General features: G+C 37.5%; 1 protein-coding gene and 1 non-coding gene across 4 annotated transcripts; both read right to left on the bottom strand.

Annotated features, from left to right (window-relative positions):
- Window positions 1–20,221: 20,221 nt before the first annotated feature.
- On the bottom strand, window positions 20,222–28,602 carry LOC112784235 (pentatricopeptide repeat-containing protein At5g48910-like). Of its 3 annotated transcripts, XM_072230035.1 has the most exons (4): window positions 24,384–26,590; window positions 23,664–23,710; window positions 23,523–23,578; window positions 20,222–21,519 (listed from the first exon to the last, which is right to left on the bottom strand). In XM_072230035.1, exon 1 carries the CDS (start codon window positions 26,407–26,409, stop codon window positions 24,481–24,483), a length of 1,929 nt encoding a protein of 642 aa, XP_072086136.1. In that variant the 5' UTR covers window positions 26,410–26,590; the 3' UTR covers window positions 20,222–21,519; window positions 23,523–23,578; window positions 23,664–23,710; window positions 24,384–24,480. The 3 variants fall into 3 exon arrangements, 2 of the variants coding, with proteins under 2 accessions (XP_072086136.1, XP_025683170.1); XR_003193793.2 differs by lacking the exons at window positions 20,222–21,519; window positions 24,384–26,590 and adding an exon at window positions 28,148–28,602 and having other exon boundaries at window positions 22,722–23,578; XM_025827385.2 differs by lacking the exon at window positions 20,222–21,519 and having other exon boundaries at window positions 22,722–23,578.
- Window positions 28,603–48,441: 19,839 nt separating this feature from the next.
- LOC112788224 (small nucleolar RNA R71) lies at window positions 48,442–48,549 on the bottom strand. The gene has a single exon (XR_003195598.1). It is a non-coding gene; the product is annotated as a small nucleolar RNA R71 (small nucleolar RNA).
- Between the last annotated feature and the right edge of the window lie 23,540 nt (window positions 48,550–72,089).

Raw genomic sequence — 72,089 nt, 5'->3', positions numbered from 1 at the left:
ACTAGATGAAAATTGAAAAATTAGCAAATTTCTAAATTATGAACAAAATGGCATCGTTTTAGGTTCTGAAAAGGAAAAAAAAGTCAAACAAAACTCGAAATAAAGAGAAAAAAAACCCTAAAACTTAAATCATCCATTCTTCCTTTTCCTAATCATGTTCTACCTTGCTTTCCTCATACCTAACCGTTGCATTCCCTTTTACCACTATTATTGCCTTCCCTCCACTAGTTCTAGCACCTTCCATCCTTGCGTTACTTATCATTGCTATCATAATCCAGTTAACTTTTCTCATAACCTAGTCACCTTACTTGTAAGTCTTAAGAATAACAAAGTAGTTTTTTTATGAACATATGAAAAAAGTTTACTTAAAAAAAATTGATTATGAAATTTTTCCAACATCCATACGAAAAGCAATGTTAAAATGATTTTGTACTTATTGAAGCAAAGTTCAACTTTAGACCAAGAATGAAATTAAAGTAGGAATCGAGAGTAGACCCTAAAGTCTCATGGTAAACTTTGAAGAATGTTGGCCAGACCAAAGAATAGCTCAACTCGATCATAACATTAGTCATGAAGGGCGAAGATGAGCTTTGACTCCAAGGAAAAAGAAGAAAGTTGTGGCTTTGAGCTTGTATCGAAGGGAATAGAAGGCTAATAGTTAATACGAGATAAGTTGAAAGGAAGCTTGAGACTAACAAGAACTATAATAAAAATGACCATCATATTTATCGTCAAATTTAGTGTCGCAGAGTAATGATAGATTTACTGGCAGTAAATATATCGAATTTGTCAGGTTCAATTATTACTGGCAGATTTACGTTTTCGACGGTAAATTTGTCGGTAATAATTAGAGGGAAACAACAAAAATAGGTGCGTAAGTTAGTATCGGATTTGCCGTCGGATAAACCTACCAGTAAACTTAATTAGTAGAAACGCTGCATTTTAGTGACCTACAATGGTTTACCGTCGGATTTTTTTACGGTAATTTTGTCCTAAATTTGAAGCATGAACATTCTCCCCCTTTCTTTTCAAATCCATCTCTCTCTCTCTCTCTCTCTAACCCTCTCCCTCCCTGCCGCTCCGTCAACCCTGCCACCGCCTCCTCAATTAGTCTCTCTCTCTCTCTCTCCTTTCTTCTTCCACTTTCTCTTTAACCTTCTCCCTCCCTGCCGCTCCATCGGCCCTGCCGCCGCATCCCCTCCAACAGTCCCTCTCCCTCTCGCCACCATCCAATTCTGCCAGCCGCCACCAATAGCACCGGCCACCACCAATATTCTCCCGTCCACCTTTGTATCTGCATTCTCTGGTAAATAAATTTCTATTTTTGTTTTCGTTAAGGTTAGGATTAATTTAGGTTTTCGTTGTTAATTAGTATAATAATTTAGTTAGAAATAATTTTTTTGTTTAGTGAATTTATGTGGTTAAGATAGGATTAGATTAGGTTATTAGACTTTTGTGAGTTCTAATGTTGTAATGATGTGATGTTGTTGTTGTGCTGTTAATTTTGAATTGGAATTGAATTTAGTAAATTAGTGATGCTCAAGCTTGAATACATATACTTCACATAGTTCAAGGTATTCTGTTCAAATAGGCATATTGCTAAATGTCTGTGTAATTAAATAATTAATTCTCTATCATTCTAGTAGTTCTTTATTTTATGCATAGTCAGTGAAATTAACTATGTTATATTATCCGTTATAATGTATCCGTTATAATGTATATTATATTTTATTGTGTTAAAGTAGTAATATTATTATTATTATTATTATTATTATTATTATTATTATTATTATTATTATTATTATTATTATTATTATTATTAATTAATTAAAAAAATCAAATATGAGATCATTTTAAATGACTTATGGATGATTTTTTATTTGCATACGAACAAAATTATACATGTAGTAATATATATTGCTATATGTTTGTGAAGTTGGAATGTACACTTACCTCTTTGATTTTATTTGATTTCAACGTATAATGTAATTTTTTTAACTAAGTTTAACGTAGTTTATTTTGATTAAGCATTTTGAATGATGTTGTAAATATGTTTAGCAGATTTTTAATTGGTATGTTCTTTGTAAACATGACGACAAATAAATCTTGATGGCAGATTTTTTTAAAATGACTTTGTACTTCTAAAGATGGAAGGTCTGTTATTGGACTGACCCTCAGTGAGTATGTACACCACAATATTTGCACCCATGTTGTTGGTCATTGGATCTTTGCTTCAAGCTGTGAAGCTTGATTTCTTGAGACCTAGATCTTGATATCAATTGAAGAATTTTTAATGGCCTAGAGAGGGGTGGGGGATTAAATATATGTTCTCTTTTAAATCTGTACTAGGGGTGTGCAAAAAAATTTGTTTGACTGAACTGAACTGAAACTGAATTGAAACTTAAATAAACCAGTTTTTTAAATAAAAAACTGAACTGGAACTATAGTTTTTTATAAAAACCAGTTTATTAAAAACCAATTTTTATGGTTCAATTTAGTTTTAAACCAAATCAAAATTGGTTTATTCACATCAGTAACTTCAATCTTCCAAACTCAAATTTGAAAAATGTGAAAAACGCAAAAACCTTAATAGCCGTTTCAACATCCTCTCTCGTCTCTCCCCTTCTGCCGCCGCAACCAACCCACCGCTGTCACCGTCAAAGTCACCGTCGTCGAACTACTCTCCATCGCTCACTGTCGTCGATTTCTAGCACAGCAATGGCCAACGACATTCCTCTCTCGTCTCTCCTCTGCTGTCGCCGCTACCAACCCACCATGCCACCACTGCTATCGTTATTGCCGCCGTCGTCAAACAACTCTCCGTAGGGCAGTTCCGCGGTTCCGACGTCACTCCCTGTCGTCAACTTCTACAACTTCAAGTTCTAACACAGTATCGTCTCTCCCTTGCTGTCGTCGCTACCATTCCTCTCTCGTCTCTCCCTTGCTGCCGTCGCTACCAACCCATCACCGCCACTACCAACCCATGCTGCTGTCATCTAACACAGTTGGTAATCTCTTTTCTCTTATGTTTTACTATGATTAGAAGCAGGGGAGACAATACTTTTTTACATAGTCAATTAGTAAGCCATTTGTACAGATACCCATTTCTATTTTAATTTAATTATTGCAGCTTTTTTGTTTTTTTTTTTTATTATTCTGGCATTTTGATTTTATTTTGGTATGTTTATGTTCATGGCATTTTAGTATTTTATGATATATATATTTATCTCTATTGATTCAAGAATTTTGTGTTTGGGTTGGAGGAAACGGAAGCAAAATAGATGGCTTTTAGTAAAAGATTATAGTAAGATTCTGAGCTTGTTCACCAAAACCCAACTCACAAAAGACCAATTTTGACAATCTTTCAATTTTGATTTTCTTGTAGCATAGTTTCAGTTGCTCTAAGTTTTAATGTTATTGTTTGTTTGGCTTAGTTTCAGTTGCTCTAAGTTTGTTAATAATCCTTTTATGACTGAAAATAGTTAAAGAACATGTATTTTTGCCATTCAACAAAATTTTCACACAAATTGTTTATATTAATATTAGAACTTGAAATAGGTATATTACAAGATTCGAGAACTGTCTTAAAAGTTCTATAAGAAGCATAACCTAACCTATTGTGCAAAGGGATGAGAGAGAGTGTTTACTACTAAAAACTTTAGGAACTGAAACAGAAACACCATTAGACATAGAAGAATTACATATAGTAGTGGACACACTAAGATCTTTGCTAGCGGAATCTGATTTACTACCAAAATTAGAAACACATTGTGTAACATCCGAATTATTTGTTTGAGCATAAGCAATAGCAACACGTTAAAAATCATAAACTCCATTCATAGGGACTTGAGTAGAATTTCTCCCTTGTCATGTGATTTAACAAAATAGCAATTGGCATGAAATTCAAAAGCACAACAATTATCCTCAGCAAACTTTTGTACACTAATCAAATTTTTTATGTGTCTAAAGAAATCAAGAAACTATGTTCAACATGTGAAATTCTTGTACCTAAACCATTACCTAATAAAATTTGATCTGAACCTATGAATTATGAGGTAGTAAAAAGATTGCTTTGTTCTGGAGTTATGTGATGAGATGCTTCTATCTCTGGATACCAGGAGCTTTCTGACATTAAAAAGATTGGTTTTTAGACTTATATAAATGTATATAAATGAATTAGTGATTGTTAGAGACGGTTTTAGACTTATATACTTGTTAATCTGAGTTCTGAAGTAAGGAAAATATCTAATAATTGAGATATTGATTCAACGGAACATTAATTAGGCATAGGTTCAATTTGGATTCCTAAATACTGTAAAATATTTAAGTGTGTTGAACCACATTGGTTACTGACTTACTTTGGATAATTAGTCGCTTTAATAGTGACCAATGTACACTTTAATTCATTCACTGCTAGTACTTTTACATTTGCTTATTGTTGATGTTGTTGTAGACTAGATGAGGTGAAAGCTCAGAGAGCTCTAGAATGCCCTTGAATTGTTGACTTGCAAACTGGTTCCTGCGGCTTTCAATTTTTGGAGGCGTTTCTCTGTTTTCTAAAGAGAGCACTGTTGAACAAAAAGTAAGTTCCAAACATGTCCGCCATATATGTATATGTATTCCTATATTAGTGACTTTACAAACTAGGTTTAAGTAACCCTGTTAGTATTAGCATGTAATGATGTATTTATTACTTCATAGTTTGTGTCATTTTATTTATTTATTTTCCTTTTTAAAGTGTTGTTTAGTTGTTTGCATTAGTTGAGGATGTACAAGTTTAGAATTAACAAAGTGTATTTTTAAATGAAGTGGCCTTTATGATTGCCATAGCAATTTTCCTCAATAAAAGTGGCTTGATTTCATAATGCATTGAATTTCGGAAAAAATTATGTGCCATTTTCTATTAAAGTAGACTAGATGTCACATATGCCATTTTCATACAAAAGAATATGAACAAGCATTGAGCAAAGTCGATTTATTGGTTTTGTTTAATTAGTTATTTAATTTACAATTAGGTTTGTTGCTCATATTAAGAATGTCTGAGAGAGAGGAGCATTCAAATCCTGTTGTTCCTCCTGCTTATCCCTCATTACCTCCTCAACCTAGTGGATCTTCTGGGCGTAAGAATCGATCAGAGATATGGGAACATTTCATTCCAATCGAAGGGATAGAGAAGTATGCGAGATGTAAAAACTGCAACGGTCAAATAAAATATAAGGGGGGAACAAGTGCTATGCGGCAACATTGGAAGCGATGCTTTGACTCGAACAACGAACAGAGCAAGAGACAAAGGATAGAAGGGGGAACAAGTGGTCCTATATCCTCACCGAGTGTTACAAAGTTTGACCAAACAGTATCTCGAAGCATCCTTACTGAGATGTTTGTGACTGAAGAGCTAGCTTTCCGATTTGTAGAAAGAAATGTGTTTCGAAGGCTCTTGCATAGCTTGCAACCTAAGTTTAAAATCCATTCGCGTACTACATTGGCCCGTGATATACTTTCTTTTTATGATACAGAGAAAATGAAGTTACAAAGTTATCTCTCTCATCATTGTCAAAAAGTGTGCCTTACAACTGACACTTAGACAACATCGAGTCAAAATTTGACTTATATGTCTCTAACGGCACACTTTATTGACAATGATTGGAAGTTGCAAAAGAAGATATTGAATTTTTTTCGGGTTGAGGGTCATTCAAGAGAGGTACTTGGTAGAGCTATTGAAGGTTGTTTGGATGCTTGGAAATTGCATCAAGTTTTTACTGTAACGATTGATAACGCAACTTCTAATGATGGTGTAATTTTATACTTGAAAAAGAGATTAAATGCATGGAATAGTCTTATTTTAAAGGGGGACTATCTTCATATGCGTTGTTGTGCTCATATCCTGAATTTGATAGTGAAAGATGGCTTGAAAGAGATTGATTATTCAATTACAAGAATTCGCAATGCAGTAAAATATGTCAAGTCATCTCCTATGAGATGTGAAAGCTTCAAAGCGTGCATTGAGCGGGAGAGCATCAATTATAAAGGGCTTGTTTCTTTGGATGTCGAAACTCGGTGGAATTCGACATATTTAATGTTGGAGGCAGCATTGAAGCTTCGAGCGGCATTTGATTTGCTTGAATTGCAAGATGATAAATATATTAATGAGCTGAGCAAATCTTATGGTGTGCCTACAGATGATGATTGGACTTATCCGGAGTCAATTTTACCATTCTTGAAAATATTTTATGAAGCTATATTGCGCATTTCTAGGAGTTTGTATGTCACTAGTAATAAATACATGAAAGAAATCTTTAGCATCGGAAGAAAAATCAAGTTGCATTGTGAAAATACTGATTTGAGCATAAGATTAATGGCGTCTAAGATGCAAAGGAAATATGATAAGTATTGGGGAACTCCAAATGTCATTAACATGTTGTTAACTGCAATTGTGCTTGATCCATGTCACAAGTTGGATTTTGTAAATTGGATTTTGGATGAGTCATTTGGTGTTGAAAAGGGAAGAGAACTCAAGTCAAAATTGTCTACTTGCTTGAATTCCCTTTATAATCATGATGCCAGGACATTTTGGCCAGTTTCACTGACCTTTTCTTTACTGTTTTTAGGGTAGTTTCATGCATTCCTTAGGAAATAAGCTAGTTTTGGGTAGATATTCACTTACCGCTTGATTCAAGCATACATTGTGCACTTTACATGATTTCATGAGGATTTTGCATGAATTTAAGGACAAATTGGATGTTGCATTTCCCATGACTTGGACTAGAACTTTCATGCACTTTATTGCTTGATTTCAGGACAAAGGAAGCAAAGAAGAACCACATTAGTGGCTACATTAGTTACACTAACGTTAACACTAACGTGGAATGAGAGTAACTTGCAAAGTTAATGAGAAAAGTGATTGCCAATAACGCTCTCGAAGCCATTATTGCCCACGTTAAGAGTCACGTTAACTAAGTTAACGTGAACTCTAACGTGGAAGAAAGGAAATGGAGCCAACGTTAGTGACACTTAACATTATCACTAACGTTGGACCAAACTCATAAGTGGCCACATTAGTCACCACGTTAACTTAGTTAACGTGGCCTCTAACGTTAAGAAGAAAGGGGGGAAGCCAACGTTACTGACATTCAACATTATCACTAACGTTGGCCAAGTCACACTAGGCCACGTTAACTCCCACGTTAACCTAGTTAACGTGAAAGCTAACGTGAGGAAACAAGGTGGTCGACAATGTTAGTGACACTAAACATTGTCACTAACGTTGGAAGGAACCCACACAAGCCCCAATAAGCCACGTTAACTCCCACGTTAACTAAGTTAACGTGGAAGTTAACGTGAAGAAGGGAGGTGACGCCAACGTTAGTGACACCCAACATTGTCACTAACGTTGGAAGGAGCTCACACATGCCACCATGAGCCACGTTAACTCCCACGTTAACTTAGTTAACGTGGAAGCTAACGTGGATAAGGGAATGTTGAGCCAACGTTAGTGACACTCAACTTTGTCACTAACGTTGGAGATGGCTAGCATGGCCACGTTAGAAGCCACGTTAACCTAGTTAACGTGGACTCTAACGTGGGAGCTAAGGGGCACATTGGAACGTTAGTGACAATGTTAAGTGTCACTAACGTTCTCGAAGGTTGGCAAGCCTACGTTAAAAGAGGCACGTTAACTAAGTTAACGTGGACTCTAACGTAGGGAAGGGGGAGGCTTCTCAACGTTATTGGGAAAGTTGAGTCCCAATAACATGCGCGAAGGACAAAGAGGCAACGTTAGTGGAATGTTTGTGCCACTAACGTTGAGGTTAACGTGGCTCTTACTTGGGTAAGGAACGTTAGTGAAAAAGTTGAATGTCACTAACGTTCTCGAACCCATATTTTCACTGAACGTTAACACCACTAACGTCCTGAGCTAAAGTCTCTGCCCACTTCACACTTTCTCTCTGCAAGTGAAGCCAAGCCCAATGAAGAAGATAACTGCTTCAAACTCAAGATCCAAAGGCCCAGACCCAAGACTTGAAGAACCAACTAGAAGAGTAGAAGAGTAGTATATATAGGAGTAGCTTTGAATTATTTAGGAAGTTGGAAAATATAAGAAGCCTCTGGGCATAGAATTACTCTCTGTATTTACTTTCTCTGCACTTCTAGTATCATCATGTATTCTCCATCTTTGTTTTTATTTTCTAGAGCTATGAACAACTAAACCCCTTTCATTGGGTTAGGGAGCTCTGTTGTAATTTGATGGATCAATACTAGTTTTCATTATTCTTCTTCTATCTTTTCTCTTGATTTTACTTGAAAGCTTTCGATCTTCATCCAATTGGGTAGTTATCTTGGAAAAGAAGCTATTCATACTTGGATCTCTTCTGAACCTTGAAAGAGGAATGAAGAGATCAAGCTAGAAATGCTTTCTCATGCTGGACCAAATTGGGTTTGGATGGATATGTGACTATAATCCTCTCAACATTTGATTTGGGAAATGTATGTGGTATAATTAGTGACCATACTTCATCTCTTCTCATGAGCAATTGACCAAGAAATTGGCTATTGATCAAGATTTGAGAGATTGAATTACAAGAAATTGTAATTCAATCACTTAAGATTGCCAAGGAGATCAATGAGTGTATTGATTGAGGAAGAGATGAAAATGAAATTGATCCGGAGAATGAAACATCTCCTGAGCCCAATGAACTCCCCATTTCTGATCTTACCCATTCTCTTTATTTTCTGTTACTTACTTTTATGAGCAATTCCCCCATTCCCATTTACAATTCTGCAATTTACTTCAGTAATTTACTTTCAGTTCTTTAATTCTAGCATTTACTTTTTCTGTCATTTACCTTCCCGCCATTTTATTTTCTGCAATTCTAAACTCAAATCCTGGATTCGCTCAACTAGAACATTCCTCTAATTAAAGTTGCTTGATCAATCAATCCTTGTGGGATTCGACCTCACTCTATTGTGAGTTTTTACTTGACGACAAATTCGGTACACTTGTCGAAGGAAATTTGTATGAGACAAGTTTTCCGTGCATCAAGTTTATGGCGCCGTTGCCGGGGATTGATTGTGCATCAACAATGATTAGATTGGAGGATAACTTGATTGAGCATTTTATTTTTGTTTGATTTAATTTTCTGTTTGATCATTTACTTCCTGTTTTAGTTAATTTCTTCCCTTCCCCCTACTTTTTCTTTGTTATTTACCATTCATCTCACTAACCCACTAACTTTTTGATATATTGCATCACTCACACTAACAGTAATTCTGACAGATATACTTTCTGTACCTATTCTCTTTGCTTGTACTTGTTGGTTGTATGATAGGGAGAAGAAGCGGGGCTTCAACTTCCTTTGATTCTGAACCTGAGAGAACCTTCCTTAGATTAAGGAGGGAGGCAAGAGAAAAACGTGTAGTTGGTGCTGAAGAAGAGGAGGAACACTTTGAGGAATACTTTGAACCAAACATAGAAGATAACATGGAAAACCATCACGAAGAAGAGACTCACAACCATGGCGGAAGAGGTCGAGCAAATCATGCTGGGGAAGATAGAAGAGTTTTAGGCTCTTACATCAATCCAAACCCAGGAAACTGTGGAAGTAGCATTCAAAAGCCAACCATCCATGCCAACAATTTTGAACTAAAACCACAGCTCATCACCCTTGTTCAGAACAACCGTTCGTTCGGAGGAAGTGTCCAAGAGAACCCCAATCAACATCTAACCACCTTCCTGAGAATATGTGACACAGTGAAGTCTAATGGTGTTCATCCTGACTCCTATAGACTGCTCTTATTTCCATTCTCACTCAAGGATAAGGCAGCCAAGTGGCTAGAGTCTTTCCCAAGGGAGAGCTTGACAACTTGGGAAGATGTGGTGAACAAATTCTTAGCAAGATTTTACCCTCCTCAACGAATCAATAGGCTGAGAGCTGAGGTCCAAACTTTTAGGCAACAAGATGGTGAGACTCTATATAAAGCATGGGAGAGGTTTAAAGACCTAACAAGGAGGTGCCCACCAGATATGTTCAATGAATGGGTGCAGCTGCACATTTTCTATGAAGGGCTCTCTTATGAGTCAAAGAAGGCCGTAGACCATTCATCCGGAGGATCTTTGAACAAGAAGAAGACCATTGAGGAGGCCATAGATGTCATTGAAACAGTAGCAGAGAACGACTATTTCTATGCTTCCGAAAGAGGGAACACAAGAGGAGTAATGGAGCTAAACAATGTAGATGCTCTGCTGGCCCAAAACAAGCTCATTACCCAGCAGCTGGCTGACCTCACCAAGAAGATGGAGAGGAACCAAGTAGCAGCAATCTCCACTTCATCAACAACCCAAGAAGGAGTGAATGAAGAAGCAGAGGGTAGTCAGGAGCAAGCCAACTACATTGGGAATTCACCTAGGCAAAACCATGATCCATACTCCAAGACCTACAACCCTGGATGGAGGAATCACCCAAACTTTGGGTGGGAAAATCAACAAGACCAAAGCCTTGATCAAAGACGCCCAAATCCAAACAATGCAGCCCACCAACACTTCACATCTAGACCATATCAACACCCCCATAACAACACCTCTCCACATTCATATCAAGGCCAGAATGACCCTCCTCAGCCTGACCTATCATCATTTGATGAAAGAATCTCAAGGATTGAGAATCTACTTGAAGGCATAAGCAAGGAGATTCGATACAACAAGGTGTTCAAGGAGGAAGTGCGAGCCAGTTTCAAGAACCAGGGAGACACAATCAAGAGGTTGGAATCTCAAGTGGGGTATCTCTCTGAGCAAATTCCCAAACTCACAGATGGATTCCCAAGTGACACAGAGAAGAATCCGAGAGGTGAAATAAAGAAAGTAAGATGGGAAGATTGCAAGATGGTCACTATAAGTGATAAGGAGACTGAGGACAAGCCAAGCAAGCTGTCAGAACAACTTGAAGATACCTCAGTAGAGGAGGGGGAAAAAGATTACCAAGAACCAGAAATCTCAAAACAGGAGCTGCTGAGACTCTATGCACCTTTTCCCCAACTGCTTAATGCTGCTTAATGCTGCTGTGGAGAAGAGAATATACTCAAGATTTCTTGACTTGTTTGCATCTTTGCATGTGAACATACCGTTCATCAAGACTATCCAACAAATGCCTGCATACATCAAGTATATGAAGGAGCTGCTTCCCAGGAAAAGCTCACTCAAGGGAGGCCAAACTATAGTGATGAACAAGGAGTGCAGTGCCCTCATTCAACCGCAGTTGCCTACGAAAAGAAAAGATCCAGGGAGTTTTCATGTCCCCTATGCCATAGGGGAAACAATGTTTGATAGAGCACTCTGCGATTTGGGAGCAAGCATCAACTTAATGCCCTTATCCCTGGTGAAGAGGCTGCAGATCAATGAGATATTGCCCACAGATGTAGTCATCAGGCTGGCTGACAAAACTCAAAAACAAGCAAGAGGGATGGTGGAAAACGTGTTGTTAAAGGTGGGGAAATACTTTCTTCCGACAGACTTTGTCATCTTGGACATGGAAGAGAGTCACACTCACCCAATCATATTGGGAAGACCATTCCTAGCTACAGCCAGAGCACTCATAGATGTGGAGCGAGGGGAGCTAACATTGAGGATCCATGATGAACGACTCAGCTTTAATGTCTTCAAACTCTCACAAGAAGCAGACCAAGAAAACAAAGAACCAAGCAATGATCATAATGAGATGCTGACAGAGGAAACAAGCACTGAAGAACAACCAACACATCTGAGAACCCCACTGAATGATGAACAAAGCAAACAGCAATTGTCACAACTCAAGGAGAAGCTGGAGGAACCTAAACCACCAGAGGCATGTGAAGACAACAACAAAATTCCCTTAGAAGAAGAAGTCGCCAAGAACAAGGCAGCATCAAAAGGGACAAAGAAGAAAATACCAAGGGGGTGGAGGAACAAGAAGATCCCTACGGAAGACTTTTCTCCAGGAGATAAAGTGATCTCAGCTTACTTCCCAGATATCCCCCCTAATCTCCCCACTGTACCATCTTAGTTACCTAAGATTTTCACTATCAACAGAGTTCTCTCCTTGGAACATGTAGAGATCATTGATACAACCAATGGATATAAGTCCAAGGCAAGAGGGGAGGACTTGAAGCATTATCAACCTCCCTGATGAAGGAGAAACGTCAAGCTAGTGACGCTAAAGAAGCGCTTCATGGGAGGCAACCCATGTTTTATTAGCTTTTACTAGTGAATAAGTCAATATTCATGAATTCCAACCCAAACTTGACAAAAACTTGGTAAAGTCCTTATATTGCAGTATATAGTGAAGAACAAGTTTGGTGTTCAAAGCGTGCCAAGAAAGCATGAATGCAACTGAGAGCATGCTAGTCTTGGAGCTTTGAACAGAACTTTTCATCATAGTGCTCCAAACTAAGTTTGGTGTCACCCCATGGTGTCACCAATGTGCATATAAGGATACACAGTTAGTTAGTTAGTTGGAGTTCATGAATAAACAAAATCTTTTCTTCTCTTTATTATTCTAGCCGTAAAAATTTAAATTGATTTTTTTATGATATTTCTTACTTTTCTTATTTGATCTTTATAGGGAAAGGAAAGGAGCATTAAAGGAGATTGATTGGACAATTTAATGAGAAAGGTTCGGCCACTTCATGAAGAGGGTACTACACACGTGCCTCAAGGGGGAATACATTGGGAATGGTTGCCATGCAACATTGGAGGAAGAACAAACTTGAAAACTGAACCAACTCCATCATAAAGTTGGTAATCCTCGTGCTTACTCCATACAAAACCCCATCCATTCATCATACACCAACCCCATCAATCCACACCTTTCATCTCTTCATCACTTCTCTATATAAGTGGATCCAATCCGCACCATCTCCACATTCGAAATTCATATCCCTTGCACTTCACTTTCCAGCAACTAGTTCTTCAATTTCCCACTCTCTAAATCCCACATTTCTTCCCTTCACTACACCCTTTTCGCATTAACTTCATTCATGGCATCATCAAGCTCCAAGAGGCAGAAGAGGAAGGAACCAATGGAGAACATTCCTTTCGACGAGAAGAGATTCAAGACTACCTTCTATGAACGAGAATTTGAGCGGATAAAGCTCAAAAAGATACTGCCCGAGTTAACCTTCCAAATCAATGAAGACGACTGCCCACAGATTCGGGAGAAGATTGAAGAAAGAGGGTGGCAAATGCTCACCAATCGAGAGGGGAAGATCAATGCAAACCTCATCAAAGAGTTCTACGCAAATGTGGTCAGAGAAGACAAAACCGGGGCCCCAACCTTCAAAAGCTATGTAAGAGGAAAGAAGGTGGACTTCAGCCCAAATGCTATAATAAGAACTCTTCACCTGAAATCACCACATTTTGATGAGCCCAGCTATCATGCAAGGATAAGTAAAAGCCAAGACAATGATGAGCTCACTGAGATCGTGACTGACATCTGTGTTATAGCAGCTGACTGGGAGAGGTATGGAGATGGGAGACCCCGGTTCATCAAGAGGGGAGACCTTAGCCCAGAAGCCAAGGGGTGGTTTGAACTCGTGAGGCGATCTATTCTCCCAGCTGCAAATAATTCAGAGGTAAATATTAATCGAGCAACTATGGTACATTGTCTAGTACAAGGTGGAGAAATCAATGTGCATGAACTTATAGCTGAGGGAATTCAAGATTCAGCTGAGAAGCTTGAATCAGGTGCCAGGCTTTGGTACCCCAGCACCATTATCCGATTGTGCACAAAGGCCAAGGTGGTCTTTGAGGATAGCAATCCAGACTGGGTGAACCCTGGGAGGCTAATGACAACCCAGCGTATGGCCTATATTACACCTGTTCAGCAACAAAGAAGGCCACAAATAGGGAAACTAAAAGCAAAAGAAGGAGCTCACCAAGAAGAGTCTCATCAGGAAGAATATCAACAAGGAGAGCATCCTTACCCAGCCGACTTGAATATGAATCACCTTCTAAGAGCTATTGAAGATTTGGGGATGAGACATATGGAAAGACAAGAGCAAATACTAAACCGGATGAGCCAACAAGAAGAGTGGCAGAAACAACAAATGGAGCAGCAACAGGAACAATACTCCCAGCTCACTCAAACCATCCACCAAGTTACTGAGAGGCAAGAACGTCAAGATAAGCATTTGCAGGAACTCAATCAGCGACAAATAGCCCAGATGAAAGCATTCAATGAGTTCACTGTACTTAATGAAAGACGGCAACTACATAGGGAGGAGTTCAACGTCAACACTCAAGCCAAGTTGAACTACATGTCCAGTAATATGCATCATCTACACTATGCCATCCCACATATGATGAGGTCCAAAAAGATTTTGTAGAACAAGAAGAGAGGAAGGTGAAACAGCAGAAAGAAACACTCAAGAAGAAGATGGAAGATGGTGGTTTCTGGAAGAAGCTTCTTGGAAAAGGCAAGGAAAGTGGGAGCACAAGCAATCAAGAAAAACACCAGGAGGACAAGCAAGAAGGAGAGCATGGACATCCACAAGAGTAAAAGGTGGTGGAGTTCCTTCTTTGGTCCATCTTTTTCTATGCTTTAAATAAGGAAGATCTTGTATGAAATAGAACATGCTTCCCTGTTAGTTGAACTTTTTAAATTCTGTCTTTAAAGTTTTCTTTCTGAATAGGTCTATGTTTGCTAGTCTTTATGTTACTACATCATCTCCTTACTTACTTGTATGCCTGTCCCTTTGAATCAAATGAAAAGAGAATGAGTGTTTTTAAGAGACCAGAGTAGAGTTCATACTATGGAATAAGTTCATGAGTTTATGGTATAGTCATAAGTTAGCTAAGTTGGTTCAACCATAAGGTGGGAGGACAACTGTCTGTCATGAATACTATGCTTGAGACACACCCCATGAGACTAGCTAAATAAGAAGATCCTAATAAGAAAAAGGGAAAGAACAATCAAAGTTGAGGAATAAAAGAAAAAGAGTAAGCAATAAGGCTAGGCACCAATGGTTTTAATCTTGAGACATGTGTCTGTGGTGCTCCTGTGTGAGGGATCTACTTGGATGAATAAGCTCTTAGGGGTGCTTTATCACTTGGTAACTTAGGTTAACTAACTCGGGATTATCAGCTGAAAGTCCACTATCAAGAGTAACCCTCACTACAGAGCATTTAGTAACCCAAAGAGGTGCTGGACACCAAGGTCTCAAGAAAAGAAAATAAATAAACTATATGTCTGTGGTGTGTATGTATGGGAAAAAGACTTGAGCAAGTAAGTCCTTAGGGGTGCTTCAACACCTAGCACCTTGAACCAACTGGTTCGGGAGTGTTGGCTGAAAGCTTATTTTAAAGAGTTGCCCCTTTAGAGAACACTTAGCCTAAGAACACAAATAAGTCCTGAAATAACAACAAAAGGATCAATAAATAAAAGTTTCATGGGATGCAATCACAGTGAGTATTCTAGGACATGATAAAGGTCTGAAAGCCAGGAATGAACCTAAGTTGCTATGCATGAAACCACCATAAAACCAGGGACATGACTTCCACAAGAATGACTCATTTCTCTTGGCATTCCATTCATCATTCTCTTGTTCCAGTACTTGCTTAGGGACAAGCAAGCTTTAAGTTTGGTATTGTGATGCCAGGGCATTTTGGCCAGTTTCACTGACCTTTTCTTTACTGTTTTTAGGGTAGTTTCATGCATTTCCTTAGGAAATAAGCTATTTTTAGGTAGATATTCACTTACCTCTTGATTCAAGCATACATTGTGCACTTTACATGATTTCATGAGGATTTTGTGTGAATTTAAGGACAAATTGGATGTTGCATTTTCCATGACTTGGACTAGAACTTTGATGCACTTTATTGCTTAATTTCAGGACAAAGGAAGCAAAGAAGAACCACATTAGTGGCTACGTTAGTTACACTAACGTTAACACTAACGTGGAATGAGAGTAACTTGCAAAGTTAATGAGAAAAGTGATTGCCAATAATGCTCTCGAAGCCATCATTGCCCATGTTAAGAGTCATGTTAACTAAGTTAACGTGAACTCTAACGTGGAAGAAAGGAAATGGAGCCAACGTTAGTGACACTTAATATTATCACTAACGTTGGACCAAGCTCATAAGTGGCCACGTTAGTCACCACGTTAACTTAGTTAACATGGCCTCTAACGTTAAGAAGAAAGGGGGGAAGCCAACATTAGTGACATTCAACATTATCACTAACGTTGGCCAAGTCACACTAGGCCACGTTAACTCCCACGTTAACCTAGTTAACGTGGAAGCTAACGTGAGGAAACAAGGTGGTCGACAACGTTAGTGACACTAAACATTGTCATAGTTAACGTGGAAGCTAACGTGGATAAGGGAATGTTGAGCCAACGTTAGTGACACTCAACTTTGTTACTAACGTTGGAGATGGCTAGCATGGCCACGTTAGAAGCCACGTTAACCTAGTTAACGTGAACTCTAACGTGGGAGCTAAGGGGCACATTGGAACGTTAGTGACAATGTTAAGTGTCACTAACGTTCTCGAAGGTTGGCAAGCCTACGTTAAAAGAGCCACGTTAACTAAGTTAACGTGGACTCTAACGTAGGGAAGGGGGTGGCTTCTCAACGTTATTGGGAAAGTTGAGTCCCAATAACGTGCGCGAAGGACAAAGAGGCAACGTTAGTGGCAACGTTTGTGCCACTAACGTTGAGGTTAACGTGGCTCTTACTTGGGTAAGGAATGTTAGTGAAAAATTTGAATGTCACTAACGTTCTCGAACCCATATTTTCACTGAACGTTAACACCACTAACATCCTGAGCTAAAGTCTCTGCCCACTTCACACTTTCTCTCTGCAAGTAAAGCCAAGCCCAATGAAGAAGATAACTGCTTCAAACTCAAGATCCAAAGGCCCAGACCTAAGACTTGAAGAACCAACTAGAAGAGTAGAAGAGTAGTATATATAGGAGTAGCTTTGAATTATTTAGGGAGTTGGAAAATATAGGAAGCCTCTGGGCATAGAATTACTCTCTGTATTTACTTTCTCTGCACTTCTAGTATCATCATGTATTCTCCATCTTTGTTTTCATTTTCCAGAGCTATGAACAACTAAACCCCTTTCATTGGGTTAGGGAGCTCTGTTGTAATTTGATGGATCAATACTAGTTTTCATTATTCTTCTTCTATCTTTTCTCTTGATTTTACTTGAAAGCTTTCGATCTTCATCCAATTGGGTAGTTATCTTGGAAAAGAAGCTATTCATACTTGGATCTCTTCTGAACCTTGAAAGAGGAATGAAGAGATCAAGCTAGAAATGCTTTCTCATGCTGGACCAAATTGGGTTTGGATGGATATGTGACTATAATCCTCTCAACATTTGATTTGGAAAATGCATGTGGTATAATCAGTGACCATACTTCATCTCTTCTCATGAGCAATTGACCAAGGAATTGGCTATTGATCAAGATTTGAGAGATTGAATTACAAGAAATTGTAATTCAATCACTTAAGATTGCCAAGGAGATCAATGAGTGTATTGATTGAGGAAGAGATGAAAATGAAATTGATCCGGAGAATGAAACATCTCCTGAGCCCAATGAACTCCCCATTTCTGATCTTACCCATTCTCTTTATTTTCTGTTACTTACTTTTATGAGCAATTCTCCCATTCCCATTTACAATTCTGCAATTTACTTCAGTAATTTACTTTCAGTTCTTTAATTCTAGCATTTACTTTTTCTGTCATTTACCTTCCCGCCATTTTATTTTCTGCAATTCTAAACTCAAATCCTGGATTCGCTCAACTAGAACATTCCTCTAATTAAAGTTGCTTGATCAATCAATCCTTGTGGGAATCGACCTCACTCTATTGTGCATTTTTACTTGACGACAAATTCGGTACACTTACCGAAGAAAATTTGTATGAGACAAGTTTTCCGTGCATCAAATCACTACCAAGGCAAAGAAGATGAATCTCAAAGTAATCAAGATACAATGATCAATGAAGATAATGAAGATGATATCCTGAATATTTATTTGCAGTCAACTGGACATGATTCAGATGCTAAATCTGAACTTGACAAATATCTGAAAGAAGATTGTGAGCCTAGATACAAGTCAGCAGAGTTGGATATTTTGGGTTGGTGGAAGGAAAATTCAACCTGATTTTCTATTCTTGCACGTATGACTCGAGAAATTTTAGCCATACCGGTTTCTACAGTTGCTTCTGAGAGTGCATTTAGTACAGGAGGAAGGATTATTGACCCTTATCGGAGCTCCTTGACACCATATATGGTGGAAGCTCTTGTATGCACTCAAGATTGGGTAATAAAAGACCTTTTAGATTAATTGAAAATTTTGAAGAGATTGAAAAAGATGAACAACGTAATATACTTTTTTTTTCTTATTGCTTGTTTGTTACTAATTGTTAGTTTTCTATAATTGATGAGATATTTTTTTTATGTAGGAAAAAATTCTTCAACAAATGTTGGTACGCTTGTTTCTTTTAAAGATGATTAGAATATTGTAATGGGCCAAAATTGTGTTAGAATTGAATTAGTTTATTTTAACTTCATTTAGGTTAGTGTCATATTATATCATGTTTTGAATGTTGAATGCAGTGCAGCTGTGAATTTCTACCGGAATTTAAGTTTTGAAGCTGACCCTGAAGGCATAAAAGGCATGTTTTGGTACCCAAATTACTTATTGCAACCATTGATTAACTTTGCAACCAATGTGTATGCAAGTTTATCTCTTGATTTTATAATATAAAATTACACATAATTGACATCAATTTGTAATTATTATTGCGTTGGGTGCTAGTATTTTTCCTTTTTATATCCAAATTATTTGATTAAAGAATTAGATTCACATATAAAAACTTGAGTATTTACGTTATACTTGAAAAAAAATGTGATAATGTTGGTTATCTCTTGGTGCCTGCTTGGTTTGGGAGTAAAAGGGAGTGAAATTTTCATTAATCAAATGTTATGTATGATAAATTTTTTTGTGTGGACGGATAAATACTTATATAGGATTTAGAGAGAGAGAGGGGGAGAGAGGGGAGAGAGAAAGCAAAAGGGAGATAGATAGATAGATAGATAGAGAGAGAGAGAGAGAGAGAGAAAGAAAGAAAGGGGGGAGAGAGAGAGGAAAAGGGAGAGAAAGGGGAAAAAAGGGGAGAGAGAGAGAGAGAAAGAGAGGAGGGAGAGGGAGAGAGAGAGAGAGACAGAGAGAGAGAGAGAGGAGAAGGGAGAGAGAGTGGGAAAGAAGGGGGAGAGAGAGTTGAAGGGGGAAGGGGAGAGAAAAAGGAGGGAGAGAGAGATGAGAGAGAGAGAGAGAAAGAGGGGGTAGGAGAGAGAGAGGGGAACGGAGAGAGAGAGAGAGAGAGAGAGAGAGAGGATGTGAAAACTAGTTTTAGCCTATAAACCAGTTTAAATTGGTTTTTTTTTTAATTAAAACCAGTTTTATTTTTATGAACTGATTTAAACTGGTGCATTGTATTATAAACTGGTTTAAAACCAATTTCTTATGTGACAAAGCAGTTTGGTTCAATTTTTACACCATTTAAAATGGTTTAGTGCAGTTTCAGTTCAGTTTATGAAAAAACTGAACCATGCACACCCCTAATTTGTACACTTTAACTTTAAACTAGATTTAAATCAGAGTTGCTGTTAAGTCTAAAATATTGGTTATGCAAGCACAATTTAGTTTTGTTTCTTGACGATTGATCGGTAACAAAACAAACAAGTTACTTTTGAATACACTGAGTTGCTATCACGTCTGCAAGATTGATTATGCGAGAGACAATTTCATTTTGTTTCATATCAAAAGAAAACAGAAACAGAACAGAGAAGACTAAATGACAAAGCCATATATTCTGGTTTAACCATCATGTAGAATGTGATTTACATCCAGTTTCCACCACAACTATAGTAGAATTTTTACTATCTTTTCAAAGATTTACAAACATCAATTTCCAATTATTCAACTTAATCCTATCAAGAACAAATCAAACTTATAACTAAGCTTGATTTAGCTAGATTCATTCTTAAACTTTCAACATCTAAGTACTCACCCAACTTAATAAGAGAATCCTCTTAGTATCATAAATACAAAACAATACATACAAAAGAGATCGAAATAATTTTCTGACTTTTTTCCATGATTACTTTCTTGCATTTTCTCTCAATGGCTTTGACTAATATCTTACATATTTAATTTTTCCATTGATTAAAAACACAAAGAAGGATAAAACTGAAGAATAGAAAATTCAATGTAAAATCATGAAGGAGAAGAAGGTATAGCTAGAAAACTATGAAGACCCAAATAGTGTGCTAACTCTATTTCAATTTTTAGCCGTTTACTCTTATAGCTTCTAAAACTTGAGCTTGGTTGAACACCTTTGACTTTGTTCTTCTTTCCCATAAATCATATCAGAGACGCAGATAAAAGATGAGACAACAGCAATCATTTCATGGATTATAGTATTGGCTTGAATCTTTACCTAGTTGCTTCTCTTTTTTCCTTTTTCTTACACTTCAAAATTTTGAACTATTGATCCATTCTTAGCTCCAAATTTCAATTATGACCTTTGATTTATAACAAAGTAAAACTTCTATTTTTTTTTCTTGCCCAAAAATGTGCAGTTAAAAGATGATAGCTTCAACAAGTTAGAGTGATTCAATCTTTGACTTTTTCCTCTTTTTTCCTTTTGGTGCATAAGTTTGGTGATCCACCTTTTTTCACTTTGCTTAAACCTAATCTGAACATACCTTTTTACTTACTTGTAAAACATATTTTTCTCCTTGATTTAAAGTTAATCACATGGGTTATGGTCATAAGAGAAAAGTAATTGCTTGTTTAGAGAGTTGAACACTTAATTACGGGCCAAAGAAGGGAACAAGTGCTGTCAAGAAAGCTTTGGACTAGTTTTTGAACATTTTATTTTTCTGCACAATGAACACATACATTACTCACATTTTTGGGCTTTCAACCCAACCACTAATGTTTGTCCTCATCAATTTATTGTTATTTTTCTTTAAACTCAACAATGTTTTAGAGTGCAAGCTATGGATAAATGAGTAAATACTTCTTTCAAATTAAAGTATCATCTTATGGTACTGCATCGAAAGCTTATTTGGTTAACAATAATGTGTGGAAGAAACTGAGAAGTCTGTAACAACTTCGTGAAGCTCAACCACTAGTGTCCACACCTTGCTATGATAATTTAAACCTTGACGATAATTCTCCTTCAGTGAAGGAGGAGCCACCAAAGGTAGAATTGAAATAGATTCCTAGTCACTTAAATTTATCTTTCATGGGAAAAAAAATCTTCATGTTATACTCCGTACATTTTTAAGTGACTTGGAAGAAGGAAAGCTGCTTAGAGTTTTGAAGGGCCACAAAGATGCTATTGGATGGAAAAATTCTGATTTACAGGAAATTAGTCCCACCCTCTGTACACAAGTTTTATGAAAGGCAACTACAAAATACATGTTCAACCCCAACAGTGAAGAATGTAGTAAAAACATGTTGTCAAGGTTAGACCTGTGCAGTTTGTACCAACAAAGAGAGGAATCAGTGTGGTTAAAAATAATTACAATGAACTCATTCCAAACAAAACAAGTAGATGATGAGGATGATGTAGGTTCATTGACTAAAGAAAATTAAATGATGCAATAAAGAGAAATCATTTTCACTTTCTTTATTGACCAAATATTGGAAAGAATTACAGGTTTGTTATGCATAATATTGTTTTTTTTATGGTTATTTTGGTCATAACCAGATTTACATAGCTCCAGAGAATCAAAAGAAAAATACTCAGTTATCCTTTTGGCAAATTTGCATGCCGAAAGATGCCTTTGGATTATGAATGCCCCTACCAGTTTTCAACGATGCATAGTAATTATGAACCACTTTTCAATGATGCAATGGGAAGATAATCAAGATTATTATAGACCAGTAATTATGAACCAAATTCACCCTCAAAATATAGAATTTATATTTAAACAGAAGTAAGATTTTTTATCATTAACTAAAAGAAAACCAATCCCAAAACGTGGGGTAAGAATCAGAGGTTCACTGCTTAAAGAACTGATGCAGATAGCAGTACCAAAGACACAAAAGTATCTGAGAATATGCCTGACATCACAAAAACATAATCCAATAAATATACCACAGATTAAAAATAGAATCAGTCCATAATTTGTTCCCTTTTCCTCCTCATGTAGTCTTCTCATATTAGCTACCCTAAGTCTCTGATCCCAAGTAACAAAAATAAAGCACTCTCCCAAATCTAGCACTAATTTATCAGAAAATATTTTGATAAATAACAAAATCGCTTTTATAATATCAAATGTGTGTGTCTTTAGTCTTTACCATGCCATTCTAAAAAGAAAGATAAAAAAAATTCAATTTAGTGGCCAATCAATGGGATCAATCTGAAAGAAAATGTACCAGATCATTATATAATTGGCTAAAATTAAATGCGGTCTGCTGTAATTGAACAAAAAAGATGACACTGGCCAAAGAACAAAAATCTTTCCAAAGAAGAAGTATTAAAGAGATTAAAAAATGCTTTGTACACAACAAAAATCAATTACCGTGTATTTGTATATATTTACATGTGTTGTTTTATACATTTCCAATATATATTTTATGTTTCAAATATGTATTTTATACGGGTAACTTATTTATGACTAATATTTTGCGTATATGTTAGAATGTTCACAACATACCACATGATGCAATTCCTAACCTTTGTCCATATTACCTGAGTAATGAGCTTTTACTTGCTTTTTGTTTTAAATACATTATATGATATAATTTGGATAACCATTCACGAGGTCAATGTAAAAGGTAGTTATTTTGCTGACGTAGCATTACCTAGTTGAATGTACGTCTAAAACTGTTTACACTGACAGGTCATTAAAAACATTCTAATAATAAATATATAAAAGAATATCATGTTCAGTTTTAAAACCAGCATTTTTGGAGCAAGGCAACACCTTCCAGATTATAGGGAAAACTGCAAACAAGATATTGCAAGACAGTTATGAAGCCCATAGTCAAAGGAGAGATGGGATTTCAAACATGAGAAACTACTGGTCAAGACAATTGAGGAACAATCAACAATGCATAGAACAAAGTCCTGTTCAGAAAGATGTATAACTAGGAACCTGAAGGATTTATAGCAAAAGACATGATGGGAAAGATAATTATAGGAATATTCTAAGAAGGTAGTAGGTGCCATAGGCATATGTTCTAGAATAGGTGGTGTGTCCTAGTAGTAGAATGTTTTAGGGTCTTTTAGGTTCCTATAGAATGTAATCTTTTATGTTGAATAAAATGGAAAAGAAAAATATTTAGCTTTAGTTAGTGTAGTTTTTAGGAGTAGCTTTAGCATATCAATTTCCTTATGAAGACAATTGCAGAACTAATCCAACATTTGAAAAGCATGTTGTTATATGACAACAAAAGTTAATCACGAGCTCCATAAAATCAAAAGAAAGGGGAGGGGAGAAAGGAACGAAAGATAAAGAGGGACTCACAAAATAGCGGCTCTTATATTCAATGAAGAGAAAATGGCAATGGAATCTCCAGCAGCCTAAACATCAACAATGAAATTAAAACAAGTAGAATAATCACAGAAACCCAAGAAGTAACCATAGCTAAAAGCAATTAAAACTTACCAATGGAACTTGGTTGAAGTGAGCCATGATAAGGGTTGTGCAAGCAGCTGTAAATCAAATGCATTGGAGTCATGGTTTTTTAGATTGAATTTTGAACTAGGATTTATCTTGGAAACTAATAAGAATAAAGACTATACTTGCTCTTACCCATAATACCAAGGTATTAGGATTTATCTTATGGATGGAATAGTTTAAGTAATGGAGTGAGTAAGATGGTTTGGCATTTCATCAAGGGAAGGTGTTTGTTTCAGTGTTTTATGAATAAGGAACATTATGCATGAGCAGTGATTGGAGCTACAGACTACCGGTGTGACAAAAATGGTAGAGCTGCAGCTTGGATGGGAACCTTGAGGTGTGTTCCCCTCTCAAAAGTGGTTCTAAGGAAATTACCTTCGATGCTGATTGGAAAACCTCTCCTCCAAAATTATTAATCTCTGCACAAGAATGTACTTGAAAACAGCTCAGTTATGACAAAAGTTCTCTCAAAGTCACTTTTAAGGCACATTCACATGACCGTAATGATCATTTGTTAAAATGTAACTTAAGAATTTTATACGGTAAATGCCAACTAAATTTTGAAAAACAAAAAGTAACTATAGTACTTGGGAGGTTTATATATTTGAGATTACATCAGTCTGAGCAAGTTATGTGCAAAAGGCATCTACTTTATGGACAATAAAAAGGATCTTTTGATGTACAAATTCTAGCAACTATACTCACCAGTACAGAGGCTTTGCTTTTCAAAGACACTCAAAGGAGGTTAGTAACAGTTAGAACAATCGAAAACCTATAGTTGCAGTCACCATAGAATGACCAACTACCAGTAGTCCATACAAGAACATGAACCATGCTCAAAATGGTGAAACCGCTTCCTGTCCCTGATAGTTATCTTGCGATTGTAAATCTTTGATATTAATTTCATGGAGGAATGACAATCTTCACAAATTCGCAAGTTTTTCACAATCTGAAGTGGGGTCTTTGGTGTTGTACTAATTAAGCCAAAGGCAACTGCAATCTTCTCACTGTGGTAATGCAGCACACTTTCTTTATGTGTCTCATCCATCTTAAGCAAGACTTGTGTGGTATTTGGCCTATAACCTTCAAAATTTAATTTGTTAGAAATTTCCTCCAACATTGAGTGTATTTCTTTGGCACTAGGATGGGAATCATCTTCAACAAGAAACTCATGAATAACACCATCAATCTCGATCCAACTGCATCCAGGGTCTTTCCTTATGTCCAAGTCTTTCATCATCAACCTCACTTCTGCAACTGCATCCCAATCACCAGATGAGGCATATATGTTCGAGATAGCCACATATGCCCCACTATCGTGTGGAGCCAGTTGCATTAAAACCTCTGCTGCACGCCTTCCAATTTCAACATTCTTATGTACCTTACAAGCACCAAGCAAAGCCTTCCATATGACATCATCTGATTTTATTGGCATGTTCAATATAAGTTCTTTGGCTTCTTCTAGATATCCAGCACGTCCCAAGAGATCAACCATGCATCCATAGTGCTCTATCCGAGGCACAAACCCCACATTAACCATATGATTGAAATATGATCTACCCTTGTCTACTAACCCTGCATGGCTACAAGCACTCAAGATGGCTATGTATGTTACATCACTAGGGGATATGCCACTTCTTTCCATCCTCGCAAAAAAATCAAACACGTCCTTGGCTTTACCATGCATGGCTAGACCACCGAGTATAGCATTCCATGTTATCACATTACTCTTAGGCAGACTCTCAAAGACCTGAACAGCCTTCCCAATGCTCCCACACTTTGCATACATATCAACTAATGCAGAGCCAAGAGCGTCATCAATCTTAATCTTGTTCCTCTCTGCATACAAATGCACCCATTTCCCCATTTCAATGGCCCCGAGCCGTGAAATTGCAGGCAACACGCTGACCAAAGTCACCCGGTTCGGGAGCAAATCCTCCATCTGCATCCTATGAAACAATTCTATGGCCTCCAAAAAATACCCATTTTGTGCATAGCCGGAAATCATTGCATTCCAAGAAACCACACTCCTTTTATGCATCCTGTCAAACAACTCCCTAGCAGCCGTAAGGTTCCCAACTCTCACATACCCATCAACCATCACATTGCACAGAACCACAATACCCTCCTCCCTCCTCTTATCCCTCATCACTTTGTTCATATAATCAACACCATCAAAACTCCTGCGAAACAAAACATGGGAATCCTCCATATTCCCGCACATCACATACATCCTTAGCAGATTGCTAACCACAAACTCATCACCAGAAAATCCAAACTTCACAACCAAACCATGAACCTGCTTCCCTTCCTCCAACCTGGTCAACACTGAACAAGCCTTCAACACAGAAGGGAAGGTGAACCTGTTGGGTTCCACCATCCCATCAGACACCATATTGCAGAAAAACAGCAAGGCATGCAGTGGCCTATCATGGGTTTCAGCAAGTGCTCTTATCAACGTGTTCCAGGCAAAGCAATCTGGTTCAGGCATTTCATCGAACAACGAGAGGGCATAGTCAATATCACGAAAATCAGAGGTTGCAGAGTGCCTGAGAAGCTCTGTTGCCACAACAGGTTCATGGTTTTGTGCTGTTTTGATGAGAAAGGCATGCACTTGCTTCAATTCTTGCATGCTTTGGCATGTCCTGATTTGTGTGAGGAACAACTGTGAATGATGAGGTGTGCTGGTTTTGGGGTGCAACAGTGGTATGTTCATGTTTATGGATGACATTAACGTTGGAACTTAAAGAGGATTATGGTTTTGGTTTTTGGTTTGGATATACCCCTTCCCTTAATCGTGGCTCCACCGTTGGTTGTGTCAAGAGTAAGGTTCTGAAAACCGGACCGGTCATCAAACCGTTTTAGTCACTGGTTCATTGGTTCACTGGTCTAATCGGTCTAACCGAGGTTCAACCGGAAAAACCGTTCCATAATAAAATAATAAATAAATTATAAATAAACATCCTAAGTATCTTTCAAATTTAAAACCCTACGTAAAATATCACCAACTAAATGTAATTAATCACCAAAATATGCAATAACTTGCTGCAAATTTGTGGACAATTAACATAATTATACTTCCATTAAGAATAGCTGGATTGAATTACAATGCACAAGTTAAAGATAGAGAATATTGTCTTAATGTAGCTAAGTCAAAAAGTAAAACAAAAAATGATAATGTTGCACAATAAACACAAAACAGAGCCCGAAACAAACACAACACAACAAAGCCTGAAACAAAAAGAATCCAACACGGAGGAGGGGTAGCAAGTCCACGGAGATCAAGAACAGGGACAGTGCAACCAAACAATGAAAACAGAATTTTGTTTATATAACAAAACAATCAAAACATGAATCATACAATCACTAATTGCAAATTTTTTCTTCATAAGAACAGAACAATGAAAACATGAAGCATATAATAAATCAAAAGATCACCAATTGCAAATCTTTTAATAAGAACAGAAGTTAGAACAGTGAAAAATGAAGAAAGATTAGTAGCTTTCAACCCAATTTTAACAAAGCTCATCACAATGATTAACAACAAAAAAAAGCAATGAAGGAACAGTGAATCAATAACACAGGCAGTGCAAATTCAAGAAACTTTAATAAAATTTAACTACAGAAACAGACAGTAAAGCAGTAATAGAGTAAGCAATTTAAAATTTATCATCAAATACATTCAATGAGCAAAACCAATCAACCAAGTACTGACTGGGCATTCAGAAAAAAAAAATCAAAAGAACATTTAAATCACAGCAAAAACACAACAACAATAGGAACATTTAAAACAAAGCAACCCAAAAAAAAAATCTAAAAATCACCATTGCTGAAAACAATGATTTGACCCGTGTATGCTCAAAGAATTAAAAGCTAAGCTTACAGGAAAGTGAAGAATACCAAAACCAAAGAACCTTCAATCACAGCTTAAATCAAGAACAGAAAATCACAACAAAAACAAAAAAATTAAAAGTATCAGAAGAACAACAGAACAACAACACAAGAACAATTAGCAAATTAACAAATTCACAATAACAGTTAAAATTTACTAGAAGAACGCTAATGCAAGTGGAATCATCATGCTAATATGTTTTCTGCAAAGATGCTATTTGTGCAGCTAAAATTTCCTAATTATTAATATCCAATTATTCTAATTTCACATGCAATCAACTTACTAAGTTTCTAAAAGCTAGAAATTATAAAACCAACCAGAAAAATGGTTAAAGCATTTCATCAAACATGCTGAGTGCGGTAAAATAAAAACAAAATAAGAGAATTCAAAGCTTAATATCAATGTGATAGAGAAGAGAACATAACTATTGTAACTTTAATTCAGTCTATGAAATAATCCAAACCAATACCAAATCAAATAGTTACTTATTGTAATAGAAATCAGAAGTTGCAGAGTTTGAAGCAGAGTATTGGTATTGTGTGAGTGTATTGTCTGGTGGCGGGTTTAGGGAACTCACGGCGGCGACAAAAGAGAGCAGTTCGACGGCTAGGTGGAGCGCGCGGGTTGGTCGCAGTGTTTGAAGCAGAGCAACGTGGCTTCCAGACGAACACGAATGCGAACTCGAACGGTGAACGGCGAGTGAACGCCGAGCGAACGTGAACGGCGAAGAACGCGAACGAAGACGACAGCTGAACGAAGACGCGAACGTGAACAGCAAACAAACGGCGACGGAAGCACGGCTAAGCAGACAAAGACGACGGACGCCGAGCTCGAGGAAGCAACCGCGATCGGTGACAGCGAACAGGGGTTGAAGACTTGGGTCACGAGGGAAGCTAGATAGACGGACGGATGGCGAACTTTGAGTGCGACGGACGCGGCAGTATGCCACTCCTTGCGGCGGTGGTGTAGGCTTACAGTGCTAGGGTTTTTTGGCTGGGGTTGTGTGATTTCTTTCTGAATGAAAGAAAGGGGGAAAGGGAGAAAGAAACGAAGGAGCTTTCGTTTTTGTGTAAACCGGGCGGATTCCGGTTCGGTCCAACCGACCGGTTCTTGTCCGGTTCAATGATTTTTCACCGATTTTCTACAAGAGTTTTATATGTCTGACCGGATCGTTAATGTTGCCGGTTCGCAATTAAACCGGTCCGACCAACCGGTCCAATCCAGTTTTCAAAATAAAAGGTGAAAATGGAAAATATGCTATTTTTTAGTAAAATTTTAAAAATAGAAAATATGAAAATGAAATCAGAAAATTATAACGTAAATCAAATACATTCTTAGCAAAGAGATAAGGGGGAGAGACTTTGAGGGTGAAACACGGTGAGGCAGCCGGTAATATCGGCGGAAGAGATAAGGGGGAGAGCGGGGGAGGGATTGCATCAGGGGAAAAGGAGGATCATATTTCGGGAGGGGTTTCTAAGCCTTTGAAGGTTTCTTTCAGGGACAAAGTTGTGGGTTCCAAGATTGCTAAAGCTTTTTCACTTGTTGAAACTTTATCGGGAGATAACATTGCGGTAGTTTCTGGGAAGCAAGGAGATCTCTTGCCACCGAGTGTCACGTTTACCCAAGAAGCTAAGAATTGCTTGGCAGAACCTTATAAGGATGCTATAGTGATTAAGGTGCTAGGTAAACATTATAGCTACACTACATTGTCTCATAAACTCCGAACGGTATGGAGGATTAAGGGAGGTTTTGATTTATTGGACGTGGGATTTGACTACTTTCTTGTGAAGTTTGATGTAGCTGAGGAGCGAGAAAAGGTTCTCTTAGGAGGTCCGTGGATGATCGAGGGAAATTATGTGGCTGTGAAGCCTTGGGATCAAGAGTTTAGATCAAGTGAAAACTGTTTTGGAGCAACTTTAGTGTGGATTAGAATTTCCGGATTACCAATTTGGTGCTACCAAGAAGATGCAATGCTCCGTGTTGCGGCTGCAGTTGGCATTCCCGTTAAGGTTGATTTGGCAACAAAATTAGCTGAAAGAGGACGATATGCTCGAGCCTGTGTTCAGATAGATTTAGGATTGCCAATGACTAAGAAGATTCTTGTTGAAGGTGTTGAATATGAGGTTGAATATGAAAGTCTTCACCTTATTTGTGGCTCCTGTCTCAAGTTTGGTCATGATATGAAGGTGTGCAAGACTGACAGCAATGCAGGAGGAGGAACTAATGCCAAGGTGATCAGCGATGTAGCAAAGCAGCCAGAAAACTCAAATTCAAAAAATCCAGTACATGTGGAAAAGGAAAGTTTTCATTTTGGCAAGAATCTTGGAGATGAGACTGTAAATGTTACTGTCCCGGATTTGGTGGAGAGTGATTTGCATGCTGTTCATGTAGACCATGCACAACATGAGGATTTGGAAGGTTGGACTCAAGTGATTAGGAAAGGAAAGTATAAAATGGGTCAAAAGCCTTCTCTTAGCACCCATCAGGTCCAACCAAAAGTAAAGAAGACTCCTAACAAGGCTACCAATACTTGGACAAGGCCTAATCACCAACGTACAACACATGCAACTGGATCCAAAGTAAAATTAAGCAGGGGCATCAATATTGGAAAACCGGTTAGTGTGGCTTCTTCGGGGACCCGGCACAATGTTCATCATCAGCAGCAAGGTGAGACAACAAATGGCACTGTGCGAAAGCGTCCTCGCCCAAACTCTTTGCAGAATTCACCAGTAGATAAGGATGGAGCATCGACGGCGGGTATGGTGCAAGTTTCGACGGAGAAAATTGGGCTGCAACTTGAGAGTCCATTAAAGGCAGGATCGTCGAAGACAGGGACATCATGTTGAGTCTCGGGTTTGTTATTGGAGCTCTCTTTTTGCTGTTTTTATGGATAGTTTCAATATCATAGCCTGGAATGTGAGGGGTGCGTCTAACAAGATGGCCCGTGTGCATTGCAAAAATTTGGTGAGAATATATAAACCATCTTTCTTCTTTCTCTTTGAGACTCATACCATCTTTAATAATTTGAAGAATTTTTGGGATAAGTTGGGTTTTCATTGTGTTGGTATTGAGGAAGCAGTAGGACACAGGGGTGGCATTTGGTTTCTATCTTCTATTGCTAATGCTTCTTGTGTGGTTATTGATCAAATTGACCAATGTATCACAGTAAAAGTGAGTGTGGGTAACTTAGTTTGGCTTTGTAGTGCAGTATATGGGAGTCCTCAATTCGAAAAAAGATGTATGCTTTGGGATCATTTGCGTTCTATTAATTCAGGCCATAATAGACCATGGATGGCCATTGGTGATTTTAATGAGATTGTGGCACCAGATGAGAGTACAGGTGCTTATTTTTCTTCTCACAGAGCTAGTCTATTAGCTACTACTCTAGATGACTGTGAGCTCTTTGATCTTAAAGTGACTGGTAGGAGATATACTTGGTATAGAGCAGTTCAGGCTGGCAGGGACTTGGCTAAAAGGTTGGATAGAGCTATAGTTAATGAGGCGTGGATGACAATGTTTCCTGAGGGTTATTCTGAAATTCTTAGCAGGCTTCATTCTGATCATTGTCCTATTTTAGTTCGTTGTCATGGTAGCCCCAGAGTGAAAGGTTCACGTCCTTTTAGGTTTCAAGCTGCGTGGGCAACACATCCTTCTTATAAACATGTTATTAGTAAGGCTTGGAATCAAGAGTTTGGAGGCGTTACCGAAAGGCTTAAGATGGTTCAACAAGCTTCTTTGGACTTCAACTCAAAGATTTTTGGAAATATTTTTGTGCGAAAAAATAAGCTGGAATATCAGATTGATCAGATTCAACGGCGTTTGGAGGTTACCGATGTGTTATCTCTGAGAATTAAAGAAGCTGAACTGAGAGAAGATTACAATAGGCTTTTGTTGCAAGAGGAACTTTTTTGGTACCAGAAATCTAGAGAGCAGTGGGTCAAGTATGGGGATAGAAACACTAAATTCTTTCATCTTCAGACTTTGGTACGTAGAAACCATAATAGAGTACATGGATTATATGTTAGAGATGGGTCTTGGTCTACTGATCCAGATATTCTCCAGGAAGAAGCTCTCTCTTTTTACAAGAATCTCTTTGGTACAACGGAAGAGGTTGAGGTTGATTGTTTAGGGGATGTTCCGATGCCCACACTAAGTACTGAGGCTTGTGCTAGGTTAATTGACCCTGTCTCTTTTGCGGAAGTCAAGTCAGCAGTATTTAGTATGAGCCCTTTTAAGGCTCCTGGTCCAGATGGCTTTCAAGCTTATTTTTTTAAAGAATATTGGGAGATAGTAGGCACTGAGATTTGGAATATTGTCTGGAGCGCTTTTTTGGGAGAGTTCTTAAATCCTAGCATCATGGAAACTCTGATTGTGCTTATTCCTAAAATTGATAACCCTACCTTTCTGAAGGATTTCAGGCCTATTAGCTTGTGTAATGTTGTTTATAAAATTATCATAAAAGTATTGACTAACTGACTTCGGCCTTTTCTTCCAGATATTGTTAGTCCTTTACAAGGAGGTTTTATTCCGGGTCGTGGTGCTCCTGATAATATTATTGTGGCCCAAGAAATTCTGAATTTTATGAAGCACACAAAATCCAAGAAAGGTACTCTTGCTTTTAAAATTGATCTTGAAAAAGCTTATGATAGGGTGGATTGGAGGTTTTTGGAGAGTACTCTCATTGCTTTTGGTTTTCCTATCATCACTGTTAATTTGATTATGACTTGTGTCCGTGCATCATCTCTTTCTATTATGTGGAATGGGAATAGATTGGATAGTTTTGCTCCTATAAGGGGGCTTAGACAGGGCGATCCAATGTCTCCTTACTTATTTGTGCTTTGTATGGAAAGACTTGCTTGCTATATATCTCATAAGGTGGTCGAGGGTGTGTGGAAACCAGTTTCTGTCACTAGGGGTGGCCCAAAATTTTCTCATTTGATGTTTGCAGATGATCTCTTACTCTTCTGTCAGGCTACAAAGAGTCAGGTCCAAATGGTCATGCATTCTCTTAACATTTTTTGCAAGGCATTTGGCATAAAAGTGAATCTTGAAAAGTCTAAAGCTTTTTGTTCTAAAAATGTGACTGCTCGTAGAAGAGATATTTTTACTAGTGTTTCTTCAATACATTTTGCTTTGGACTTAGGAAGATATCTTGGAGTTAACCTTAATCATTCCCGTACCAGTAGGGCTTCTTTTCATTCGGTGATTGAAAAGGTGAGGGGAAGATTAGCTAATTGGAAAGGAAGGCTTCTAAATAAAGCAGGGAGACTTTGCCTGATCAATTCTGTTGCAGCATCCATTCCTGTCTATCATATGCAGGTATCTTTTTTTCCAAATTGGGTTTGTGATAAATTATCTTCTATGATGAGACAGTTCCTTTGGAAGGGTCAAGTTGATGGTAAAGGTCTTTCTCTTGTTAATTGGAGGACCGTGATCACTTCAAAAAAATTTGGTGGCCTGGGTGTTAGAGATCCTGCGTGTGTTAATATATCTTTACTTGGTAAATTGGTGTGGCAACTTTTTCATTGTCAGGACAAGCCTTGGGTTGCTCTATTGAGGGCGAAGTATATGAGGAATGAGGGAGTTTTAGATGGCCCTGTCCCTTGCAATGCTTCTCATGTTTGGAAGAGTATCTCAAAGGCTTTTGGTGCTCTTAAAGATGCCTTCTCTTGGTGCGTTGGGTCACTTGATCAATCTTTTTGGTTTGACAATTGGAGTATTGAGGGTCCAATTGCTCAAGATGTCCCTTTTGTACATATATCTGACTCTGATTTAACTATTAGAGACGTTTGGAAAGATGGTCAATGGAATCTCCATGATATTTTCTCTATCATTCCAGAAGATGTCAAACAGCGTTTGAATGCTTATAATCCGGATTTGAATGCTGGAGAGAGTTCGGGTTGGTCGTGGGGTGTGGCATCTTCTAGACTTTACTCAGCTAGGAGTGGGTACAGTTGGCTAGCCAAAAGAAAGTTTGACTGAAATGAGCATGATAATTGGTTGTGGGTATGGCAACTGCATATTCCTGAGAAGTACAAGTTCTTGATTTGGCTCAGTCTTCATAATGCTATTCCTACGGCAGAGTTTCGTTTGGGTCGTGGTTTAGCTTTATCTAGCACCTGTCATCGATGTCAGAATGGTTCTGAATCAATTCTTCATTGTCTTCGGGAGTGCCCTAGTGCCAAGGAGGTCTGGAACCTTTTAGGCCTGTATTCAGATAACTCGAATTTACATGATTGGCTCTATAGAGGTGCAAGGAGTGAAAATATTTTTCTTTTCTTTTCGACCATATGGTGGATTTGGAGAAGCAGGAATCATGACTTATTTAATATAGATGATTCATGGAGTGCTAGTAAAGTGGTGAGTTTGATTCGTAGTTCAGTAAGGGAGTTTCACACTATTTTTGCTATGCATCAATCTCTGTCTCCTCCTTCACTTTGTTTGCATTGGGTTCCACCTCCAGTTTATTCTGTTAAATTGAATTGTGATGCTAGTTGGTTTCCTCCTTCTGGCTATGCTGGTTTTGGTTGTATCATTCGTAATCCTGATGGATGTTGGTTGAAAGGTTGCACTGGGAAAGTCAAAGTGTGCAGTGTTCTTTTTGCTGAATTGTATGCAATTTGGAGAGGCTTACTTCTTGCTTGGGAGAGTGGATTTCGTGAGGTTATTTGTGAAACAGACTGTTTAGAAGCTCTTTTCTTGGTAAACCAAAGAATGCTTGGTAAGGATATTCCGGAATGGGATTTGGCAAAGCATATACATGAGGTTATGAATTGGAATTGAAGAGTCTCTATTCTTTTAATTCAGAGGACTGCAAATAGTGTTGCAGATTGTATGGCTAAAGCAGTTGCTTCTGTCGAGGACATTCACTCGAATTGGAGCCAACCATGGAGTGAGCTTCAACATCTAATAGATTTAGATATGACCCTAGCCAATTAATTTGGTTTTGTCTCTTTTTTTTTTCTTTTTTTTCTATTTAGTCACCAAAAAAAAAATACATTCTTAGCATGGGTTTTGGTTTATGTTTTCGTTTTTAGTGTTTTTATTTTAGAATTTTGTAAATAAAAAAGAAAAATAATAAAAGCAATATAATTCAATTTTTTATTTTATCTTTTATTTTATTTTATTTTTTTATAAAATTCTAAAAATAAAAAATAAAATAAAACTTAACATATGATTAGCATTTTTCTAACTAAATAAAGTCATTTTGGTTTTGGAATTTTAGAACAAAAATAACTTGATCTAGTCTAGACAGTAGTTTTTGAAAATTAGACAAATCACTAATTTTATTAAAATTGGATAAGTTGAAGTGGATTCCACCATTTTCACTTAAGGCAGGAGCTTTTTTGGGAGGAAAAGTATAGGGTACCAATATACTATCTGCCAATTTATTGCCAACAATAATTAATTATTATATTTTAAACACATGTATAAAGAGACACATCTCGGAAATACATATATAAAGACACTTCCATTAGACACAGCCATAAAAAAATTATTTTTATCAGACACATCCACAAAGACACTTTCATTAAACATATTCATAAACAAGAGTTGGCAGAAGTTGGTAGAAATACTGTTGGTAACGTAGCGGAATTGTTTTTGGGAGGTCAGGAGGTCTAATGAGGCTGCTCTGGCGGATATCTCGTCGCTCCAGGTGTCAGTGCGGATAGCAGAAGCAGATATTGGAGTTGAAGCAGAGAGGGTCACGACAGTTGCTGCATTGCCGGAGGAGTTAGCTAAGCTGGGCTTCTTCACATTGATCTACGGTTTTCAGACATGAAGAATGTAACAACCCCGGTTTTCGAGAACGCGAGATCTTTTCTGAAAGTACAGATTTCTCCGGAAGATCGGTAAGGGGAAAACCTTTGATATATCATCAAGTATCTCAATCCTCATTGTCATTATGTCATCTTTAAGCTAGAACCTTTTCCGAGGCAACCTCGATAACGCAGTCACGAAGAACCTAGTTTTTGAACCGTATCGGTTAGGAGTTTTGATTCAGTTTTTTCGTAAATAGTCTCAGTTTGACAAACCAGACTCGATTCATGAGAGAAGAGAGATAATAGGATAATATTATCATTATATTAGTATTAGAAGCTTCTTGAATGATATTATAAGGTTACCTGGTCAGTTTTAGTTAAAAATAGAAAATCGGTTTAACCGGGTTCACAGTTTACTGGTGCAGCTTAGCACCAGCACTCTCTGATGACTTTAGCAATGCTAAGGCCTCATTATACATGTTTTACTCTCATAATAAATATGTTACTAGTGTCATTTATGCTAGTAGCTCAGAAAATAATTTTTAGAGATGTTTTTACAAGTGTTCCAATACATCTAGTTTTAGTAGTTACACACCTGAGATATTTTAATATTATTTTAATCCACCTCCAAGCCAACCAATCACAACTCACCCTACACCCCCCAAAACCCCCAAAGCTGGCTCATTTTCACTTTGTGGCCGAAAATAGGAAGAGAGAAAAAGAGAGAAAAGTTCTTAGTTCCAAATCTTCAAAGCTTGATTTATGCTGAACTAAAACTCAAATCAAAATTCTAATCTGACCAAAATGATCCTCTCTTCTTTCTCTACATGATCATATGAATTATCAAGGTTGGAATCAAGGTGAGTTGGCTGCACCATCTCTCTTTTGATTCGGTTTCAAGGAAACATGCTTAAAGATGTGTTTTCTTGATGTTCTTCCTTAAGAATCATGCTTAACTTGACTTGAGGGCCAAGAAACGTGACTTTTCAGCAAGTCTGAGGTTAGAAATCACTTCCTAACTTGCTGAGTGAGATTTGGTTAGTTGAGGGTTTTTGGATTTAAAGTTGTTCTTGATGTGATTTAGGAGGAAAAAGTGCTTAAGGACCACCTGAAAGTCTAACTGAATTAGGAGCAGCAAAACCAGGTAGGGTGTAACAAAATTAATCTTGATTATTTGTGTTTGAATTGTGTGAATGTTGTATGCTTTGGCTGTGCTAAAAATTGGTTACATATATGATTGATTCTTGGTGAAATTTTGGTGAAATTTTGATGAAATTTGATGAAATTCAAGCTTTAAAGTTCATGTTCTTGGGGCAGCTGGAAAAATGAAACCCTAGGCTTAAATTGAGGTTCAATTTGTGTTGAAATCATGTAGAAAAGATGGAGTTTTAGTGGCTGCTAATTTATTATGAATTATAGTAAAAATCGGTTGCTGAAAAGACTGAAAAACGGGTAAAAACAGAGAAAGAATCTGAAGAATTTATGAAGAACATGAAGAACACTTTGAGTGTGATGAAGAACAATGAAGAACAGACTTTAGATCCTTAAAAGGGCAAGGAAGTAAAAATTTTGGTGTTTAAGGGGTTATTTAGTAATTTCTGAAAGTTAGGGTGGTAAAAGTAGAAATATTAAAAGTTACGGGTGATAAAAAGTGAATTTTAAAGGTTAAAAGTAAAAGGTAAGTTAATTTTCAAAAATTAATGATAAAATAATAAATAATAATAAAATATTAAATAATAATATTTAATTAAAAATAATATTATAATAAAAATAATAAAATAATACGGAAAATGCAGTTTTCTGTAAAAGCTTTAGAAAGACAACTTTAAGCGCAGAATCTCATATTTACCTTCATAAAATACTTAGGGAGTGGTAAGAATATATTAGTGAGGCAAAGATAAATAAAAGATAAAAAGTTGAAGAAAAGATAAAAATCGAAGAAAAAGTCTGTAAAATTTTAATGACAGAAAAACAGACAGAGACTAGCGAACAAACTAGGGCAACATAGTTAGTTCTTGAGTTGCGACTAGGGTTAGGTACTATATGAAAAGTTAAACTGTTTTAATATAGACTTAATGAACCTATACTTGGGACAGGCTAACTATTCATATCGAGATTTACATAAGCTTTAAGTACACATGTTAAACAGAGAAGTCAAAGCAGAGTAAAGAGATTAAGAGCAGAGGACTTATTGAAAAGTTAATTGTTGCTTGAGGCAACCCAAGAGATATTGTTTGCTTATTTGTTGCTTAATGCAACCCAAGAGATAATGTTTATTATCTGTTGCTTAAAGCAACCCAAGAGCTTCTGCAGGGAAACTAGGATACCTACAGCAATTTTCCGTTCTCAAGAGTATATTTCCTGCGAGTAGAAAGCAAAGGCTGTCTCAATAGAGCTGCTAATAATTATATGCGCATTTTTTTGAACGGAAGATCATATCCAGGAAATCGTGAACTCGTGACCAGATAAATGTTGGGAATGCAGGTGCTAACCGACACATGAGCTCATGACCTATACTAGGACTAGACATGCATCATTCTTGTCTGCGCATCATTCTCTGTTGCATTCCTACTTGTGTGTGATCTATTTCTTTATGTTTGTTTGCTCGAGTGCTATGTCTGTGCTTTATCTTCTTGTATTCTTCTGCTTATGTTATGTTCTTTATTTTTCTATCTATTTTTAACTTCTGTTTACTACTTTACTGTATTCTATTATCCATCTGCTAATTGAAAATGAATAAATGAATGTAACTAACAACCCTGACCCTACTAAGAACTCCCCAGTTCTTACCCCTTCTCTCCCTTCCTCCCCCTCAGATGGAGACGGGCGTGATCTTCTATGAGTTCGAGGACTCTTACGTCTACGAGGATCCGGTACATCACAGTTACTTCATTATGAGTTTGGAGCCTCGTATTAGACGATATGCGTTACCTAATCGAGCTTTTCAACATCCTCTGTCTAGCCCGCATTTTGACCCCGATGCTCCTTACGACTTTCCCTTATCCTGGTTACATCCTGACGCACCTGGACATCCTTTTCCTGATGATCCCGAACCCCCTATACCAGCTCAACCTTTGAATAAGGCGGTACTGATGAGAGAATTTTTGTGTGGTCTAGAAATTTGCGGATAAATCCTCGTTGCAAGTATAGTTTCTAAACCTTCAAAAGTTCTTTCATACAAATGTTTTGGTTGTCACAAGTAACAAACCCCTAAGTAAATTGATAACCGAAGTATTCAAACCTCAGGTCGTCTTCTCAAGGAACTACAGGGAAGTATGTTCTTATTATTGGTTATGGATGTTGTAAATTGGGGTTTTGAGAATGAGGAGCGAATGGTTTAATTAGCAAATAAAGTAAATGAAAAACAAGCAATTTAAATGGCAAGTAAATTAAATAAATGACTGTAAATAAACTTTTGGCAAGGTATGAGAAATTAGAGGTCCTATCCTAGTTATCCTTATCAATGATGATGAGAATTGAATCTTAATTCCACTTTGTTAACCTTTACTAAGATAAAGGAAGGTCAAGGGATTAATTGGTTTGATCTTCGAATCCTATTTATTTCCTAAGAAAAGATTGGGATTATTGAAGTTCAATTTAATTAACAAAAATAACAATTATCAATCATGTTTGAGTTTGATAACTCCTGAATTACTGATTTCTTAACCAAGACCAAAAGGGAGGAAAGTAAATCTACTGGAATAAAAATGTCTTCAGATGGGAATAACAATAATGTAAATAAAAGAGATCAATAATAAACTGAAATACCTCAAATAACATTAATTCAAAGAGTAATCTGTAACATAGAAGAATTCATAAATTAAATTGAGAAAATAATGAAAAGGAATATTGAACTTGATAAAGAGATAATCCTGAAAGCGAATAAAATCCTAATTCTAAATCCTAATCCTAAAGAGAGGAGAGAGAGGAGAGAACCTCTCTCTAAACTAAATCTAAATCATGAAAACTAACTAAAAGTGGAGACTCTCCCTGAATGGATGCATTCTCCCACTTCATAACCTCTGGTCTATGCCTTCTGGACTTGAATTTGGGCCAAAAAGGGCTTCAGAATTCGCTATGAGCGTTTTCTGCAATTTCTGGTGCGTGGCCTCTGTCACGCGTCCGCGTGGATCACGCGGTCGCGTCATTCGGAGTTTTCCTTGGCACGCGGTCGCGTTAGTCATGCGACCGCGTCATATGTGTTTTGCTCGAGGCGCGCGATAGCGTCAGTCACGCGTTCGCATCGTGCTCTCTTCACACTGGCATGCGGCCGCATCGTCCATGCGATCGCGTGGCTGCCAGTTTCTTCACAAACTCCGTTTTATGCTTTCCTTCCAATTTTGTATGTTTCCTTTCCATCCTTTAAGTCATTCCTGCCTTAGAAGATCTGAAACTACTCAACACACTAATCACGGCATCAAATGGAAATAAAGGGTAATCAAAATAATTATTTTTAAGCATAGGAAACATGTTTTTCACATACATCACATAATAGGGAAGGGAAAGTAAAACCATGCAATTAATATGAATAAGTGGGTGAAGGATTGAATAAATCACTCAAACTAAGCATAAAATATATCATAAAATATGGGTTTATCAACCTCCCCACACTTAAACAATAGCATGTCCTCATGCTAAGTCCAAGAGTAATGTTAGGTTAAAATGGTGGAATGCCATGCAATGCAATCTAATCTAAATGCAACTACCTAGATGCATCATGCAACTCTTAATTTTTTATTCACTTGTATATAAAGCTTGCATGTAGTTGAATTATTTCACATTCTCAAGGAGTCATAAATATATATATATATATATATATATATATATATATAGCCAAACCTTAGATAGTGATAAAGTGCCTTTACAATTGAGATGGGAGAGAAAAATATTTTATAAACTTGCAAGACAATTTATACTTTAAGCAGAGATATATGTTAATGAGCTATTGAACCCTCACTGGATTTTGTGTTTACTCTCTAGTCACTCAGTGTTTATTGGGTTAATCACTCTATTCTTCTTTTTATTCTTACTTTCTATAACTTTGTTCTTCATCTAACCAATCAACAATTATAGAATATAGACATACCAAAAAAATTATGAGGTCTTTAGTTAAGGTTGTAATGGGGTCAAGGTAAAGGTAAGGGTATATGTATAAGGCTAAGTGAGCTAATTAAGCGAATCCTTGATTAGTCTAAGATCTCACCTAACATACATACTTTGTAAAGTAAAGCTTCTTTACCCAATTTTCCCACTTTTTCCCACTTATGATGTTACATGCTCATGTTTCAATATTTATTATTTATCCCATGTGCATTGCTTTATTTCACATTTGGGGAATTCTTTTGTGTCCCCTTTATTCAACTACTAAAAAATGACATTTTTTTTATGCACATGGTCATTCAATTATTTGGATTTCACATGAGCATGATTTCCAAAACTTTTATTTTGAACTATTTTATTCTTTTCAACTTTTCTACCTTTTTGTTTTTTTTTTATCATCCATGTTCCCAATAGGTTTCCCACATGTAAACCATACATACTTCCTATCTTAAGCTAACCAAGGATTCAACTTGGAATTTTTTTATTTTATTTTTCTGCTTAAGGCTAGTAATGTGGTTTATAGAATAAGAGGGGATTTAAAGGCTCAAGGGGGCTAACAAGGGTGATGTAAAGGGTAGGCTATTTTGGGATAAGTGAGCTAAAATTAAATAATGGCCTCAATCACTCTCTTGGTATGTATTTCTATTCTATAATCGGACATATAGATTAAAACAAAATAAAGAACATCAGAATAAATAAGAAGGGCAAAACACACAGGAATAAAAATTATGGTTTGAATGTAACCATACAATTAAGCTCAAAACTCGCAGGCTGTGTGTTCTCTAGCTCAAAAATTATTTATCAGTTATGTATGTCATGCAGGTTTAGTTAAAAATTTCCATTATTCTCAATGTAAAATTTATATTGAATGGCTTTAAAGTTTGTGTTTCTCCTTGATGAAATGTTGTTAACTAACTAACATGTAATGCTATATACACAAGGTGTGGGTTGTTTCTATTATGTTCAAGTCTCTAGTTTACTTCCTTTTTATATTTTCAAATTAAACTAAGCTATCTTATGCTAAAAAGGGTAAACTATACTAATCAATCCACAATTTCTATAACTAATAAGTTAGAATTGCAACTAAACTAAATGGCTAAAATATGAACTAAAAATGCGAAATGCAGAAAATAGAGTAAATATATATAAAAATAGCAATGTATAAGTACTGAGAAAATAAAAATAAAAATAAAAATACAGAAAAATAGCAAAATAAAATAAAAGAGTCTGTAGTGGTTCACCAAAAAAATACGCCAGAGATGGCGACCTCCCCACACTTAAAATGAAGCATCATCCCTGATGCTCACTCAAGCAAGGTGTGAAAGGGGTGTCATCACTGGAAGGACGGGTAGCTGGAGTCTCTGTGGTGGTGGTCTGAAGATCTGCCTGCTGCAGAGGAGGTGCTGACTGGATAGGGATCTCGGGGTCTACAGCCTGAATCTGAGGCGGAGCCTCCTGATGTGATACAGCCTGCTCTGTGCCTACCTGTGCAGCCTCGCTCTGTGGATGGGTCTCTGCCTCATGATCATCCGCCTCCTCCTCAGATGCTTCGGATGGTGTGTCAGGCTCGGAGGAGATGTCGCCAGATCGTATCATCAGCTTCAGGTGTTCATAGCGTCGCTTGTTGTGATGCTCCATCTGGTCAAGCCGTCAAAACAGGCAATGCACTAGATGATAGACGGGCTCTGGGGCAGGTGGAGGTGCAGTGGTGGTGGCAGGGGTAGCTGTGGAAAAAGAGGAGCCGGCAGATGGTGTGGCTGTCTCAGCAGTAGCAGTGAGGAATGGAGGTCTGTAGCCCAAAGACAGAAAGTTCCTGCTGTGAGGGATAATCCTCTTGCATTCTGCAGCAGGTGGCTTTTCATCAGCATCCTCCCAAGGCACGTCAGCTCGACGGCCTAGCTGTGTAATCAGATAAGAAAAGGGAAGAGTGCCTCGGACATGGACCCTGGCCATATAGTACCGGATAAAGCATGGCAGGTACAGGTCCTTACCCTCCATCACACACCATAGGAGGGTGATCATAGCGGCTGGTATCTCAGTCTCGTGAGTACTCGGCATAATGAAGTTACTAAGTATCTGATACCATAGCCGAGCCTCATCATTCAAGTAAATCCGCTTGATTCCTTTTGGCATGGTGGTGTTCTGACCCATAATCCAAGGAATGGTCGGGTCAAGGGCTATTCTGGCCTTGACTGCATCCCAATCAAACTTCATGAAGCGCATGTCTTCCTCAGCTTTTTGATAACCATCCAGCTAATCAGATTTAGGCAGAAGCTTCAGAACATCTTCAATGGCTTCTTCAGTGACCAGAATCTGCTTCCCTCTTAAGTTCACTGCATCTAGGGAAGTCTTGAAGTAATTGCAGTAGAATTTCCTTACCCAAGATGCATTCACCTCAGTCAGGTTTCTTTCCAGGAAGAACCAGCCTCTTTGTTTGATCTGATCAGAGGTGTATTGCTGGAGTTCTTCTGGGATCTTCAGAGTCCTCTCCAGGTATAGGTTCCTAGAGGTTGCAAACACCAGATACTTCAGCTCACAGTATCGGTTTGCAAACTTTACGGGATCAGTAGCAGGGAGTAGCTGGTCAGCCTTCTCCTGCGGGGTAAAGTTTTTCTCCCGCCAGGAGTCATCGTGCATGATGTCCATGATGGACATAGCGGATTCTCCTCTTTTACATTTGCCAGTAGTAGCCTTTGCTTTTCCTTTTCTTTGGCTGGCAGACATCCTGAAAAATAGAAAACTAGGATATAATAAAAACAGGAAAACAAGTAGGCAAATAGTCAAAAGAAACACAAAGTGGCAAAGGAGCAATAGGATAAGGAAAATGAGTTAAGTAAATATGCATTAAGGATTGTATAGGAGTTAAAAGTCTAAAAAGAAGAATTCACAATCCAAAATGTAATGGAAGTCAAGTTAATTAGGAAAATTAACATTATGCCTTGGTTAGAAGGTTAAAAGAAAGTGAAAAAAAACCAGAAGAAATTGTTTTTGAAAGGGTAGGTTTGGTTAGAATTGAAAAAGAGTTTAAGAAGTTAAAATTAGTGAGTTAGTAAAAAGTGGGTTAATGTAAGTGGCATAATGATAAGTTTCTAAGTAACAAGCATTCACAAGTAAAGGCTACAGGTAACTCATAACCAAACAAGGAAATTAGGTTGATGATGATTCAGATAGATATAGAAATAGCAAAAATTAGAATCTAAACATCAAAAATGCAGATTATGAACCAGGAAATCAAAGAGAATGAGAAAGCTTGCCTTGGTATTCATGAATTGATTTGGTTAAATCTAAGAAAAGCACAGTTGAAAATGCCAAGACCAAGACATGAATGGAAATATTTTATAGAAATTTGGGCAGCATTCCGACTAAAATTGGATTGTCCCAGAAAATAAACAGCACAGAAAAGCTGCAAGTAAATAGTATGAATAAGAAAGAGCATAGCAGCATGAATTTGAAAAGCAGCATATGAACATCACTAACTTCACAACAACAGCAAAATTGCAAATTGATAAAATAAGAAACACGAACAGTGCAATTAAACAGGCCTAAATCCACTAACCACATCCTAGGCTACCTAACAGCCTAGAATCCACTACAACATGCATATCTAACTAGCCTAAATATGAACATAAACAGAAAAATATAAATTAACTACGAATGGAGAGAAGGGTGGCGTTCATTGGAACCTGGTAGGCGAATTAAGGAGAGTGGGGCAGAGAGGTGGCTGGGAGATGGTGGCGGTGGTGTCGGGCGCGACGGAGGAGGGTGGCGCGGCGGCGGTGGCTGCTGTTTGGAGGAAGGGAGGGAAAAGTAGGGGTAATGGGGTGATGAGCGGATAATTTATACGCTTTTTGGCATTGTTTTTAGTATGTTTTTAGTAGGATCTAGTTACTTTTAGGGATGTTTTCATTAGTTTTTATGTTAAATTCACATTTCTGGACTTTACTATGAGTTTGTGTGTTTTTCTGTAATTTCAGGTATTTTCTGGCTGAAATTGAGGGACTTGAGCAAAAATCAGATTCAGAGGTTGAAGAAGGACTGCTGATGCTGTTGGATTCTGACCTCCCTGCATTCAAAATAGATTTTTTGGAGCTACAGAACTCGAAATGGCGCGCTTCCAATTGCGTTAAAAAGTAGACATCCAGGGCTTTTCAGAAATATATAATAGTCCCTACTTTAGCTAAGAATAGATGACGTAAAATGGCGTTCAACGCCAGCTTTCTACCCAAATCTGGCGTCCAGCGCCAGAAAAGGATCTAAAACCAGAGTTGAACGCCAGAAATGGATCAAAACCTGGCGTTCAACTCCACAAATGGCCTCTGCACGTGCAACACTCAAGCTCAGCCCAAACACACACCAAGTGGGCCCAGGAAGTGGATTTATGCATCAATTACTTACTCATGTAAACCCTAGTAGCTAGTTTATTATAAATAGGACCTCTTACTATTGTATTAGACATCTTTGGTCTCAGTTTTAATCCATTGTTCATCCTAGAAGACTATTGATAATGTTTTAGAGGGCTGGCCATCTCAGCCATGCCTGGACCTTCACTTATGTATTTTCACGGTAGAGTTTCTACACTCCATAGATTAAGGTGTGGAGCTCTGCTGTTCCTCAAAGATTAATGCAAAGTACTACTGTTTTCTATTCAATTCATCTTATTTCACTTCTAAGATATCCATTCGCACCCAAGAACGTGATGAAGGTGATGATTATGTGTGACGCTCATCACCATTCTCCCCTATGAACACGTGTCTGACAAACACTTCCGTTCTACATGAAATAAGCTAGAGTAAATATCTCTTAGATCTCCTAACTAGAATCTTCGTGGCGTAAGCTAGAATGATGGCGGAATTCAAGAGAATCCGGAAAGTCTAAACCTTGTCTGTGGTATTCCGAGTAGGATTCAATGATTGAATGACTGTGACGAGCTTCAAACTCGCGAGTGCTGGGCGTTAGTGACAGACGCAAAAGGAGGGTGAATCCTATTCCAGCATGATCGAGAACCGACAGATGAATAGCCGTGCCGTGACAGGGTGCGTGAGCATATTATTCACTGAGAGGAGGGGATGTAGCCACTAACAACGGTGATGCCCTTGCATAAAGCCAGCCATGGAAAGGAGTAAGACTGATTGGATGAAGATAGCACGAAAGCAGAGGTTCAGAGGAACGAAAGCACCTCCATTTGCTTATCTGAAATTCCTACCAATGAATTACATAAGTATCTCTATCCCTATTTTATTATATCATATTCGAAAACACCATTATCACTTTATATCTGCCTGACTGAGATTTACAAGGTGACCATAGCTTGCTTCATACCAACAATCTCCGTGGGATTCGACCCTTACTCACGTAAGGTATTACTTGGATGACCCAGTGCACTTGCTGGTTAGTTGTATCGAAGTTGTGAACCATGGTATTGGCACCATGTTATTGGCGCCATTGCCAGGGAAAGAAAGAGACATGAATTTTACATAATTACAGTGTAATCACGATTACGCGTACCAAGTTGCTCACGTTGCCAGGGATTGTTCGAGCCTGGACATCACAATTTTGTGCACCAAGTTCTTGGCGCCGTTGCCGGGGATTGTTTGAGTTTGGACAACTGACGGTTCATCCTGTTGCTCAGATTAGGTAATTTTATTTTTATTTTATTTTCAAAAATTTTTCAAAAATATTTCTAAAATTTTCTCATCTGTTTTCGAAAAAAAATAATAAAAAAATGTTTTCAAAAATTTATTCAAAATTTTTAAAGAATGAATTCTAGTGTTTCATGAAGCATGTGAAGCCTGGCTGGCTGTAAAGCCATGTCTAAATTCTTTTGGACTGAGGCTTCCAACCATCAGCTCTTATATGACTATAGGGTATGTCAGGCATGTCATGTCTGAATTACATGCTAAAGCTTGGCTGGCCATTGGCCATGTCTAGTGTTTTGGACCGGAGCTTTCATTGAAAGTTTGGCTGGCTAGTGAGCCATGTCTAATTCCTAGACTGAAGCTTTAGACTAAGAATGCAAGATTCCTGGAATTCATGTTAAAAATTTTGGAATCCTTATTTTTTCCTTCTCATATAATTTTCGAAAAAAAAAATCCAAAAAAATTTAAAAAAATCATAAAAATCAAAAATATTTTTTGTGTAGCTTGTTTGAGTCTTGTGTCATGTTATAAGTTTGGTGTCAATTGCATGTGCATCTTGCATTTTTCGAAAATTCATGCATTCATAGTGTTCTTCATGATCTTCAAGTTGTTCTTGGTAAGTCTTCTTGTTTGATCTTTGCATTTGCATGTTTTGTGTCTTTTCTTGTTTTACATGTGCATTTTTCGTTTCTTAGAGTCTAAACATGAAAGATTTCTAAGTTTGGTGTCTTACATGTTTTCTTTGCATCAAAAATTTTTCAAAAATATGTTCTTGATGTTCATCTTGACATTCAAAGTGTTCTTGGTGTTCATCTTGACATTCATATCATTCATGCATGCATTCATTGTTTTGATTCAAAATTTTCATACATTGAGTCTTTTTGTTGTTTTTCTCTCTCATCATAAAAATTCAAAAATAAAAAAAAAAATATCTTTCCCTTTCTCTCTCATCAAATTCGAAAATTTGAGTTGACTTTTTCAAAATTTTTAAAAAATCAAGTTGTTTCTTATGAGTCAAATCAAATTTTCAATTTGAAAATCTTATCTTTTTCAAAATCTTTTTCAAAAATCAAATCTTTTTCAAAATTCTTAGTTATTTTCGAAAATTCCAAAAATATTTTTCAAAAATATTTTTCTTATTTTTATACCAAATTTTCGAAAATAACAATAACAATTAATGTTTTGATTCAAAAATTTGAAGTTTGTTACTTGCTTGTTAAGAAAGATTCAAACTTTAAGTTCTAGAATCATATCTTGTGATTTCTTATGAATCAAGTCATTAATTGAGATTTTAAAAATCAAATCTTTTTCAAAAACTAATTTCTATCATATATTTTCAAAAATATCTTCTTACCTTATCTTTTTCAAAAATATCTTTTCTAACTTCCTAACTTCTTATCTTTTCAAAATTTGTTTCAACTAACTAACTAACTTTTTGTTTCTTAAACTTTTTTAAAACTACCTAACTAACTCTCTCTCTCTAATTTTCGAAAATATCTTCCCTCTTTTTCAAAATTTCTTTCTAATTAACTAATTATTTTTATTTTTTATTTTTGATTTCAAAAAATTTTCGAAAATTACTAACATTTTTCAAAAACCATTTTCGAAAATCACTAACTCATTTTCGAAAATTCTCCCTCTCCCATCTCATTCTATTTATTCATTCATATCCTAACATCTCATCTCACATATCTAGCCTCCTCACAGTTGTGCTTCTTCCATTATATTACATTCTTTGTCTCCCCCTCTTCTTCTACTCACACAGGGATCCATATACTGTGGTATAAATGATCTCTATTATTATTAATATTATTTTTCTATGCCTTCTTCTTTGTCATAAGAGTAGGAGCAAGGATAAGAACATTCTTGTGGAAGAAGATCCAGAACCTGAAAGGACTCTGAAGAAAAAATTAAGAGAAGCTAAAATACAACAATCCAGAGATAACCTTTCAGAAATTTTCGAACAGGCAGAGGAGATGGCAGCCGAAAATAATAATAATGTAAGGAAGATGCTTGGTGACTTTACTGCACCTAATTCCAGTCTACATGGAAGAAGCATCTCCATTCCTGCCATTGGAGCAAACAACTTTGAGCTGAAACCTCAATAAGTTTCTCTGATGCAGCAGAACTGCAAGTTTCATGGACTTCCATCTGAAGATCCTTTTCAGTTCTTAACTGAATTCTTGCAGATATGTGATACTGTTAAGACTAATGGAGTAGATCCTGAAGTCTACAGGCTCATGCTTTTCCCTTTTGCTGTAAGAGACAGAGCTAGATTATGGTTGGATTCTCAACCCAAAGACAGCCTGAACTCTTGGGATAAGCTGGTCACGGCTTTCTTAGCCAAGTACTTTCCTCCTCAAAAGCTGAGCAAGCTTAGAGCTGATGTTCAAACCTTCAGACAGAAAGAAGGTGAATCTCTCTATGAAGCTTGGGAAAGATACAAACAGTTGACCAAAAAGTGTCCTTCTGACATGCTTTCAGAATGGACCATCCTGGATATATTCTATGATGGTTATCTGAGCTATCAAAGATGTCACTGGACACTTCTGCAGGTGGATCCATTCACCTAAAGAAAACGCCTGCAGAAGCTCAAGAACTCATTGACATGGTTGCTAATAACCAGTTCATGTACACTTCTGAAAGGAATCTTGTGAATAATGGGACGCCTATGAAGAAGGGAGTTCTTGAAGTTGATACTCTGAATGCCATATTAGCTCAGAACAAAATATTGACTCAGCAATTCAATATGATCTCTCAGAGTCTGAATGAAATGCAAGCTGCATCCAACAGTACTCAAGAGGCTTCTCCTGAAGAAGAAGCTTATGATCCTGAGAACCCTGCAATAGCAGAGGTGAATTACTTAGGTGAACCTTATGGAAACACCTATAATTCATCATGGAGAAATTATCCAAATTTCTCATGGAAGGATCAAAAGCCTCAACAAGGCTTTAATAATGGTGGAAGAAACAGGTTTAGCAATAGCAAGCCTTTTCCATCATCCACTCAGCAACAGACAGAGAACTCTGAACAAAATGCTTCTAATTTAGCAAATCTAGTCTCTGATCTATCTAAGGCCACTGTAAGTTTCATGAATGAAACAAGGTCTTCCATTAGAAATTTGGAAGCACAACTGGGCCAGCTGAGTAAAAGGATCACTGAAATCCCTCCCAGTACTCTCCCAAGCAATACAGAAGAGAATCCAAAAGGAGAGTGCAAGGCCATTGACATAAGCAAAATGGCCGAACCCAATGAGGGAGAGGAGGACGTAAATCCCAAGGAGGAAGACCTCCTGGGACGTCTAGTGATCAATAAGGAGCTTCCCTCTGAGGAATCAAAGGACTCTGAGGCTCATCTAGAGACCATAGAGATTCCATTGAACCTCCTTATGCCCTTCATGAGCTCTGATGAGTATTCCTCTTCTGAAGAGAATGAGGATGTTACTGAAGAGCAAACTGCCAAGTTTCTTGGTGCAATCATGAAGCTGAATGCCAAATTATTTGGCATTGATACTTGGGAAGTTGAACCTCCCCTGTTCATCAATGAACTAAGTGATCTGGATCAACTGACATTGCCTCAGAAGAGACAGGATCCCGGAAAGTTCATAATACCCTGTACCATAGGCACCATGATCTTTAAGGCTCTGTGTGACCTTGGTTCAGGAATAAACCTCATGCCCCTCTCTGTAATAGAGAAACTGGGAATCTATGGGGTGCAAGCTGCTAAAATCTCATTAGAGATGGCAGACAATTCAAGAAAACAGGCATATGGACAAGTAGAGGACGTATTAGTAAAGGTTAAAGGCCTTTACATCCCTGCTGATTTCATAGTCCTGGATACTGGAAAGGAAGAGGATGAATCCATCATCCTAGGAAGACCTTTCCTGGCCACAGCAAGAGCTGTGATTGATGTTGACAGAGGTGAAATAGTCCTTCAATGGAATGAGAAATCCCTTGTGTTTGAAACTCAAGGATCTCCCTCTGCAACCATGGAGAGGAAGCAGAAAAAGCTTCTCTCAAAGCAGAGTCAACCAGAGCCCCCACAGTCAAACTCTAAGTTTGGTGTTGGGAGGCCACAACCAAACTTTAAGTTTGGTGTTGAACTCCCATATCCAAACTCTAAGTTTGGTGTTGGAGAGTCTCAACAAAGCTCTGCACATCTGTGAGGCTCCATGAGAGCCCACTGTCAAGCTATTGACATTAAAGAAGCACTTGTTGGGAGGCAACCCAATTTTTATTTATCTAACTATAATTTTCTTAGTTATATGTCTTTATAGGTTCATGATCATGTGGAGTCACAAAATAAATATAAAAATTGAAAACGGAATCAAAAACAGCAGAAGAAAAATCACACCCTAGAGGAGCATCTGTCTGGCGTTCAGCGCCAGAACAGAGCATGGTTCTGGCACTGAACGCCCAAAATGGGCAGCTTCTGGGCGCTGAACGCCAGAACAGGCATGGTTCTGGCGTTCAACGCCAGAAATCGCACACAAATGTGCGTTGAACGCCCAAAATGGCCACCAACCTGGCGCTGAACGCCCAGAGTTGGGTACAAAGGCATTTTTACATGCCTAATGGGTGCAGGGATGTAAATCCTTGACACCTCCGGATCTGTGGACACCACAGGATCACCTCAAGATCTGTAGGACACCACAGGATCATCTCAGGATCTGTGAACCTCACAGGATCCCCACCTACCTCACCCTCTCTCTCCATTCATGACCATCCCTTCTGTTATCCATTCACCACTCACATCCATACATCCCACTTACCTACAAAATTCAATATCTCTTTCCCACCCAATCCCACCCATATGGCCGAATACACACATCCCCCCATCTCCTCCATATCTTCTTCTTCTTTCTCTATTCTTTCTTCTTTTGCTCGAGGGCGAACAACATTCTAAGTTTGGTGTGGTAAAAGCATAGCTTTTTTGTTTTTTCCATAACCATTGATAGCACCTAAGGCCAGAGAAACCTTTAGAAAGAGGAAAGGGAAGACAAAGGCTTCCATCAAGGGTCTATAGCTCAGTGGTAGAACATTTGACTGCAAAACAAGAGATCCCTGAGATACCTCAGGGGATACATTTTCTTCCACACAATTATTGGAAGCAACTAAGGGTGGAACATCAAGAGCACTCCATCATCCTTCATGAAATCAGAGAAGATCTAAAAGCAATGAAGGAGGAGCAACAAAGGCAAGGAAGAGACATAGAAGAGCTCAAGGACATCATTGGTTCCTCAAGAAGGAAACGCCACCATCACTAAGGTGGATTCATTCCTTGCTCTTATTTCTTCTGTTTTTCGTTTTCTATGTTAAGTGCTTATCTATGTTTGTGTCTTCATTACATGATCATTAGTAGTTAGTAACTATGTCTTAAAGTTATGAATGTCCTATGAATCCATCACCTCTCTTAAATGAAAAATGTTTTAATTCAAAAGAACAAGAAGTACATGAGTTTCGAATTTATCCTTGAACTTAGTTTAATTATATTGATGTGGTGACAATGCTTCTTGTTTTCTGAATGTATGCTTGAACAGTGCATATATCTTTTGAAGTTGTTGTTTAAAAATGTTAAATATGTTGGCTCTTGAAAGAATGATGACTAGGAGACATGTTATTTGATAATCTGAAAAATCATAAAAATGATTCTTGAAGCAAGAAAAAGCAGCAAAGAACAAAGCTTGCAGAAAAAAAAATATAGGAAAAAAAAATAATAATAGAAAGAAAAGCAAGCAGAAAAAGCCAAAAGCTCTTAAAACCAAGAGGCAAGAGCAAAAATCCAATAACCCTTAAAACCAAAAGGCAAGGGCAATAAAAAGGATCCCAAGGCTTTGAGCATCAGTGGATAGGAGGGCCTAAAGGAATAAAATCCCGGTCTAAGTGGCTAAACCAAGCTGTCCCTAACCATGTGCTAGTGGCGTGAAGGTGTCAAGTGAAAACTTGAGACTGAGCGGTTAAAGTCAAGGTTCAAAGCAAAAAAAGAGTGTGCTTAAGAACCCTGGACACCTCTAATTGGGGACTTTAGCAAAGCTGAGTCACAATCTGAAAAGGTTCACCCAATTATGTGTCTGTGGCATTTATGTATCCGGTGGTAATACTGGAAAACAAAGTGCTTAGGGCCACGGCCAAGACTCATGAAAGAAGCTGTGTTCAAGAATCATCATACTGAACTAGGAGAGTCAATAACACTATTCGAAATCTGAAGTTCCTATAGATGCCAATCATTCTAAACTTCAATGGATAAAGTGAGATGCCAAAACTATTCAAGAGGCAAAAAGCTATAAGTCCCGCTCATATGATTGAAGCTCTGTTTCATTGATAGTTTGGAATTTATAGTATATTTTCTTCTTTTTATCCTATTTGATTTTCAGTTGCTTGGGGACAAGCAACAATTTAAGTTTGGTGTTGTGATGAGCGGATAATTTATACGCTTTTTGGCATTGTTTTTAGTATGTTTTTAGTAGGATCTAGTTAATTTTAGGGATGTTTTCATTAGTTTTTATGTTAAATTCACATTTCTGGACTTTACTATGAGTTTGTGTGTTTTTCTGTGATTTCAGGTATTTTCCGGCTGAAATTAAGGGACTTGAGCAAAAATCAGATTCAGAGGTTGAAGAAGGACTGCTGATGCTGTTGGATTCTGAACTCCCTGCACTCAAAATGGATTTTCTGGAGCTACAGAATTTGAAATGGCGCGCTTCCAATTGCGTTGGAAAGTAGACATACAGGGATTTCCAGAAATATATAGTAGTCTATACTTTGGCCAAGAATAGATGACGTAAACTGGCGTTCAACGCCAGCTTTCTACCCAAATCTGGCGTCCAGCGCCAGAAAAGGATCCAAAACCAGAGTTGAACGCCAGAAATGGATCAAAACCTGGCGTTCAACTCCACAAATGGCCTCTGCACGTGCAACACTCAAGCTCAGCCCAAACACACACCAAGTGGGCCCAAGAAGTGGATTTATGCATCAATTACTTACTCATGTAAACCCTAGTAGCTAGTTTATTATAAATAGGACCTCTTACTATTGTATTAGACATCTTTGGTCTCAGTTTTAATCCATTGTTCATCCTAGGAGACTATTGATCACGTTTTAGAGGGCTGGCCATCTCGGCCATGCCTGGACCTTCACTTATGTATTTTCACGGTAGAGTTTCTACACTCCATAGATTAAGGTGTAGAGCTCTGCTGTTCCTCAAAGATTAATGCAAAGTACTACTGTTTTCTATTCAATTCATCTTATTTCGCTTCTAAGATATCCATTCGGACCCAAGAACGTGATGAAGGTGATGATTATGTGTGACGCTCATCACCATTCTCCCCTATGAACACGTGCCTGACAAACACTTCCGTTCTACATGAAATAAGCTAGAGTGAATATCTCTTAGATCTCCTAACCAGAATCTTCGTGGCGTAAGCTAGAATGATGGCGGCATTCAAGAGAATCCGGAAAGTCTAAACCTTGTCTGTGGTATTCCGAGTAGGATTCAATGATTGAATGACTGTGACGAGCTTCAAACTCGCGAGTGCTGGGCGTTAGTGACAGACGCAAAAGGAGGGTGAATCCTATTCCAGCATGATCGAGAACCGACAGATGAATAGCCGTGACGTGACAGGATGCGTGAGCATATTATTCACTGAGAGGAGGGGATGTAGCCACTGACAACGGTGATGCCCTTGCATAAAGCCAACCATGGAAAGGAGTAAGACTGATTGGATGAAGATAGCAGGAAAGCAGAGGTTCAGAGGAACGAAAGCACCTCCATTCGCTTATCTGAAATTTCTACCAATGAATTACATAAGTATCTCTATCCCTATTTTATTATATCATATTCGAAAACACCATTATCACTTTATATCTGCCTGACTGAGATTTACAAGGTGACCATAGTTTGCTTCATACCAACAATCTCCATGGGATTCAACCCTTACTCACGTAAGGTATTACTTGGATGACCCAGTGCACTTGCTGGTTAGTTGTATCGAAGTTGTGAACCATGGTATTGGCACCATGTTATTGGCGCCATTGCCAGGGAAAGAAAGAGCCATGAATTTTACATAATTACAGTGTAATCACGATTACGCGTACCAAGTTGCTCACGTTGCCAGGGATTGTTCGAGCCTGGACATCACAATTTCGTGCACCATGGGGGTAGGGGGATAGGGGAAGAAAGGGGGGCGTGGGTGGCGCTGGACAGTGGTGACAGCGGCGCGGTGGTGGTGATCGCGGAGGAGGGCAGTGGCGGTGGAGGGAGGAAGAAGAAGGAAGAAGAAGAAAGAGGGGGGGGGAGGAAGGGGGATGGGTGGCCGGCGGGGTCTGGGGGGTGGTCGGCAGTGGCGGCGGTGGGTGATGGTGGCTGGGTGGCGGTGCTTGGTTGGAGAAGAAGAGAGGAAGAGGGGTTTGGGGGGGTGGGGGGGCGCGACTGATAGGGTTCGCGTGACTGGCGGGTATAAATTTGAATCCACGCGATTGCGGGGGGCATGCGGTCGCGTGGCTGGGGTGAAATGGGGGTCGACGCGATCGCGTGAAGGGCAAAAAGAGTGAATGACGCGATCGCCTGGGCATGCGATCACGTCGTTGGAAATTGTGCTAAACGCACGAATCCAGTGTCGTTTCAGCGCAACTCTCTGTCTCCTTTTGGGGTGTTGTGCAATCCATGCGACGCGATCGCGTTGCTCACGCTATCGCGTGGGATGGATGATGTGCAAGTGACGCGATCGCGTCAGGGACGCGATCGCGTGGGCCGTTTGTGCGAAACGCACAATGGTCGCACGATTCCTGCCTAACTTTCTGGACGTTAGATCTTTACGCTGATCTCCAGAGCACGCGGCCGCGTGAATGACTTGGTCGCGTGGGTAGTGTTTTTTGCAATTTGACGCGATCGCATGAGTGATGCAGTCGCGTTGCACACCCTTTCTCTTTTTTTGTGCAAAATGCAGAATGAAATGCTAATATGAATGTTATGCATGATTCCAGGTTCAATAAAAATAAAATAAAACTCAAAAATAAACAAAATGGAATAAAATTAAAATTAAAAGGAAAGGAACGATCATACTATGGTGGGTTGTCTCCCACCTAGCAGTTTTACTTAAAGTCCTTAAGTTGGACATTGGATGAGCTTCCTGTTATGGTGGCTTGTGCTTAAATTCATCCAGAAATCTCCACCAACGCTTGGAATGCCAATAGCCTCTGGGGTCCCAAACTAGGCATGTAAAGCTTCTGAGCAGCTTCATATAGATTCTCAGGCTCCCGGGGTGACGAATGTCAGAATAGATTCCAGGATCCCAAACTTGGCTTTTAAATCCGCCTTTGTCTTGATCTATATTTTTCCATCTGGGCGGTTTAGAAATTAGATTCTCACCAGAATAACCAAACGTTTTCCAAGATCCATTTGATAGATCATGATGCCAATCCGTACACTTCGAGTTGAAGCGTGGAACCTTATTGAACCTTGTGCACCAGCTCTGAGTACGAGCCATTTTCCTTTTACTCTTAAAGGCGCAGAGAGCTCTAAGCTGGCCATCTGTTTCAAGCAAACCATATTCAAGTGGAAAAACACAGTTAAAGGTTAAGGATTGTACCCACTTGAAACTTGTATTGGGTGGTAATGGCCTTGGGATAGGTGGTTCCAGTGGTTCTGTGAGTTCTACTCCCTTGTGCTCTTCTGTGAATTTCTCCACTTCTTTGCAAGATTCTTCAAATGTATCCATGTCCTGATCAAAGCCATCTATGTCTTTCTCATCACTTAAGTCATAGATTAGAGGTTGAGAGAAATCTACCTCCGTATCATCTTCGTATTCACTTGGGGAAGATTCTTCGATCTCAGAGAATTCACTTGCGGATGCAAGTTCATTACTAGGAGGACTTGACTTGTGACTATCATCATCAAGGAGACTTGCTTCTTGGGTTATTCTGTCTAGTTCTTCATGAGAGACTTGCTCTGGGGGTTGTGTACTATTCTCCTTAGCATCAATTGTAACATCCTTGACAGAATGCTCCACAACTTTGGATTTCCATGGAGGTTCAGCATCTCCTAAGTCTTCAACCAACTCTTCTTCTTGTATAATGACAGCTTCCTCTACTTGTTCTAGTATGAAGTCATGCTCTGTTCTGTCCACTGGAGTTTCTAGTATCTCCTTCATGCTACGCTCATCATTAGATTGTCCACACGGAGTTGTGGGAGGTCCTTGAATGTTCGAACAACTAGAAGATAATTGACTTATTGCTTGCTCCAGTTGATGAAGGGTTGTTTGAAGTCGATCTACTGTTTTCTTGAGGCGAACCTCTGATTCTCGGGGTGCTGGATTTGGACGTGGTACATTGGGAGGTGGTGGTGTTTGGGAGTAATTGGATTGGAATCGGGGTAAATGAGGATGATATGGTGGTGAATGGTGAAAAGAAGCTTGTGAGTGTGGTGGTTCGAAATTATGTTGAGAGGGTGGTCTATAAGCACATGGTGGGGCTTGTGGGTAATTGCAGGGTTGGCCACCATGTCTATTGGCTTGGTATACATTGTAGAATGGTCTTTGTCCATGATATCTTGGAGGGTGTTGTTGCCTAAAGGGTTGATCAGATCCTCTTGGCTCCATCCATCTTTGATTGTTCTGACCTTGATGCATGTTCCTGTTATAACTTCCATTCCTTTCAATAACATTAGAACCAAACTCAAAGCGAGAGGGGTGAGAATTCATAGTAGCTAATAGAAATAAAAAGGGAAAAATAAAGACAAATAAACAAGTAAAAGAAAAATATTTACAATAACCAATAATAAGGCACACAATCGCAGTTCCCCGGCAACGACGCCATTTTGATGAGAGAACTTTTGCAAGGTCTAGAAATTTGTGGATAAATCCTCGTTGCAAGTATAGTTTCTAAACCTTCAAAAGTCCTTTCATACAAACGTTTTGGTTGTCACAAGTAACAAACCCCTAAGTAAATTGATAACCGAAGTATTCAAACCTCGGGTCGTCTTCTCAAGGAACTGCAGGGAAGTATGTTTTTATTATTGGTTATGGAAGTTGTAAATTGGGGTTTTGAGAATGAGGAGCGAATGGTTTAATTAGCAAATAAAGTAAATGAAGAACAAGCAATTTAAATGGCAAGTAAATTAAATAAATGACTGTAAATAAACTTTTGGCAAGGTATGAGAAATTAGAGGTCCTATCCTAATTATCCTTATCAATGATGATGAGAATTGAATCTTAATTCCACTTTGTTAACCTTTACTAAGATAAAGGAAGGTCAATGGATTAATTGGTTTGATCTTCGAATCCTATTTATTTCCTAAGAAAAGATTGGGATTATTGAAGTTCAATTTAATTAAAAAAGATAACAATTATCAATCATGTTTGAGTTTGATAACTCCTGAATTACTGATTTCTTAACCAAGACCAAAAGGGAGGAAAGTAAATCTACTGGAATAAAAATGTCTTCAGATAGAAATAACAATAATGTAAATAAAAGAGATCAATAATAAACTGAAATACCTCAAATAACATTAATTCAAAGAGTAATCTGTAACATAGAAGAATTCATAAGTTAAATTGAGAAAATAATGAAAAGGAATATTGAACCTGATAAAGAGATAATCCTGAAAGCGAATAAAATCCTAATTCTAAATCCTAATCCTAAAGAGAGGAGAGAGAGGAGAGAACCTCTCTCTAAACTAAATCTAAATCATGAAAACTAACTAAAAGTGGAGACTCTCCCTGAATGGATGCATTCTCCCACTTCATAACCTCTGGTCTAAGCCTTCTGGACTTGGATTTGGGCCAAAAAGGGCTTCAGAATTCGTTATGAGCGTTTTCTGCAATTTCTGGTGCGTGGCCTCTGTCACGCGTCTGCGTGGGTCACGCGGTCGCATCATTCAGAGTCTTCCTTGGCACGCGGTCGCGTCATTCATGCGACTGCGTCATATGTGTTTCGCTCGAGGCGCGCGATAGCGTCAGTCATGCGTTCGCGTCGCGCTCTCTTCGCACTGGCATGCGGTCGCGTCGTCCATGCGATCGCGTGGCTGCCAGTTTCTTCACAAACTCCGTTTTATGCTTTCCTTCCAATTTTGTATGTTTCCTTTCCATCCTTTAAGTCATTCCTGCCTTAGAAGATCTGAAACTACTCAACACACTAATCACGGCATCGAATAGAAATAAAGGGTAATCAAAATAATTATTTTTAAGCATAGGAAACATGTTTTTCACATACATCACATAATAGGGAAGGGAAAGTAAAACTATGCAATTAATATGAATAAGTGGGTGAAGGATTGAATAAATCACTCAAACTAAGCACAAAATATATCATAAAATATGGGTTTATCAGGTACCTGAGCCTATCATTCTTGATGAGCCTGAATTAGCTGGTGACTACGTACCTGTGATACCACCAGAGTGGGATTTTCCCCCTGAGCCGATCCACGACTTTCCACAGCCTGATGAGCCGGCACTACCAGACGGTGGGACAGCTCCTATACACGCGAACGAACCTGTGCTCGCGAATGGTTTTGTACATAGTGACATCAGTGTTTCTGGTGGATCTGAGGGTATAGTTATAGCTGCGGATGATGATGAGGAGGAGGATCCTGAGATAGATATAGAGCAGGATGAGGAGATGGACGAGCCTCACGACGATTCTCCAAACGGCCACGTGTAGATATAGCTTGACAGCCGTAGGGGCATTCCTTTGATGACACTCTAGTCTGACATTATCTGATAGTTAGTCTCTCACTTGTGTTAGTACACCCGAGAGCTAGGAGCTATATAGTGGTTAGGGTAGCCTGGGAGCCAGCTTAGCGGCTTTTTGTATGGGCCAGGCGTTGGGAGTGTCGTGTAAATATTAGCTACGTAGGATGACGAGGATGTAAACTGACTTGATCTTGTGTAAACGCTACATGTTTTGTTATAGTGTACATAATGTATATTATCAACTGTGTTTCTATGTTTATTTATGCTTCCTTTCTATTTCTCTCAATGTATGCCTATTTATTTTACCTTGTTATCCGCAACAATATAATAAAAAAAAGTTACTCGTAAAATTGGCAACGTTCTAACAAGGAACGGGCTCATATATTAAGTAACAGTTAATAATTAGGAAGAACAAGTTGGTAACACTTAGCTTCTTGTATGACCATGGCATACCGGGAGTTGGGTCGTTACAATTTGGTATCAGAGCAGTTCGTTCCCAATAGAGCCTGGGGAATGGACTGACTATGCTTCACTACATAATCTATTATATGTCTCATGCTGTCAGGGTATCTCTAAGATACATTTGGGATGAATATCTATGAGCGCTCATTTTGGAAATGTTCGTGGCTAACTTGAGATATTAAGACTGATCACCTTAATGTTGATTGTTTGGTGCGGATAGGACCTTAATGATTGTGAATAGGCATAGTTTAACCGAGTTCCGAATGACGAATCGATGCGAGGCATAGTTATCCTCATCGTTGTTATGATCTCCATGGCTATGGCTATGTTAGATGTGGATGCTGTAAGGAATGAACGCTTGTTTCACTTGTGGGAACCAGGACATAAGGCTAAGAATTGCCCAAAGAGGGTTACTCAAAATCCAGCATGAACCCAGCAACAAGGTCGAGTGTTTGCCATGACTGCTGATGATGCTATGCAATCAGACGCCCTGATCCAAGGTCAGTGTTACGTCAAGAATCGATTTCTAAATGTACTGTATGATTCGGGTGCATCGCATTCCTTTATTTCTTTAACTGTTGCTCGTGAGTTGGAACTAGATTTCTCTGAGTTGAACTTTGATCTAATTGTCTATACACCTGCATCCCAAAATGCTTTGACTAGTTTAGTGGGCCTGCAAGTACCATTCACTATTAGGAACAGAACTTTTATACATGATCTAATCTGTTTGCCTCTATGTGGTTTGGAAGTTATTCTAGGATTAGATTAGTTGTCCAAGTATCATGTTTTCCTTGATTGCTATGAAAGAACTGCTGTTATTTCGTCTAATAGTTTAGATATTAAACCATTTCTGTCTCATACTTTATATCTGAATTCTGTAAGAGTTACATTAGATGGGAGTGATTGTGAGGGGTACGTTCTGTTAGCGGCTAGCTCGAATGACAGTGAACTAAGCTTAGAACGAATCCGAGTGGTGAAGGAATTTCCTGATGTTTTCCCGGACGACATACCTGAGTTTCCTCCTCAGTGAGAGATAGACTTTAGCATTGAACTAGTACCTGGAACCGGACTAATTTCCATAGCACCGTACCGGATGTCACAATTGGAACTTGCAGATTTGAAGAAGTAGTTGGATGAGCTACTTGGAAAGAAATTTATTCATCTCAGTGCATCACCTTGGGGAGCTCCGGTGTTGCTAGTAAAGAAGAAGGATGGTGGAATGAGACTTTGTGTAGATTACCGACAGCTAAATAAAGTCACCATCAAGAACAAGTATCCACTTCCACGAATAGATGATTTGATGGATCAGTTAAAAGGTGCAACTGTGTTTTCAAAGATTGATTTGCGATCGGGCTATCACCAAATTCGAGTGAAAGAGTCAGATATACCGAAGACTGCATTTAGAACTCGATATGGTCACTATGAGTATACGGTTATGTCGTTTGGACTAACTAATGCTCCTGCGATTTTCATGGATTACATGAATCGTATTTTCCGTTCGTACCTTGATCAGTTCATAGTAGTTTTCATAGACGATATTCTCATCTATTTGAAGACAGAAAGAGAGCATGAAGAGCATCTAAGGACTATATTGCAGATACTGAGAACTCGGAAGTTATATGCTAAACTATCAAAGTGCAAATTCTGGACAGAGAAGGTGGCATTTTTGGGACATGTTATATCACAGGGAGGAATTGCAGTGGATCCTTTAAAAATTGAAGCAGTAGTGCAGTGGGAACCACCTACGACCGTTACAGAAGTTCGGAGTTTCCTCGGACTTGTTGGCTATTACCGGAGGTTCATCAAAGGATTTTTACAGATAGCCTTACCTTTGACTTACCTTACACGAAAGGAAGTTCCATTTATCTGGACGACTGAGTGTGATAGAAGCTTCCAGATGCTTAAGGAAAAGTTAACAACTGTACCTGTATTAGTACTACCCGACCCACAGAAACCATTTGAAGTATACTGTGATGCCTCTCATAAAGGACTTGGATGTGTGCTGATGCAAGACAAAAATGTAGTGGCTTATGCTTCCCGGAAGCTAAGACCTCATGAACGAAATTATCCAACGCATGACTTGGAATTGGCTGCAGTAGTGTTTGCTCTGAAGATCTGGAGGCACTATTTGTATGGCGCTCAACTAGAAGTTTTCTCTGACCACAAAAGTTTAAAGTATATGTTTGACCAGAAGGATCTTAATATGCGACAGTGAAGGTGGATGGAGTTCCTGAAGGACTATGATTTTAAGTTAAGTTACCACCCAGGAAAAGCGAACGTGGTGGCAGACGCCTTGAGCAGGAAGAATTTGAGTATCTCTTGGATGATGATAAAGGAAGAGAAGCTACTTGTGAAATTTGAGGACCTTAATTTGGCTATGACTGAGACGTCAAGTGGAGTCCGTCTGGCCCAATTGCATATAACACCAGATTTTAAGATTAGGATTCAGCAAGCACAAGCACAGGACTCAGAAATGATGACGATGCTGAGACGGATGAAAGTAAAGAAACCAAAAGCTGTAAGACTATATCGTAGCAGTCTCTGGAGATACAAGAACAGAATTTGTGTGCCTAGTTCTAGAGATTTGTGACGAAGGATTCTTACAAAAGCTCATCAAAGTAGATTCTCTATGCATCCTGGAGGGACAAAGATGTATCCAGATTTGAAACAAATGTTCTGGTGGCTGGGCTTAAAAAGAGAGGTAGCTGACTATTTCTCAAAATGTTTAACCTGTCAGAGGGTGAAGGTGGAACATCAGAAGCCATCAGGAACCCTGCAACCCTTGGAAATACCACAATAGAAATGGGAGCAGATCACTATGGATTTTATCACAGGATTGCCAAGGACCTTAACAGGATAGGATGCCATCTGGATAATTGTGGACAGGTTAACAAAATCAGCGCATTTCCTTCCGATTCGAGTTGACTATACTTTAGAAAGGCTGGCACGGATATATATTCAAGAAATCATACGATTGCACGGGATACCTTCGTCAATTATTTTAGATCGAGATCCGAGGTTTACTTCCAGATTCTGGGGAGCTTTTCAAAAAGTTTTAGGAACAGAAATGCATATGAGTACAGCATACCATCCTCAGACAGACGGACAATCAGAGCGGACAATCCAGACATTAGAAGACATGCTAAGATCTTGTGTGATGGATAACCAAGGCAGTTGGGATAAATATTTGACGTTGGTCGAGTTCGTCTACAACAACAGTTACCAACAAAGTATCGGGATGGCACCATATGAAGCTCTCTACGGAAGGAGATGTCAGACACCATTGTGTTGGAATGATGACGGAGAAGCTAGTATCTTAGGTCCAGACTTAGTGCAAGAAACTACTGAGAAGATAAAGGGGATTCGCCAGAAGATCCAGACCGCACAGAGCCGTCATAAGAGCTATGTCGATAATAGACGTAGACCCTTAGAGTTTAGTGAGGGAGACCATGTCTTTCTTAAAGTAACCCCGACTACTGGAATAGGTAGAGCCCTTAAGACTAAAAAGCTTAACCCTCGATACATAGGACCTTTTTAAATACTTAAAAGAGTCGGTCTAGTAGCTTATCAAGTAGCCCTTCCTCCATATCTATCAAACCTTCATGATGTTTTTCATGTCTCGCAACTTAAGAAATATACTCCCGACGAGAGTCACATTTTACAACCAGAGACAGTACAGTTACGAAACGATTTGACATATCAAGCATCACCAGTTTGGATCGTAGAAAGAAGTGATAAGCAGCTAAGAGGAAAAACTGTTCGCTTAATCAAAGTAGCTTGGGGACAAAGAGAAGAAGAAGAGCACACTTGGGAACTAGAAGATAAGATGAAAGCTGATTACCCACATCTATTCTCAGGTAACTGAAATTTTGAGGGCAAAATTTTCTTTTAGGAGGGTAGAATGTAACAACCCCGGTTTTCGAGAATGCGAGATCTTTTCTGAAAGTACGAATTTCTCCGGAAGATCGGTAAGGGAAAAACCTTTGATATATCATCAAGTATGTAAGGCCCACATCGGTTGGAGAGGAGAACGAAGCATGCCTTATAAGGGTGTGGATACCTCTCCCTAGCATGACGCGTTTTGACGAGTGAGTGTGGGGGGCTTCGGCTAGCATCCCTATCGTCAAAGGCAAAACTGTGAGGCCTTGTGTGCCAAAGCGGACAATATCGTGCTAGCGGGTGGTCTGGGCTGTTACAGATGGTATCAGAGCCAGAACCCGGATCGATGTGCCAGCGCGGCGCTGGACTCCCTTAGGGGGGTGGATTGTAAGGCCCACATCGGTGGGAGAGGGGAACGAAGCATGCCTTATAAGGGTGTGGATACCTCTCCCTAGCATGACGCGTTTTGACGAGTGAGTGTGGGGGACTTCGGCTAGCATCCCTATCGTCAAAGGCAAAACCGTGAGGCCTTGTGTGCCAAAGCGGACAATATCGTGCTAGCGGGTGGTCTGGGCTGTTACAAAGTATCTCAATCCTCATTGTCATTATGTTATCTTTAAGCTAGAACCTTTTCTGAGGCAAGCTCGATAACGCAGTCACGAAGAACCTAGTTTTTTAACAGTATCGGTTAGGAGTTTTGATTCGGTTTTTCGTAAATAGTCTCAGTTTGATAAACCAGACTCGATTCATGAGAGAAGAGAGATAATAGGATAATATTATCATTATATTAGTATTAGAAGCTTCTTGAATGATATTATAAGGTTACCTGGTCAGTTTTAGTTAAAAATAGAAAATCGGTTTAACCGGGTTCACAGTTTACTGGTGCAGCTTAGCACCAGCACTCTCTGATGACTTTAGCAATGCTAAGGCCTCATTATACATGTTTTACTCTCATAATAAATATGTTACTAGTGTCATTTATGCTAGTAGCTCAGAAAATAATTTTTAGAGATGTTTATACAAGTGTTCCGATACATCTAATTTTAGTAGTTATACACCTGAGATATTTTAATATTATTTTAATCCACCTCCAAGCCAACCAATCACAACTCACCCTACACCCCCCAAAACCCCCAAGGCTGGGTCATTTTCACTTTGTGGCCGAAAATAGGAAGAGAGAAAAAGAGAGAAAAGTTCTAGTTCCAAATCTTCAAAGCTTGATTTATGCTGAACTAAAACTCAAATCAAAATTTCAATCCGACCAAAATGATCCTCTCTTCTTTCTCTACATGATCATATAAATTATCAAGGCTGGAATCAAGGTGATTTGGATGCACCATCTCTCTTTTGATTCGGTTTCAAGAAAACATGCTTAAACATGTGTTTTCTTGATGTTCTTCCTTAGGAATCATGCTTAACTTGACTTGAGGGCCAAGAAACGTAACTTTTCAGCAAGTCTAAGGTTAGAAATCACTTCCTAACTTGCTGAGTGAGATTTGGTTAGTTGAGAGTTTTTGGATTTAAAGTTGTTCTTGATGTGATTTAAGAGGAAAAAGTGCTTAAGGACCACCTGAAAGTCTAACTGAATTAGGAGCAGCAAAACCAGGTAGGGTGTAACGAAATTAATCTTGATTATTTGTGTTTGAATTTTGTGAATGTTGTATGATTTGGCTGTGCTAAAAATTGGTTACCTATATGATTGATTCTTGGTGAAAATTTGGTGAAATTTTGATGAAATTTGATGAAATTCAAGCTTTAAAGTTCATGTTCTTGGGGCAGCTGGAAAAGTAAAACCCTAGGCTTAAATTGAGATTCAATTTGTGTTGAAATCATGTAGAAAATATGGGGTTTTAGTGGCTGCTAATTTATTATGAGTTATAGTAAAAATCGGTTGCTGAAAAGACTGAAAAACGGGTAAAAACAGAGAAAGAATCTGAAGAATTTATGAAGAACATGAAGAACACTTTAAGTGTGATGAAGAACAATGAAGAACAGACTTTAGATCCTTAAAAGGGCAAGGAAGTAAAAATTTTGGTGTTTAAGGGGTTATTTAGTAATTTCTGAAAGTTAGGGTGGTAAAAGTAGAAATATTAAAAGTTACGGGTGATAAAAAGTGAATTTTAAAGGTTAAAAGTAAAAGGTAAGTTAATTTTCGAAAATTAATGATAAAATAATAAATAATAATAAAATATTAAATAATAATATTTAATTAAAAATAATATTATAATAAAAATAATAAAATAATACGGAAAATGCAGTTTTCTGTAAAAGCTTTAGAAAGACAACTTTAAGCGCAGAATCTCATAATTACCTTCATAAAACACTTAGGGAGTGGTAAGAACATATTAGTGAGGCAAAGATAAATAAAAGATAAAAAGTTGAAGAAAAGATAAAAATCGAAGAAAAAGTCTGTAAAATTTTAATGACAGAAAAACAGACAGAGACTAGCGAACAAACTAGGGCAACATAGTTAGTTCTTGAGTTGCGACTAGGGTTAGGTACTATATGAAAAGTTAAACTGTTTCAGTATAGACTTAATGAACCTATACTTGGGATAGGCTAACTATTCATATCGAGATTTACATAAGCTTTAAGTACACATGTTAAACAGAGAAGTCAGAGCAGAGTAAAGAGATTAAGAGGAGAGGACTTATTGAAAAGTTAATTGTTGCTTGAGGAAACCCAAGAGATATTGTTTGCTTATTCATTGCTTAATGCAACCCAAGAGATAATGTTTATTATCTGTTGCTTAAAGCAACCCAAGAGCTTCTGTAGGGAAACTAGGATATCTACAGCAATTTTTCGTTCCCAAGAGTATATTTCCTGCGAGTAGAAAGCAGAGGCTGTCTCAATAAAGCTGCTAATAATTATATGCGCATTTTTTTGAATGGAAGATCGTATCCGGGAAATCGTGAACTCGTGACCAGATAAATGTCGGGAATGCAGGTGCTAACCGACACATGAGCTCATGGCCTGTACTAGGACTAGACATGCATCATTCTTGTCTGCGCATCATTCTCTGTTGCATTCCTACTTGTGTGTGATCTATTTCTTTATGTTTGTTTGCTCGAGTGCTATGTCTGTGCTTTATCTTCTTGTATTCTTCTGCTTATGTTCTGTTCTTTATTTTTCTATCTATTTTTAACTTCTGTTTACTACTTTACTGTATTCTATTATCCATCTGCTAATCGAAAACGAATAAATGAATGTAACTAACAACTCCGACCCTACTAAGAACTCCCTAGTTCTTACCCATTCTCTCCTTTCCTCTCCCTCAGATGGAGACGGGCGTGATCTTCTATGAGTTCGAGGACACTTATGTCTACGAGGATCCGGTACATCACAGTTACTTCATTATGGGTTTGGAGCCTCGTATTAGACGATATGCGTTACCTAATCGAGCTTTTCAACATCCTCTGTCTAGCTCGCATTTTGACCCCGATGCTCCTTACGACTTTCCCTTATCCTGGTTACATCCTGACGCACCTGGACATCCTTTTCCTGATGATCCCGAACCCCCTATACCAGCTCAACCTTTGAATGAGGCGGTACCTGAGCCTATCATTCCTGATGATCCTGAGTTAGCTGGTGACTACGTACCTGTGATACCACTAGAGTGGTATTTTCCCCCTGAGTCGATCCCCGACTTTCCACAGCTTGATTAGCTGGCACTACCGGACGGTGAGACAGCTCCTATATACGCGAACGGATCTGTGCTCGCGAATGGTTTTGTACATAGTGACAGCAGTGTTTCTGGTGGATCTGAGGGTATAGTTATAGCTGCGGATGATGATGATGAGGAGGATCCTGAGATAGAGATAGAGCAGGATGAGGAGATGGACAAGCCTCACGACGATTCTCCAAACAGCCACGTGTAGATATAGCTTGACAGCCATAGGGGCATTCTTTTGATGACACTCTAGTATGATATTATCTGATAGTTAGTCTCTCGCTTGTGTTAGTACACCCGAGAGCTAGGAGCTATATAGTGATTAGGCTAGCCTGGGCGCCAGTTTAGCGGCTTTTTGTATGGGCCAGGCCCTGGGAGTGTCATATAAATATTAGCTACGTAAGATGAAGAGGATGTAAACTGACTTGATCTTGTGTAAACGCTACATGTTTTGTTATAGTGTACATGATGTATATTATCAACTGTGTTTCTATGTTTATTTATGCTTCCTTTCTATTTCTCTCAATGTATGCCTGTTTATTTTACCTTGTTATCCGCAACGATATAATAAAAAAAAAGTTACTCGTAAAATTGGCAACGTTCTAACAAGGAACAGGCTCATATATTAAGTAACAGTTAATAATTAGGAAGAACAAGTTGGTAACACTTAGCTTCTTATATGACCATGGTATACTGGGAGTTGGGTCGTTACAAAGAATAAGAATATTTCTCTACTCGCCTTCTCTCGAGTATACTGACAAGTGAAAATCTCAAGTTTGCGCTAAAGTTGTTTCTCCAAAATTCTTCAAGAAAAGCAGTTAATTCTGTTCTGCCAGCTATCCAAATGGTGTTGCCGGTGGTGGTAGACGCAAAGTACCTCAAGGAGGTTGACAAGGCCCGCCGCGATTTATGCGCACTCATCGCCAACAGGAACTACGCTCCTCTCATGCTTCTCCTGGCGTAAGCTCTTTCTTTCACTCTACCGCTCAAGGAGTACAATATTCTCAAATTGATGATTTCGAGTTGGTATCACTGCAATCTTAGTTGAAGTAAATGCCGCATAAGATTCTCAAACACTGATCAACCTACATCGGAGTCCAATCTGCATTCGAAGTCCCTGTGACCCAGCCCTGTCATCTTCTCCGACGCTTCACTCCTTCTCTAGCTCTGGTCCAGTGAACAAGACCTCAAACTGATGGATATGCATGAAGCCACTCGGAGCTCTCAAACTGATGATTTGGAGTTGGAATCTTTGGAATATGAGTTGAAGCTAATGGCGCACAAGATTCTCAGACCCTTATGGCGGAGTTGCGCCGAACTGAAATGGGATTTAGGCGTCTGTAGGCAGTAGGCGACAGTAGTGAGGGTTTGATCTTTATTGGCCAACTTAGGAAGAACGGCACGCAACGGAACTGATGGGGATTGATTTCCGGGTCGGGTGGGTCTTGGGTGGTCATCCGCTTGTTGTGCTTTGGGCCATTTGTGGGCCTGGCACCGTCCAAAAAAATTTGATAGCTCGACTCAGCGACATAATCAATAGGGGTGGAAAAGCGGGCCGACTCGCCCCGCCCCGCCTACCCCGCCCCGCCAACTAAAGTGGGTTCAAAATGCTTTTCCGTCCCGCTTTATGGCGGATTGGCGCGTCGGCGGGCTAGCCCGCTTGACTTTTTTTTTTTGAAAAATAAAATTCATTAAAATTAATCAAAAAATAATAATTAAAAAATTTAATACAAATAAAAAAGAGTCGAATTATAATATAAATTTTTTACTATTTTTTTATTTTTAACTTCAATCAAATTGTTCAAAATAATATTTGTCAATAGAATCATCTTTATTTTAAAAAATAAATCACAAAATTTAAGCATATATACGAAATTGTATTACAAAATAAATAAAATTAATAACTAAAAGAAGAATAAAAAAATAAAAAAAAAAGTGTTTGAAAATTATATAATTATTAATTTTGTAGTAGTAATCACTCTTTTATTTAATAAAAAAATAAAAAATAAATATCTTTGGCCAGACAGGCCGGCCCGCCCCGCTCCGCCAAAACCTGCAAATTTAGCGGTGTGGGTTTGGCGGATTTTTTTAATTTGACGGGTTTCAAAATCTAGGCTGGCCCGCTTTTTTTTAGTTGATTCGACCCGTTTTGTCGTCCGTGACCAAGTTTTTTTGTTAGACTGACTGATTTGATAACACTAATCTACTTAATATACTAAAACTGGGTTTTCTCCCAACTAATGAAAGTGATGTGTCACTTTCTCGTGAACCCATTTTCCGTCCAAAATGAATGCATTTAATGAATAATGCATAATTATACTAATTTAGGAAAATATCTTTATTTTAATTATATAAAATCAATATTTAATTCATTATTAAACTACTTATCAATTATTAATCAAAAATATTTTTAATTATTTTAATGAATAATGCATAATTATACTAATTTAGGAAAATATCTTTATTATAATTATATAAAATCAATATTTAATGCATCATTAAACTAATTATCAATCGAAAATATTTTTAAATATTTTAATTATATTCATATCCTTCTAATTCTTATTCATTATCCAATGATTTTATTAGTGGCAAGTTGTTAACCCATTTATATTGATAATAATAATAATTTTATTAGGATAAATATCAAATTATATTCCTAATATAAAAATATAAAATTTAACTCCTTCCATTTCTATTTTACCACTATAAAAGACCATGTAACTAGAAGAAAATATCATTCGTTTACCAATTACTCTTTCATTTGATAGCTTTTACAACAATTCTTTTTCTTCCTATGAGGTGTCGTTGCAAGAACACAACTATCGTGCACACAAACTACCACACTCTTCAACTTTCATGCTCATCATTCGGAGCTATATAAGATATGTTATCTATGAAGTATTTATAGACCATGGTGTTATCATGTATGCATAAATAAAAAATGTTTCGTATTTAAATTTAAGTCATTTACCTGTTTGTGGTATATTGTAGTGTGAAATTACTTTCAATATGTGTTGTGTGATGATATTATGTTCTAATTTAAGCTTTTACTTTAGAACTGTATTATGATTTTATCTCATTATTTTTTCTTAGATATCAAGTTGACGTATTTTTATTTATTATTATTATTATTATTGAAACGGATGTGATATGAAATGTACAAAAAAAAAAACTCTCACATTCAATTTATTTTATTGTAGTCTTCTATCTATTCTATTTATTTTTATTTTCTTCTTATTCATTTTATTTTCTTTTTAAATGTTATATAATTTATTATAATTTATACCAATTTATTTCTATTTAATATACTAAAACTGGGTTTTCCCCCAACTAATGAAAGTGAGGTGTCACTTTCTCATGAACTCATTTTCCTTCCAAAATGATTGCACTATTTCTCTCTTTTAAATTAAAAATTATCTTTAATTAATATAATTATATTATAGTTAGTATGTAATGAATGATACATAATTATACTAATTTAAGATAATCTCTTTATTATAATTATACTAATCTCTTTTAAATTTATTTCATAAAATTATCTTAATTATAATTATATAACAATTTTATACTTAGCATTTAATGAATAATTTATAATTATATTAATTTAGAAAAATATCTCTATTATAATTATATAAAATTAATAATTAATGTATTATTAACCTAATTATTAATCAAAAATATTTTTAACTATTTTAATTATATTGGTTTTAATTATATTGATATAATTCTATTTTTTATTCATTATCCTAAAATTTTATTAGTGACAAGTTATTATCTTAATGGTGATCTATATAATAATAATAATAATAATAATAATAATAATAATAATAATAATAATAATAATAATAATAATAATAATAACAACAAAAAGATAGAAAATTATATTTTAGAGAAATATAAATTGATTATTAATAATTGGTTATTAATAATGATAATTATATGATTAATTTTTAGTAATCATTAAATATATTTAATATAAATAACCAAGTTTAATTAGTTAACAAATGAAAGAAAATATTATTGCACGATTGTAGAAGCAACAAAATATATATATATATATATATATATATATATATATATAACCAATTTAATATTAATAACGATAATTATCGTTATTATTCAATAATAATAATAATAATAATAATAATAATAATAATAATAATTTTTTCTTTTATTAAAATACTCATTTAATTGAATTAATATAAATATTTAATGAAAATAAAGGATGGATTTTTTGGCTTGAAAGATAATACAATCAAATATTCTTAAAGATTTTAAAACTATGAGTATATATTCTTCTTATATTAATATACGCATGCATGTTATCTCATTTTCTCCATAAATGGAAAATAACATTTATCCGTTAAATTTGTTGGTTGCTCAACTGATTCATCTTATTTATTTTGATTGAGATTGATATATAATTATAAAGATTTTTTTCCTCCATTAATTTTAGTAAAGAAATCCATGACATAAAATAAAATAAAATAAAGTCAGCATCTACTTTTTTCTCAATATTTTTTATATTTACGGTAAATATTAAATGTAAAAAAGAAAAAAATAATATTAATTATTATCACTTTTATTTATTTACATTTATAATTAAATTTAATATAATTATAGTAAGTCTCTATAATTATAACAATTTATATCTGTTACATATATAGTAATTATATTATATATAATTATATATCTCCTCTTTTATATATACTTAGCAAGTATTTCTATTTATAATCTACTTAATATATTAAAATTACGCTTACTTTTTTCTCAACTAACGAGAGTGAGGTGTGAATTCCTCATGAATTCATTTTCCCTCCAAAATGAATGTATTTAATGAATAATGCATAATTATACTAATTTAGGAAAATATCTTTATTATAATTATATAAAATCCATATTTAATACATTATTAAACTACTTATCAATCGAAAATATTTTTAATAATAATAATAATAATAATAATAATAATAATAATAATAATAATAATAATAATAATATACTTCTACTTAATATACTAAAATTGTATTTTTTCCTAACTAATTGAAGTGAGGTGTCAATTTTTCATAAATTTATTTTTCTTCTAAAATGAAAGTACTATTCTCTCTTCTAAATTTATTTTAGAAAAATATCTTTATTATATTTATATTACAATTAACATTTAATGAATAATGTATGATTATACTAATTTAGGAAAATATATTTATTATAATTATATAAAATTAATATTTAATGCATTATCAACTAATGAAAGCGAGGTGTCAATTCTTCATAAATTTATTTTTTTCTCCAAAATGAAAGTACTATTCTCTCTTCTAAAT

This window comes from Arachis hypogaea, chromosome 20 (assembly GCF_003086295.3).
Source record: "Arachis hypogaea cultivar Tifrunner chromosome 20, arahy.Tifrunner.gnm2.J5K5, whole genome shotgun sequence".
In the NCBI taxonomy this organism is placed as follows: domain Eukaryota; kingdom Viridiplantae; phylum Streptophyta; class Magnoliopsida; order Fabales; family Fabaceae; genus Arachis; species Arachis hypogaea.
This window is presented reverse-complemented; position numbering and strand designations above follow the sequence as displayed.

Bases quoted from the DNA above. Each gene is read 5' to 3' on its own strand.
- LOC112784235 (XM_072230035.1), bottom strand. From the start codon at position 26,409: ATGTCATCCATAAACATGAACATACCACTGTTGCACCCCAAAACCAGC.